Below are 71,488 nucleotides of genomic sequence, written 5' to 3'. Positions count from 1 at the left end.
GTGACGTGGTCAGATTCTATTGGCGGAGACAAAATGCAATTTTTACAAGCGAACTCACTTTAAAAACGATAGGGCAAACTATAATAACCTCCCCTGAGATTTGGACTAATTACAATTAAACCTGAGATTTGTCAATTTTTTACAATGATCTCCCCATGTCAGATTTTATGATGAATTTACTTATTTACCCTCGTTATTATATTGTTAAATATAATCAAAATATATAAAAACGAAAATGGCTATTTTGCCCTCAACCATACAATTACGTCTTTCCTTTTCTTTCTCATTCTCACACGTCCTCCCTCTATCAGCGCCGCCGCCACCATGAACTACTTTGAACCTATCACCGTGAACCACGCCACTATTATTTTGATCTAACCTTGAACCTGGTCGCGAGATCAATCTCTCCGTCGCTTAGCGCGAGATCTTTGGCATAGTTGTTTCGTAATCCATCGGTGGTAGTTGTGGGGGGTTGAGGATGGTGGTGGCGGCGGCGTCGGCATGGATTGTGATATTTTGAGACTGGACTTTTGGCGACCACCATAGCTGTGGAGTTTAGTCGCCTTCGCTGGAAACGATCTGAAGTGGCAATGATGACCTGCGAAGAAAACCTGTAGTGATGATGACAATCTGTGGCGGCGATCTGCAATGTGATCTGTGGTGGCCGACGTAGCTTTGGCCCACGACGGCGGTGGCACGGCTGTGATGTTGCCCTTTTATTTGGGGTGAGAGAGCTCCTTTGGGCCTATAAGAATTGAGTTCAATTCCATTCACTTGCATCTTCTAACAGCAGCTGGGACTTTTTTTTTTGGGTCCTCTTTAGCCTTCTTTGATTTGTTGAATAAAAAGTATACTCGTGTGTGTTTGTTCCACAGAAAAGGGTGGTGGGTTAGTGGTAGTGATGATGTTGATAATTGTGATCCTAATCTTAACCATAATTGTAACAATGACCTTGAGGAATTTGTTTAATTCTTATGGGTCTTTAATTCATAAAGCTCAGACTCGTTGGCGAGCCAACTTGACGAGATCATAAGAGACATTTCTGGGCTACCCGAGTGCGACACACCTCTGAGAAGATGTACAATACTTTGTGTCGAAATTGAGGCCTCTGTTTGAGGAAGTGAAGGTCAAAGTGATGAGTTCTGGTCAGCGATTGCAGACCCGAATTGCTATTCAGGTGCGATTTTGATTGAAAATCAATTTCAGATATGAGATTAACCCAAATATCAGTTCGTCATTTATTTGGTGATAGCCGATGCATGTAACCGTGTAGCCGTGGTTGCCGATGATTGGTTGTCTCAATAGCATGGAACGGAACTAGGTCCCGGTTGGTCGGCAGAGGATTTTTCAGGCATTGCACACAAATACATAATTTGATTGGGAGGTTACAGATAGATTTCGCAGAAGGGATGGTGGCAGTGAAGTGGTGAAGGTGGGCTAGAGAGAGAGAGAGACAATTGGTTTAAGGGTAGTTTGGTCCACTTAAGATGAATTTTATTGTCATTTGTTTATATTACAAGGGTAATAGTGTCTTTTTACGTTGTAGATGGACATTTTAGTCACTTCAAACTAATTTTCTGACAAAAAAATATTATTTTTTGTACGAAGGAGGTCATTGCAAAATGGGGAAAACCTTAGGGGCTAGTTTGGCATGGTGGAATGAATTGGAATGGAATAAGAATAGAGGTGGGAATGGAATGGAATGGTCATTTCTTTTGTTGGAAGATAGAATGATTTTGAAGGAATGGCCATTTTACAAGAATAGTGGAGAATGATGATTTTAATTTTAAAATTAGTATCAAATACGAGAATGAAAAAAAATTTATTCTATTCCACTTTTTTTTATTTCATTCCATCACACCAAATTAACCCTAAAAAGTTAAGTTGCAACAAAATAACAAATCTCAAATTTAATTATAATGAATCCAAACGCCGGTAAAGGTCACTGCAGTTTGCCCAAAACAATAGCATTGCGATCTTGGCGAGCGCGAAAGGGACCTGACGACTACATTTGAGCTGTAATTAATACTATTGAAAGGCAGATGTTAACGTGACGTGGCATCATTGTATCCCAATATAATTCAAGCATTTGATGCACTTTCTTAGGATTTAAATATGAATTTATGTCACACTTCTCAAATGATTGACAATATTTGGATTTATTCTATGTAGATACAACTTATTAATAAAGTTAGCAAAGATATTTTAAATGATATTATTATTCTTTGATTGGTTAATTGACGTATTTAAATATTAAAATTATTTTTTAATTTTTATTATTAACCAAACTAACCCTTTCAAATAACAAATTCTTAAATTATGTTTGATATGACAAAAATTAGGGGTGAGTAAAAAATTCGTGAATCCTTAAATCCAATTCGATTCGATCCGTACAGATCGGATTGAATTGTCAGTCTCACGGTATGGTGACGGATTCAAAAAAATTGAATTAGTAGTCCCATAGATCGGTGGCGGATTAGGCCGTCAAAAATTTGATCCGATCCGTGAATCTGTAATATATATATATATATATATATATATATATATCTTGATATTATAATAGTATCTTTACTTTTTGGTAACTAGCATATATATATATATATATATATATATAAACTGTGGCCACCCCAATACTGTGGCCACCTCAATACGTTGCGAGCGGATCGAATCAAGATTGATGCCTAATCTAATCCGATTTATGGCCACCCCTAACAAAAATTAATGTGTCTTATTACATGATATTTTTCTCTCCCAAAATAGAATTTATAAACTGTGGGATTAATTTATTGCCTCTCTTTTATGATGAAAAAGTTTTTCCAAAAAAAAAAAAACGACTTAACTTTATGTCCACACCAAATCGAGATTAATTTAAAGCATTTTTTTTTTTTCATTTTTTTTCTCTTTCTAAAATTTCAATAAATTTATGCTCCATACTCTTAAATTTTTTTCACTTCATTGCTATTAATTTTACTCCAAGCAAGGGCATTCCAAAAAAATTAAAATGTATAAAAACCCAATAACTCTTTTTTATCATTGCTACATATATAAGCCTTTTTCATTTAACAAACATATTCGAATTCAGATAATTTATTGAATTTAATAATCAAATTAAGATTGGAATTTCCGCCTTCACTTTTAGAATATTCAAAGTTCAATAATTTTTTTTCCCATCTTTTCTTTTTGCACAAAGTTAAAAAAATTTATGTGATTCAAAATACCATTACTTTCTAAATATTATTCTGACCCTTATTTGAAGTGAGATAAATCAATCAAGCTAGGCAATTTATTTAAGTAATATAATGAAATCACTTAAAAGACTCTATAATATTTTAACATATGTTATACTGTTTCACCTTTTTACCCTGGTGCATAGTTAGCAAAAACTGCGTATTATATGCGCATAATATGTACGTGTGAGAATATGTTGTCCAAGGAGGTTAGTTTAGTCCAATAAAATTACTTGTAAAAGTTAAAAAAAGATAAGTTTAATATTTAAATAGTCCAATTAAGTAGTCAAAGGACAATAATGTTATTGGAGTGTTTTTATTAACTTTATTAATTTTTAGGGGTGTCATTGTTAAAAAAAAAAAAAAAAAAATGATTAACTAGGAGTATTATTGTAAATTACCCTTTTCAAAAAATAAAATATAAATTAATAAATTAACCGTTAGGATTTACTTAGTTGTAGAGTTTAATAATTTTATGTCAATATAAAAAGGGGCGAATTGCAAAGAACTCCATTGATTATTATCTATTTGCAAGAAACTCTCCTTGTGAATGTTTTTGGCAAAAAAAATCCCGCAACTATGAGGAGGGGGTGATTTAACTTACCTCTGTTTAACAATCTTATGAGGTAATTTTTCTTTGACAATATTACCTTTTGGGTTTGCTTCATTTGGGTCTTCAGCACTAATTTATTATTATTATTTTTTTTTGGGTTCTTCTTTACCACTTGTCGAACCTCTTAAAGCATTGGAGATTTGTAGACCTGGCAATTTGGCAGACAAGTCCAAGAAGTGGAGTGCCTCTCATATGAGGTTTTTAACCAGCCTGTCATGAGAATCATCAGATGAGTCAAATGATTGGCTGCTAAGCTGTAGGCTTGAACATAGTTGCATAAGATTAACGTCTATTTTTTATTATTATTATTGTGTTTAGACAGTGGTTTTTCAATACTCTCTCTTTAGAAAAGTGCATAATGTATTTCGATCAATTTTCAGAACAATGATAAGAGTTGTCTGGATACAGTTCTATTTCATGATCTGTAGACACAATAGTGGCTAAAAGTGAGTTCACCCTCATTAATTTCCTCAGTTCTGAGCATCCTTAGTGTTGAAATGTTTATGTTTACGGAACCTCCAGAGTGGTTGGATTGTTTCTCTGAGGGTCTTCTATCCTTTTCTTTTTCCTTTATATTCTTGAAAATAATTGCGGTTGCAACTATTCATCTTAAAGGCTTGTGGTGACCGACAAAACTCAACTGGTACTGAATCTTTAATGAAGTTCAAAATGAAATGTGTAAAGAATCCCAATATTAGAACCGGAGTATTGCGTACAGCTTGATGTAGATTTGGAAGAAAATGAAACCAAACAGAAGTAGGGTTAGAAAATTAGGGGCAGTTGTATGATATTTAGATGTCCAATCTTATGTATGTTGTTGTGCAGGCTGCTATTGTTAGTAACACTTATACTTTGGCTTGTATATTTTTAGTTTTGTTTTGTCGAACTGTCAATTTTTTGTATTGATTCTTGCTCAAAAGACTATTGCTATTATTTAAAATAGACCGGATTGCCTAGCGTTCTCTTTGCGTGGTTGTTTCACATGGATGCAAAATTACATTTATTTGAATCAACATTTATTTTGTTAAACCCAAAATAAATAAAATAAATAATAAATAATAAATAAATAAAAAAAGTGGAAAAGATCCAAATGAAGCAAATGACCAAAGGATAATTTCGTCAGAAAAAATTGACTCACAAGATTGTTAAACGGAGGTAAGTTAAATCACCCCCTCCTCATAGTTGAGGGGGGGTTTCTTTGCCAAAAAACATTCACGAGGGGAGTTTCTTGCAAATGGGTAATAATCAAAGGTTTTTTTTTTTTTTTTTTTCGCAATTCGCCTATAAAAAGAGTTAGATCAGCTGTCAGTGCATCCGGAAGTGATGCAAGGTTTGAAAAAGTGAAGGGTAAAACGCAAGAAATCCCCTTGAACTATTAGGGTTTTGCAAGAAATCCCCTTAAACTATAAGAAACCCCCCTGAATTATTATTTTGTTGCATTTTACCCCATTGAGTCACCGGGAAAGGTGAAAGACCATTTTACCCTTAATATAAAACGACGCCACTTTGAAGACTTGTCATTTGTAAGTTGATGATATGGCAATAAAATCTCACCAACTAATGGGAGAGCAACAACACATCAAAGAGATAAAGGCTGTTATCTCTTTTTCTCTATCACACATAGCTAACCCACCTTATTCGCACCACACACATAGAGGACCTAATCAGAGTCGCCGATGTGAACTTAGGTGAGCACATTAAGATTCTATCGCCACGAGTTTTGCCGCTTAGTCAGCTCTATCACTTTCTGTACTCGAAGATGATGCTTGTGTTGACTCGGGGCGAGCCAAAGTCGAAGCCATTGTTGTCGGATTTTACGATGGCGTTTGAGAAATTCGCTGTTAATTGGTTTAGCTATGATGGTGGTGACGTTAAGTTTGTAGGATTCGATTGGGTAATTATTAATTAAGATAAGTTTGTGGCTGAATTCGTTCACGATTTGGTGGTAGTGATTGTAGTGGCTGGGGTGTTTCATACGAATTATTTGAATTGATTCAATTGGGAAATTGTAATGACTCGAACTCGAGGGTTCGAATCGCTAACCGGGTCTTTACCTGAACCCGAGGTCATTTAAGGGCATTACCGTCATTTCTTATGTTAATGCATAACCTATACCTCATCCCAAGGTTCACAGCACTCCAACTACAACCTCACAGAAGTATCATAAGTGCAAATGAAAAGAGCAGCGTCGGCCGGCTGACAGCCTTACGTCGGCCGGCTCGACCGGCTGACAGCCTTACGTCAGCCAGCTGAAACTACCTAGTTGGTCGGCTGACTTAGATGGTCAGTCGGTCGAAACGACACATCTGAAAACCCAACTCACTGGAAAGGCTCAAACTGCACTGTCGGTTGGCTGACAGGCCTTGCCAGCCGCCTGACAGGCTCTGAAAGTTGCTGAATCTATAGCAGATGGTTCTAAAAAAAAAAAAAAAAAAAACCATACATTCAGCCAAGCTCATTTGTGAGCCAAAGCACAATGTATAACCTGTCCCAACTCACTACAAATAAAGCATAACATCCCATAATCACCATCATTAACATAAACATCCAAAAGAGTCCATTTACATCCCATTCATTCCAAATATAACCACATTGCTCATTACTTGCTACAAGGGCTGTGATACCCCTCGGATCTGAGACGCGAGTTGATCAGGCCTAAGCCCAAACCCGAGGGAAATATCAAACAATTAATATTTAATAAAGAATACAAGTTGAAATAATAAGAAATAAATAAAACATGGCCGAAAAGAATTCTAATTGACAATCCTCAAAGTAAAATTGTTCAAATCCATTAATCCAAAACCTCCAATTATTTAATAACTCGGGAATCCATCTTATGGACCCCTAATAAAAATCCCAACTGTCAAAAAAGGTAACTGTAATAAAAATCCAAAGCTAATAAAACAGCAGTCCTACGTAGTTGGTGGAATGGAAGTCTGTATCTGCTCTGCACGACCAAGCTCTAACCCTGGAACTGACGAGCACCTGAAAAAAATAAGAGAGTGGGTCAGGCCCAAATGCAAGTCCTATTCTACTATGATCCAAACAGGAATCCGATACGCAGATACATCATAGATAGACTCAACAATATCTAGAGTAGTCCATATATGTATAAGTACACACTATAGGACGCTCACTAGTCCAATAGCCTGAGTAGAGATACTATGCAAATCGCACATAATGTGGTCATGTGTACCTAGACCTACCAGGGAACAACAACTACTGTCCAGCTATCCATCCTAAGCGATATACGCACCCTAACCATGGTCCTGAGACTCAAGCTCATACCATGGCACCATAATATAGATATATAAAGTTCGTTCCAGGTGTGTCATTCAAAAGGTTTATTGACCTGACACCTAGTTATAAGTAGGACTTAACTTTTGTAGTTAATCCATCTTATTTCCATATAGGTAGGACTTAGTATTAGAACTAATCCGTCCCTAGAATAGGTAGGTCTTGGTGTTCTGAACCAAGCCATTCCTAGTATGCCATCGTCCCATACCGGTGCATACAAACCTCCACATAACATAATTGTTAAAACAATAATTGTTATTTATCTACTACTATCCAGGATATGCATCATACAGTTTAATACATACATCATGATATTAGACCATCATTATAGAGCCTAAAAATCACATTCCAATTATCTAAATTGCTACCATGAGTCATAACATTCAAATCCTCCACAAAATCCATAAATTGATATAATTAATACAACATACATATCAATTTCGTTCCAAGCCAAGCATAGATGATTTCACTAATTTACTATACCTGTAACTCTGTTTAATTATAATTAAATAGTAACTGATTATATATATATCAAAAGTTTCAAGTATCTGCAGGTAGTTGCAATATCCGATACAGTGTGCAAACTACAGTTTCCTTAACTTCAACTTGTCCCAATCCTTAGTCTAATTATGAATTAATATTTTTTCATCATAATACCAGTCTAATACAGTCCTAAGTATCACTTAAAACAATTTAAACGAAGTGCATACACCCTGTATAGCCCAAACACTCCCTAAAACCCACTCTGTAGCAGCTTAAGGAAAGAGCAGGCTCTCTCAAAATTGGGAGCCTGCTCTAATTTACCTAGAGCCGGCTCCAGGGCTGTAAGAGCCGGCTCCACTTCTTTGGGAGCCAGCTCTAAGGGTTTTGGGAGCCTGCTCTCCCTTACCTAGCAGCCGTCTTCCGTTTTCCCATCGTCTTCTTCGACTCCGGTGATTTCCAAGCCTCTGTAACGTGTTTAAATCCTTGTTCTAGTGTTCATTTATCATTCCAGATTAATTACAAGGCAACCATATGAATCATTGATCTCAAATAAGCAAAACTTAAACATATATACAAAAGGAACCAACTAACAGAAACTTAAGAATTTTGTATATCAGTTTCATTCAATGAAATTAATTATAAATCAAACATGCATAAAAGATTGTTTAAGCATTCTTTAAACCCTGGAGTCCACCTAAGCATGCACAGAACACAGATTCATGGGAAAGAATAGAACAGAAACTTGCCTTGAGTTTTAGTTTGAAACTCTAATCCACCGTCTCTGAATTTTCCGACGAAATCCCCGACTGATGTTCCACCTCCATTGCTCTTGGTTTCACTTACGAACAACCTCTCATTCCTCCTCCTTGGTCCAACTTTAGTCTAGACCAAAACCTAGCATTCCTCTCTTATCTCTCTCTGTATTGCTCTGTATCTCACCGTCACTATGTTTTACAGAATTATGCTTACGTTTCTAAAACCCTAAACCACCGTAATGTGTATATTTATAAGCTCAGAACAATAAACCCTAATCTGTGTATACTTTGAGACTAAGCCCCAATTCCAATCCCAGTCGGCCCATAAAACAACCTAAGTTGTAACCCACGGTGGCTAACGTGAATCATAAAAATAAAACCCTAACTTACGATAAGTAAAACAATTCAATAATTAGAATAATTAAATAATTAACAATTTATCACGTAATTAATCACATAATACAATTTAATGAAATGAACCCAATTAAATAATTAAAACAGTTAATCAAGTAATATAATTAATAAAATAGTTAAGTCAAACTAATTAACTAAGTACAACAATTAATTAATTAAGCAAATACGCAAATAATCACATGAAAACAAAATAAAACAATAAATAAAATGCCGAGACTATCCTTTTAAAATTAGGGGTATTACATTCTTCCTCCTAACAAAAGGAATTCCGTTATTTTGTTTTCATGTGATTATTTGCGTATTTGCTTAATTAATTAATTCTCGGAATTCGCTCTTATTTTCTTCCAATATTTCAGAAAATTACGAGTGAATGACATCCTCCCGTTCCAAAGTGGACTCAGTCTCGTTGTGATGACTCCACTGAATATGTACCAAAGGAATAACCTTATTATGAAGGATTTGATCCCGACGGTCGACAGTCCGACACGGTGGCTCCAAATAAGTTGCATCCGCCTGCAACTCAATCTCCCCAACATCGATATGCTGATACCGATCCTCATCTCACACAAACTTCCGCAACATGGAAACATAGAACACATTATGGACGCGATCCAAATTATCTGGAATTGCCAACCAATAAGCGACAACTCTAATTTGATTTGTAATCATGAATGGACCTGATGAGCGCTGAAAAGTGCGTATTTAAACCCCTTAAGCTTAAGTATTCTAGAACCTTTATCTATCTTATTTTATCATTTTGTATTGATTTCGTGTTGTTCCCATTTTCAAGTACTTATCCCCAAAATAAGTTAACTCAGCCAAATAAGAGCATAATTGAAGCAATTCTGTGATGAATTAAAGAAAGGAGCAAAGTAGAGCAAAATGAAGCAAAAGGTGGAATTCAGCAACTTCGATCGATCTCAGGAAAAGTTCGATCGATCCAACTTTCATTGATCTCAGCACTTTAAGATGGATCTGAGCCATGATTGTTCCTATTCAAAAATCTCAAAGTTCGATCGATACAACCTTATTCTCTGATCGATCGAACCATCTTGTCCTTATCCAAATGATTGATCTTATCCAGTTGTACCACCCTACCAACCACTTTTGTCCTTTTCCCAAAAATATCTTCAAAATATCTCAGATTTATTTTTATCCAAAAAGGCGCCGCCATTGAGGATCGATCCAGCTTCAGTTCGATAGATCTCAGCCACGTTCGATCGATCGCACCTCAAGTTCGATCGATCGAACCTCCCAAATCCCGAGAAAAATCCAAATTCCAGCTTATTAAAAGTTGTCTCATATCCAATTATTAAAGGATTATAGGTGTACGAGCCCAGCTCATTTGGGGTGATTTTTGACCTACCTATATAAGGAATATGAGCCACTTTTTGAGGGAGCTTTTGGATATACTTTGATACACATACTTAGTGAGGAAGAAAAAAAGAAGAGGAGGAGGCTAGAGACACCATTGGAGACTCTTCATCAACCAAGGAGCAGATTTCTTCCATGGAGCTTGCCCTTGAGGGTTGGAAGACATCATCCATGAGTGGTTAGACATCCTCTTGGGGCTAGAGTTAGCCCTAAGCATGCTTTCTACTTCTTGATTTATGCATTTTTGAGGGGATTTGTATTGTGATTCATGTCTTGACACTTTTATATATATAGATCTTGTTTATTCAATGATTTATGTGGTTTAATGCTTCCAATTGATCATTTCATTCTATCCATATGTCTTTGTATGCTAGAATAGATGTTCATGTGTTTGTCTCTATTTCTTGTGTTATTGATGCATGTCTATGTGTATTGATACTATAGATCTAGAGATTGTCAAGACATAGTGCTTAATGTCATGTTCTTGTGGTTTATTTGATGGTTCATACTCATTTCTTGATGGATTGTACCTCTCCTTTAGTTTAATTAGTTTAATTTCATGTCATTAGCTTAGTTGTAGTGTAGTTATTAAATGGGAGGACAATCCACGCTTGTTATTGATGTTCCATACTTATGAAAAGCAAGTAGCATATATCTCTAACCTTGTGATGTGTTTGGTTGTGAGCTTAAAGAAAGGATTAATGGCTTAATTTGATATGTTGTGCTATCCACCATATTATTTAGCCAATATATGTTTAATTTGTCATTCATGCTTGTTGAAACAACCACACACACACACTTTGTTGCAATGCATGTTCTTCCCCTCATTAATCATTCATTAAAGGTATAGAAAAGCTATGCTTAGTGGATAGAGGAAAGGTGGAGTGCTTATATGTAAGTGTGTCATCTCTAACTAGTATGAGACCTTTTGGGATGAAGCCCAAGAACAAAACCGTGCGGGCTCAAGCCCAAAGCAGACAATATCATACCATGTGGTGGAGTGGGTCGTTACAGCCACGGACCACTAGGTAACTCCTAGGTGCCCGGGTTTTCACAAACTACTTTTCAAAATCATTTCCCCAAAATAAATTTTATTTCTTTTCAAATCAATTCACCCATTTCTTGCCCAAAGACATGCATGTATGCATCATACTTCTTAATGTCAAGTTAAATATAAAATTCCATATAATTCCATTATATCATACCTGCATGCTTTCAAGAAAATAAATTATTAAGCTCTTCAATAACAATTCATCAATAATATCATTTGACATGAAAGCATTTAAGTGCATCTCATTACAATAAATCATCTAAACATGTCATCTATCACATTCAACGCATAAAACACATCATCATGCTCACTATACATATAATTTCTAATAGACATAAGCAATACTCATAATTTAGTAAACAATTTGACAATTTCTATAAGAAAAACTCACAAAAGGCAAAGAAATTGTGTAATACCCCTAATTTCAAAAGGATAGTCTTGGTATTTAATTTATTATTTTAATTAAATTTTTAATTATTTAATTGTTTATTTGAATTATTTGACTTACTTGAATTACTTGACTTATTTGAATTATTTGAATTACTTGAATTACTTGAATTATTTGACTTATGTGAATTAGTTGAGTTATTTAACTTAATTTTAAATTAGTAAGTTGTTTAAATGACATAATTTTTATTTCTTTGAATCCCTATTTTAATTTAATTATTTGTTTTCATTTAATGATTTAGATTAGGGTTCTTTTAAGAAGTCACGTATGTAGCTGACTTAATTCATCAATTAGGTTTTCTATGGGCCAACTAAGGATTTAGTGTAGGGTTTGAATTAAACTAGGGTTTGGTGTAAACCTATAAATATACGTCATGAAGTTCTGCTTAGAGTTTTAGAACCCTATTCACGACAGTGGAGGCAGGAACAGAGGAGGATTACAGTGAGAGTCGCCGGAAAACTTAAAAGACGACGTAGAGATTTTGAACAAAAGTTTCAAAGGCAAGTTCTAATTCTATCTCTATTCCTTAGACTCTTGTTCTTTGCATCTCTAATACAATTCCAGGATCATATAAAGTTTAAAATTCAACTAGTATGTATGTCTGAGTTTTAAACTGGACGTGGTTGCAAGATGTGTATTGTTGGTTTAAATTTCCTCTTTGCATAACTTCTGTTTTAAATTCATGTCAATTGGTGTTTTAAGAGTTTAATTAGTCTAGAACATGTTGGAGACTACTAGAAGTAATCTGGATTACAGTGTTTGAATTGTTTAAACAATAAGCGTTTGCAAACTATAGATTGTCTGTGTTAAATCCTTAATGTATAATTCGGGTTTAAATCATTGTTGGTCACTAGACAAAGAGGTTAATGGTCTCTGGAACACCTTAGAGTTTAGTTCAGACCTTTTTGAACCTTAGGTTAGGAGGACAGACAAACTGGACGTCGCCGGAATAGACACGGGGGACGAAAACAAGCAGAGAGGATGAGAAGGGGAAGAGGCGGCTCCATGGAATCATGGAGCCGGCTCTAAATGCACTTGGAGGTGGCTCCAAGTGAGTTGGAGCCAGCTCCATCTTGTTTAGAGGCGGCTCCAACTTGGTTGGAAGCGGCTCCTTCAAGGTTTTTCCAGTTTTGGTTCTTTTGGCGACGGTTTTGGCTACGGGGTTGGGATTTTCATGTTTTTTTGATTCTGTTAGAAGCTGTATTGGAGTGTTTAGAGATGTTCTAAGCCTTTTTGAACTTCAGAGAATGGGTTTAATGCATAATGGACCATAGATGTTCATAGCTTGAACAATAGTTAATAATGGATAAAACTGTTGTTATTTCAATTGTGGAGGATTTTAATGTTTCTAAACCTCAAGTTAATTATTCTCTGTGAATGGGAATTTGTTTAATTCTATACTAATAAATAGTAGACAAGCATGATAATTAATATTATTCTTGTCATGGAATAAGGAACTGGGAAACGGATTTTGTGTAATCTCAGGTGTTGGAGAATTCTACATTGGTAATTCAATATAAGCATGATAGCTTATCTATTTGTTATTTGTTCAATATGGAATTGATTGATATATCTCATGATAAGAGTTATCAGTTATTGGAGTAAGCATGTTAGATTACAAAATGATTATATGCTTATAATGGATGAATTACTTACACATATGTTGACTGTATTAGGAATTCTTGGATAACTGTGTAATGGGGTAAAGTAAGCACTTTCAATTTAATATTTTGACTCTACTTACTATGAAATTTGTTGGTATTTACATTCGTGATCTGTATTATCAACTTCTGGATGAATGGATTGTATGCACCGGTATGGGACTGTGACATACCAGGAATGGTTTAGTTACAAAATACTAAATCCAACCTGAATTGGAATAAGGGAATGGATTATAATTAAATCCTACTTATATTTATGCTAAGTCAAAGAAGCTACACAAGCTGAATGATTAGCTGGATTACTTGTTATCTATGTTAAGTCTGTGCAGTTGAATAAGTTGAACGACTTACTAGATTTATTATGAATGGTTATGAACGGATTTTAAATATATTATTATGGTACCGTGACATGAGCTTGAGTCTCAGAGTCGACGGTTAGGGAGCATATATGCAGTAGGACGCGTAGCTGGCTATGCTGGTTGTGGTGTACCCTGTTAAGCTTAGGTAGTCATACCCACTCAGGTGCGTTTTGCATGTTGCTTTCTACTCAGGTTGAGACCCGTATCATAGTCCAGCGAGAGTCCATAGTGTGGATATATATATATATATACACGACTTATATAGTTATTGTTGAGTTGGTTAGAGTGTATATGCGTATCGAGTCTCTACTTCGATTGTAGTAGGTTAGAACTTGTTCGTAGGCCTGACCCACTCCTATTTTTCAGGTGTACGTCAGATCCAGGCTTGAGCTTGTTCGTGCTGAGTAGAGACGGTCGCTCATTCTTCCAACGACGTAGGATCTCTCTCTATGATTTAATTAAGGATTTCTTCTAGTTTTATTTCAGTTTGGTTTTCTTAGTAGGGGTCCACTGGATGGATTCCCGAGTTGTACCCTTGAAGGTTTTGGAGTTGGATTATTATTATCTGAGATTTTAAGTATTTAATTTTAAAGGATTTTATATTTTACATTTCTTTCAGCTTAAACTATTATTTCTTAATTCGCTTTGTCATCTATGTTCGTTTTAAAATATTAATTGTTTGATATCTCTCGGGTTTGGGTCTAGGCCTGATCAATCCGTGTCTCGGATTCGAGAGGTATCACAAATTGTAGCTTAAAAACCCCTATCTCCCGAATAGAGAGCAAACCAAGAAAAACCCCTAAAAATCAAAATCACCAAGGTACTCCAAACTGGACTTTGCTCCGATCAAATCAACACTCTCGTAGTGCTCGTTAATTTTGCCTTCAGTGGTAAAGTAAAATTCCCAAAGGCGGAGTGTAAATCTAAGGTTAATTGGTGAAAGAAAAAGAAAAACTGTAAAGGAAGAGAGAAATGGCGTGATCAGAGGAGAAAGAATAATGCGAGCTAATGACCATTTGGTCATTAGAAATAACCATTAGTAATGGTGGGGCCCACGGAATAAAATATCTTTTTTAATCATCATTATATATATATATATACTAAACACATTATAACCACATAATTAAATATATAACTAGGTAATTATACATCAAACAATAATGCATTAAATGTAACAATCCCGAAAAATATCTTCTGTGCATGACAACTATTGTTGCAGGTTTCGCTCGGGACCTCCCTGTCCGAAAAATTACAAAATGCTGAAATGGCAAATGATACATTTCTAAGAGTCCTGAACTCGAAGAAATGCCCCAACTAACAATAAGAACTCACCCGGCACACTCCACGGTGTTCGGCACGCTAAACGAGACAAAACTAAAATAGTCCCGAAAAATCCTAGAAAATGAAAAATAGGAAAACTCATAAATACTACGGAAACTGTTTAAGAAACGTTTGTGGCTAGATTGGTTACATTGTTGCGGCGGTGATGGCAGTGGTTGTGCTGGTTCAGTATAAATTATTTGAATTACTAAATAAAAATTTGTGTTTCAATTACTTCGGCAATGATGGTGGTAGCAGTAAATTGCTTTGGCGATGATGGTGATGGCAGTGGGTTTTTAATGTGGTTTGGGTTAAATGGCTTTCGGTGTGGAAGATCCTTTTAGAGTTCGTCGATGAAAGGATCTCATCGATGAAATTCGATCCACGAAAGCGGTTGTCGAAGATGTTAAACAATATCTATATATATATAAGTATACGGCATGTTTAGGTATATGGCGTTTATGATGCAACTGTGACTATGGAGCTATATTAAGGGCATTTTTATCCTTTCAGGCTTCTAAGGGCAGTATGGTCTTTTAGAATAATTTAACTATTTTTAATGGTTAATTTTCACCGAACCTTGGCTGGATGGGGTGATCTGCAACAAATTTGCATAGTTCAGGGGGTTTCTTGCATTTTTTATAATTCAGGGGGTTAGTTGCAAGTTTCCTTATAGTTCAGGGTTTTTTTTTGCATTTTACCCAAAAGTGAAATATAAACCATTTACTTTATATGTAAAAAATAAAAAATAAAAAATCTAACGTTTAATGTAACCTGGAGGTCACAATAGAGTGTACTATTAAAAAAACCTTTAGAATTATAAACTTTTCTTACCTTTAAAATTGTGCATTAAATCTATAGAAAAATTTAAAAAATCCCTTGAATTAAAAAAAAAAAAATCAAATTGCCCCCTTCTTCGTGATGAACCCCGTTAATTTGGTTGTGAAATATTAAAATTGACCTTGAAAAATTAAAAAATCCCTTAAATTAAAAAAAAAATATCAAATTGCCCCCTTATTCGTGATGAACCCGTTAATTCAGCTGTGAAATGTTAAAATTGATCTTATTATTTAAAATTACAAAAATAATAAAGGATCATTAAATAATGTTAAATTGAAATATTGTTTAAAATTATAAAATGATTATTTAATGTTAAATTACAAAGTGGACTTTGCTATTTTAAAATTACAAAAATAATAAATAAAAAAAAAACTTATTATCAGCATTTTAATTAAACATTAAATAGTAAGGTCAATTCTGTCATTTCATAATCAAATTAGTGAGTCGGTCACAAATATGGAACAACTTGAGAATTTTATTTTTTAAATTCAAAGAATTTTTTAAGGGTCAAGTGCAGAAAACACCCCTAAAATATGCTTATAATGCATATCACACACTTCACGTGCAAAAAACACCCCTAAAGTTTTAATTTGGTGCAAATAGGAACCTCTGACAAATTTAAACCTCAAGTTAACCAAATTACCCTTACTGGACTATTTTATAAAAGGATAATACTTAGCTACTCACTGGTGAGTAGCTTCACCTTACTCCTCCCTTATCTATTCCAATAACAATTTACCACATCAGCTTTAATAAATCCACATCCTCCTGTATTTTCTCAAATCAACCATTGAATAAACGTGAGTTATTTTTTTTTTATTAAAGTTGATGTAGTAAATTGTTATTGGAACACACAAAGGGTAAGTAGGGTGAAACTACTCACCGGTGAATAGCTATGCATTATCCTTTATAAAATATATAAAACTAAATAATTTTGTAAAATGACCGAAAATGATACTATTGGAGGATGTCCATCTCGTCCAAAATCCACCCTTAAAGTTTCAATCTAGTGCAAATATGTCCCTGACAAATTTAAACCCCAAGTTACCCTTACTGAACCATTTTATAAAATATATAAAAATAAATAATTTTATAAAATGACCGAAAATGACACTATTGGAGGATGCCGACAATTGACAAGAAAAGATAAAATTTTAAAATAAAAATAAAAGTATAAAAGAAAAGTAAAGATAAAAATAAAAAATATATATACTCCATTTGGTATTTTCGAGAGAGTAAAATGGTAAAACGGGTATTACAACACTAATTTATGTTAGAGAATGTATTTTTGCACAATGTAAAAAAATTATGGGTGTTTTTTCACACTTTTTTTAATAGGAAATAAAAGTTCTACTTATAATATACTTTAAAAGTATTTTTTGCACTTTTAAAAGTATTTTTTGCACTTAGTTTTTTTTCAGTTCTACTATAATTTTATGTACAATTTTGAAAGTATTGAAAGGTTTTTGGGGTAAAGTGCAAAAAATCCCCCTGAACTTTCAGGCAATTGCACAAAACCCCCCTGATTTAATAAGTGCCCCCTTGAACTATTAAAAAGTTGCAGTTGAGGACAATGATAAGATCTCTGGTACCGAAAAGAGAAGATTACAAATATATCCCGTGATGAAACAACACTTTCCCCACCTCATTTTAGTACAATCAAACATGACCTATGCAACGACCACCTGTTTTGCGTTCTTCCAGGAACAATTACAGCGCACCAACAGCGGAGCGACGATGAGGAATTTCGCCGGAATCCTATCAGCTTCCCCTGAAACCCAAACTTCCTCAGAACACCAATTTGAAACCCAATCTGCCAGTTCAACCCCAAATAGAAACCCCATCGCCAATTACACTACAAAGGTGTAGACAACCCATCGCCATCGTCGGTCACCGTTGGATGAGGTTTCCTGGAGATTCACAAACGCGAGACAAACATCGTCAGTTTCACTCTCTTCTCTCTAAAAATTCACTCTGCACAACTCTCCATCCCCAATTTTTGTAACTCTAACTCCTTCATCCTCCTCGAACGCATTGTCGTCGACTCATCCCAAAACAGATAACCGAACAACCCAAACTTCTTGGACGACCATGACATCACCGCCGTAGCTTCACCACCGAATAGTCTATGGTCGCCGCCGCTGTTGCCCGAACAGAGCAATCCAGTAGCTCCATCACACGACATCGCTATTCCGATCGTCGCCACCAAGCGCTGTAACACAGAAATCAAAACCCGCTCATTGCTGTTGACGCCTCTGAATTATTGGGTTGTGGCGTCATAGGCACGCGCTGCCTCTTCTGTCGTGTCGAAGGAAACCCAAATCAAAGATATACTCCTCTGTAGAGTGATTTTTCAGAGAGAGAGGAGAGAGAAGCTGAGAGACTTCATTATCTCTGAGAAAGTTAGTTCAGAGTTTTTGTTTTGGTGTTGATTGGTTGATCTCTGTGCTTCGTCGGCACCATCATTGGGGGTGTAAAAGATTGACAGAAATCGATCACCGTCTGTGAAAGTGATTGTGATTTGGGTTTACAGTACGAAGGTGAAGACAACCCATCCCCTCGTCAATTGCCACTCGCTATTGGGGAGCCATGTTTTGATGACAATTGCTACCTTCAAACAAATGACACCAACGAGCAATTCATTGATCGGAACCTGCAGTGCTTCCCATCCTCGTTGATTTCTTCCAAATAGAGGCGCTCTTTGTTGCCTCCCACATGCCCAAAAAACTCTTCAACAAAGAAGCCATGTTTTATAGCCTTCTTGACCACGTCCGGCTTACAAAGTGAGTAACAGACTCACCAAACCCAATTGCAAAATTCCCATCGTCGTTGACTCCTCAACAGGCCGATTCGACGCCGGAGATGGAGACGCGCGCTGCCGGCAAGTTCGCAGCGGTGGCAGCGACAGCAGGTTCACAGAGTTGATGAGGTCACGACGGCGATATTGAGAGAGAGAATTTGGCTGAGGACACGGCGGTGGTGAAATTCAGATCGCGTAAGAGGTTTCGTCTTAGGGTTTGGCTTGTGACGGTTGTGAACCAGAGCAGATTTTGTTTTTAATTTGGGATTTTTTTTTTTCAATTTTTTTTTTATACATTTAATAGTATAAGGGTAGCTTTGTCATTTTAAAATTATATTGCTGGCATGTGTGCATCACGCGCCTAATTGGCCAGTGAAATCAGACGGAACTTCACCGGTGGGTACTGTTTGCAAAAAAATTGATAGTTTAGGGAGTTAATTGTAAAAAAAATAGTTCAGGTAATTTTTAGGGAGTAAAGTTCAGGGCGGTTTTTTTTGCACTTTACCCAAGGTTTTTGTAATTTTAACCCCATTAAAAATAATTACCTCGAAGGTCGTACGTGTTAGTAATGCCACACTTTTAGACAACATGCCTGGCTTGCCAGTCCATCGGAACGTCTGGTTTTTTTTGGCCCCCAACCCAACCTTCAATGCAAAACACATTGCTTTTACAAAGCACGTGGGTCATCAACTAGAACTGCCCCTACAACTCAACTAACTTTTTTGGTCAAATATATCCCATCACCTAAATGTTTCCCCACTAGACAAACCACCGAAAACATTTAAACCATATTTGGATCTCACTTCTGTAGTTGTTTTTTACTCAACTTTATAAAATGAATGACACATGTACGTTTCAAATCTCCTACTATATTACGAAGAAAAATTGTGCCATTTTTTTTTTAATAGGTAGGAGCAGAGGCAGAGATTAGATTGAGACCATGGAAGAACCTGAAATCACCACCCCTCTCTGTAAGTCTCCAATTCTTTGTTAACAATAATATCTATAGTCTATATATGTATATCACATATAGATATGTGAATCTGTGTTTTTGTTTGTTTGTGCAGTACCAACGGAAGAAAAGATTGAAGGTGTTAGCCTCCCTTTGTCCTCCCTATCGGATGATTATGAGGTCAAGGAATTGCCTCATGAAGCTGAGGAGGAAAACTCGCCGATCAGACAGGTGGCTCTCACGGTGGCGACCACCGACGACCCCTCCCTCCCAGTCCTCACCTTCCGAATGTGGGTCCTGGGAGTTCTGTCGTGCATATTATTATCTTTCTTGAACCAGTTCTTCTGGTACCGGACGGAGCCTCTAACCATCACCGCCATCTCGGCCCAGATCGCCGTCGTCCCTCTGGGGCAATTGATGGCCTCGAAGCTGAGCCGGCGCGTGTTCTTGAAGGATACGCGGTGGGAGTTCACGTTGAATCCTGGGCCGTTCAATGTGAAGGAGCATGTGCTTATCACTATATTTGCAAACTCTGGCGCGGGAACTGTATATGCCATTCACGTGGTTACGGTGGTTAAGGTGTTCTATAAAAGGCACATCACATTTTTTGTATCGTTTTTAGTGGTTATAACAACTCAGGTAACATATGTACCAACTAAGTTTGTTTCTTTTGTTGTTTTAATTTGGTCAGTTTTAGTTTGGGAGTGTGATGACTAGGTACTAAGTCTCTGTTTAATTCAATTGATACCATTTAGTTGGGGGTTTGAATGGTAGGTGCTAGGGTTCGGATGGGCTGGAATATTCAGAAGGTACTTGGTGGAGCCGGCAGCTATGTGGTGGCCAGCAAATCTCGTCCAAGTTTCATTGTTCAGGTAATATATATATATATATATATATATATATATATATATATATATTTGTGTAGTGATCATTTCTATCTCCGGTACGTTTTGTGTGGTTGCTGTAACTGTAAGTAGAGTTTTGGTGGCGATGCTGGTTGATTGGTGATGGCTGATTTGATATTTGTGTAGTGATCATTTCTATCTCCGGTAGGTTTTGTGTGGTTGCTGTAACTGTAAGTAGAGTTTTGGTGGTGATGCTGGTTGTTGATTGGTGATGGCTGATTTGATATTGTGTGGTTGCCGAAAGATACGTAATTATAATTGATTTTTTATTTGAATTGTAAATTTATCACTGTTTTGTCGTGCACTGGGGCATCTACGGCAACTACCTGATAGTCTGTTTTTCTTTTCTCGGAAAGGAAAAAGTTTACCACAATTTTCAGGAAGAAGAGTCTGGTGTCCAAAAGGGCACTAACCCTTTCTTGTCTCGTTTTAAGCTCGTGCATTGCCACTTCCATAATTGAGACTAAACAATTAAATAGGTTAAATTTTTTTTTTTTTTTTCCAAATTCAATACACGACTTTTTTATTTTATTTTTATTTTTTTTATCTTATTAAAAACATAACTTCACCTTAGGAGAAGTAATGTTTTTATTAATTCACAGATTCTGATTCCAATCTGAGATTTTTTTTCTTATTTTTTTATTTTTTTATTTTTTAATTCAAGTAGTTGTCACTGTATGGAATAATGACACTAACAGTGTCAGAGTCTATAGGGAAATTTTTATTTGCTACTACTAATTTTACAACACTTGAGAGCAGTTTTCACAGCATGACATTGTAGCATGTTAGGGACAGACAATATGCATTCAATGAGTTAGGTTATGTTGATTAAATTTGGAATTTGATAAATCTCAAATCCACACTATGTCTACTTAATAGTTACTACCCAAATACATGTGGGAAAAAGAAGAAGCTAGGTCCAAAGTAATGAAACTTTAAGCTTTACTTGTACATCTCAATAGAACAAATTAAACTGGATTAGGTTTGCTATAATTATTCTAGCCCCCCTGTTTGTTCGAAAAAATTACACTGACAACCTTTATTATACTATTCCTTCTAACTCCGTTAATAGTGTATGCAATTTTACTATTTTTTCCATGAAATTTGAATGTTTTTGTTTTAATTAAACAATGTTACGAGAGCAAATTTGATATTCTGAAATTTCAAATTTTATTACCGTGCCTTTTGACATTTCCCTAAATAGGTCCCTGAAGAGGTTTAAGCCCCATATAAGAGAGTGTGGTGTAAGTGCATTTCTTATTTAAAAAATATAACTAAATTGTTGAAGAAACAAATGTTATTGACTTACATTGACTGCCAAAGTTTGTTAGATAACTAAGTTATTTTGTTTAGGTTTAATGCACTGATCAAGATACAAATGTACAGGGCTCTGCACGAGCAAGAAGAACGGCCCAAAGGCGGGGTGACACGTACTCAATTCTTCCTCATTGCCTTCATGTGCAGCTTTGCTTACTATGTCTTTCCTGGCTACTTATTTGAAATGCTGACCTCTTTCTCTTGGATCTGTTGGATCTTCCCCCAATCTGTCCTAGCCCAACAGCTTGGCTCTGGTCTATATGGGCTTGGAATTGGTGCTCTTGGCTTTGACTGGTCCACTATCTCCTCCTACCTTGGAAGTCCACTAGCAAGTCCATGGTTTGCCACAGCCAATGTTGCTGCTGGATTCTTCTTTGTTATGTATGTCATGACTCCCCTCTGCTACTGGCTCGATATCTATAAGGCCAAAACCTTCCCTATATTTTCAGAAGATCTCTTCACGTCGACCGGTCAAATTTACAATATTTCGAGCATCATTGACTCCAATTTCCACCTTGATGTCGCAGCATATGAGCGAGAAGGACCTCTATACCTCAGCACATTTTTTGCCATGACTTATGGTATAGGCTTCGCGGCATTAACTGCCACAGTTGTACATGTGCTACTATTCCATGGAAGGTACTTAACTAAGCTTTAAGCGTGTGATGGCTAATCATTTCTTGGTTTTTGGTTCCTGTCCCAGCACCACAATTGGTGTGCTTGGCTGTGCAAATGGTTGTAGAACATGCTAATGCAGACCAATGGTGGTCTCAGGACATGGGCTGCAATATTAGACATGGTATTACCAAAATACCCAATTACAGTTTAACGGACCATTAGATTTTGAGCTGTCTTAAAAATAAAGAAATAAAAACAAATTGGAGCTCATTTTAGCTGTGAATTGCAGAGAAATATGGGAGCAGAGCAAATCAAGTTTTCAAGAGAAGACAATGGACATACACACAAGGCTCATGAGCAAGTACAGGCAAGTTCCTGAGTGGTGGTTTTGGTGTATCCTTGTGGGAAACATAGCATTAACCATCTTTTCCTGCGAGTACTACAACGAGCAGCTTCAATTGCCTTGGTGGGGAGTTATACTAGCATGTGTGATTGCCATTGTGTTCACTCTTCCTATTGGGATCATCACTGCCATCACTAACCAGGTAAATTGAAGTCTAATATGTAACTTTTTTGTGTTTTTACCCCGGTTTGGCACATTGTGTAACGACCCTAGCTGATGTCAAAATTTAAAAAAAATTTGGCATAACCTCCCCTAAAAATGGGCCTTCAACAACCTGTCCCAAAACACAAAACACATAAAATCATCTAGCATCCCATTCATCCGTTCATTATACCTTAACATAGTTCCTTTCATGGTGGAACATCCACACACCAATTAATCTAAATTATCATAATTACAGTCCCAAAATACAAGATTAATATTTAAAGTCCCTGTCTGACAATGTTACATGATACAATTGCATGGAAACATATACCATAATTCCACTAGTTTCATTTACATCAAACAAAAGATAAGTTCGTTCTTAAGTTACAAGGTCATGAATACTAACTTAGTTACATTTCCACAATTACAAATATACATAGAACGGTCAAAATACAAAATAGCAAACAACCCTCTAACAACTTTCAAGCTTGAGGTGGATTGTCGTCCACCAGTTCATTTCCAAAACCTGAAAAAAATAATATAAATAGTAGGGTGAGCATAAAGCTCAGCAGGTGACACTTAAGACACACATCTTGTGTCCTTGTGAATCCAAACAAAGCATAGGCCAATGGGAAATGGGGATCATACAATATCGGGAAATAATACACCATAACGATTCAATGTCAAGTATATCCAATGCAATGGTATGAGATGCAATGCATGCTAGTGTCGCTCCCCATTTTCATAATCCAAAACATCATTTCCAAACTGTTAATACAGCCCGCCCTTTGGTAGCCCCGCCGCGACATGAGAGGAGGATTGACTAGTGTCCCTGACCCTTGGTAACCCCGCGACGTCATTATGGGGCCCAGCTAGCTCAACCACGCTAGGACGGCTCCCTAGTCCCCTCTAGGCTATATTAACCTCCGGCCCGTTGGTAACCCCGCAGCGACCGGGTTTCGCATAAAACCATTTCATCGAAAACACTTCCCTTAAATTCCTCATATTTATTTCAAGAACAATTTCTCCCATTTCATGCAAACCCAATGGTATGTGCATATATCTATGTTCCATACATTCAATGTCATGGCATTTAAAATTCTACACCATAAAATTAAACATTCAACATGTTCAATATCTCTCAAGTAATTATTAACACATTAAGATACATCAAAATACATTTAAGCATGCTTTACATATAAAACAACTCACATTCAAATACATGAATTTCTCTAAACAAAATTTAAAATAATCATTGATACAATTAACTTTTAATTAAGCATGCTTGGCATAACAAATGATTATAACTCACAATGGAACAAGAAGGTAGTGGATTAAGGTGTCCCTACCTCAAATTTGCACAAAACCCTTAAAATGGGCCTTGAAATTCGAACTCCAAGAAGGGCACCAAATCTGGAATTGTTTGTATGGATGTGTAGAGCTCGTCGTGGGCTTCGTTTTGCCTCAAACGACACCTAAATCCGCCAAGTAACGAAGAATAAATCTTGCCTCAAAGATTGGGTTGAAAAAGAAAAGAAAATGAAATAGAAAATTGAGAGAGAGATAGATACAGGGAGAGAGAAAAAATGAGAGACCAAAAATGGTCTCCCACTTAAGGTTTAATGGTGGGACTAACCAAAAATTCTTTTCTTTTCTCTTTTTCTTTTTCTTTTTCTTTTTAATTTACAGACATTACACATTGAATGTCAACTTAAGGCTGTGTCTGGTTCTGCTCATTCGCACATATCATACCGATAGTCTGATACACAGATTGTACTATGCCTTGAGAGTAAATTTACAATTGGTGCCAAGTTATATACATTTGTACAAGGCCTCGAGTTACATATTCAAACTATATACATTTAGTGACTTTGTTATAAACAATACCAGATGTTCGATATGTATAGAGTCTTTCCCTCCTAACAGCCTGTGTAGGCGGAATCAGCACCATGTAATTAGCATTCTTTGCTTCATTTATTCTGCCAATATCAGGCATAGCATTGTAGCATTGATTTCCCACATTTTCATGTTTTCACTTTCATCTCTGGATTTATGTTATGTAATCTGTCTGATCTCTTACTATGACAGCAACCAGGCTTGAACGTCATCACCGAGTATATAATTGGATATATCTATCCCGGCTATCCTGTTGCTAACATGTGCTTCAAGGTGTACGGCTACATAAGTATGACTCAGGCTATCACCTTCCTGCAAGACTTCAAGCTTGGGCACTACATGAAAATTCCACCTAGAACAATGTTCATGGCACAAGTCAGTCCTTATTTCCAGACCTTAATTGCCTCCTTCTGACTATTTCCCTTTACATAACAATTGATTATCTCATTCTTAATTTACCCAGGTGGTGGGAACACTTATAGCTTGTATTGTGTACTTGAGCACGGCGTGGTGGTTAATGGAAACCATCCCCGACATATGCGAATCAACGTCCTCTGTATGGACTTGCCCTGCAGATACTGTTTTCTATGACGCATCTGTGATATGGGGTTTGATTGGGCCGCGTAGAATATTTGGAAATGAGGGGTATTATGGTGCAATCAACTGGTTCTTTCTTGCTGGAGCAATTGCTCCTCTTCTCGTGTGGTTGGCTCACAAGGCATTTCCTAATCGAGATTGGATTCAACTCATCAACATGCCGGTCCTGTTGGGAGCCACGGCGTATATGCCACCGGCTACTGCAGTTAACTACACTACTTGGATAGTTGTTGGCTTCTTGTCTGGCTTTGTTGTATATAGATACAGACCAGACTTGTGGAGGCGTTACAATTATGTTCTTTCTGGTGGACTGGATGCTGGGCTAGCTTTTATGGGTGTGCTCTTGTATTTGTGCTTGGGCTTGGAGGGAATCTCTATTGATTGGTGGGGGAGTGACCTCGATGGCTGTCCATACGCATCCTGTCCGACTGCCAAAGGGGTTGTGGTTGAGGGTTGCCCAGTAGTCTACTGATCCATCAATTTTGAAGAAACAAATTTGTTGTTTGTAGCTGTACGTTTGTGGCCTTATCTCTGTAAATAATTCTTATTTATTATTTTGAAAGAATATTTGTGATAGCTAAGACCAGCAAGAAGTTGGTCACAAAAATTCATAAGATTTTTTATACAGTTCATCATGGAACAGCTAACATTTTTTTTTTTTTTTGAATGGAAATTTGGACATGTAAAATATTTATTTTGAAAAATATTTTTTTGTTTGGTAAAGATTTAAGTCGAGGTTGGTGTCTAGTCGGGCGCATAAAATAACTTGTCGAAAATTGTTAAGTAAGTTATTTTTGCTAAGTTTTAATATAATTTTTCTTTACGACAACCAAATATCAAAAATTTTAAAATATTTTACTACTTCGAAGCCTTAAGATCAAGCTTCCTGCTGCTTCAAATCGCTATTTTTATTTTTACATCTATAGACTATAGTCACTATAGTAATTGTTAGAGGGGCAATGATTTATTTTATTTTATTTTTTAAGGCAATGAAGTTCAAGTCCACGACATTTCTATACTATGCCACGTGTCGTAACTGTCTTATTTTTCTCAAGACAATGTGAATGATGAACAATAATTCTTGTCGGATGGTATTGGAATACCTCTCCTCCGTGCGCTATATATAGGACCACCAATTTAACTACAAAAATCAATTTTCATTCATATTTGTGAAATTTGAACATTAAATGATGTCCTCCTTCAAATTCAGATGCAACTTATTAGGAGTTTGGATGAAGAAATTTAAAGTTCTTGGGACATTCGAAATGAGATAGATAGCAAATTTTCTTGTTTGGATAAAGATTTTCATATCTAAATATTTCTAAACACAGTTAAGAATGTTCCTAAACAGAAATTTAGTGTAATTAACGAAATAAAAATGAAGCAATCAGATATAACTTTTTCTCTTGGTTTATAGGAAAAAGAAATGGAAAATGGGGTAATTTTGTAACTCCCTATTATCAATAATTGTGTGATTTTTATTTTATATGTAAGAGAAGATTGTAAAAATATTTAGGTAGAGATTAGATTGAGACCATGGAAGAACCTGAGATCACCACCCCTCTCAGTAAGTCTCCAATTCCATCTCAACCTTAATCTCTTGAGTCTAATCTATTCTGTTTCATTCTTTTTCTCTCTATATATGTATATATATCTAATGTGTGTGTTTGTGCAGTACCAAAGGATGAGAAGATTGAAGATGTTAGCCTCCCTTCGTCCTCACGATCCGATGATCACCAGGTCAAACAATTGCTGCATCATGAAGCAACAGAGGAAAACTCAACGGTCAGACAGGTGGCTCTGACGGTGGCGACCACCGACGACCCCACCCTCCCGGTCCTCACGTTCCGGATGTGGGTTCTGGGAGTGTTGTCTTGCATAATTTTATCTTTCTTGAACCAGTTCTTCTGGTACCGCACGGAGCCTCTGGCCGTCTCCGCCATCTCGGCCCAGATCGCGGTGGTCCCTCTGGGGAAATTGATGGCGGCGAAGCTGAGCCGGCGCGTGTTCTTGAAGGGTACGCGGTGGGCGTTCACGTTGAATCCTGGACCGTTCAATGTGAAGGAGCATGTGCTCATCACTATATTTGCAAACTCGGGTGCGGGAACTGTATATGCCATTCACGTGGTTTCGGTGGTTAAGGTGTTCTATAAAAGGCACATCACTTTTTTTGTTTCGTTTTTAGTGGTTGTAACAACTCAGGTAATATATATGTACCAATTAAGTTTGTTTCTTTTCTTCTCTTAATTTGGTCAGTTTAATTTAATTTCCTAGTGTGGTGACTGATTGGTTGGGGGTTTGAATGGTAGGTGTTAGGGTTTGGATGGGCTGGAATATTCAGAAGGTACTTGGTGGAGCCGGCATCTATGTGGTGGCCGGCAAATCTCGTCCAAGTTTCATTATTCAGGTAGGTATATATATATATGTGTGTCATGATTTCTATCTCCGGTAGGTTTTGTCAGTCTTTTCCGGCCCGATATTAATTGGCCGGTGGATAACTGTAGAGTTTTGGTGGTGACGCCGTGATGGTGATTGATTGGTGGTGGTTGCCGGTGGATATGTTTTTGGGGTTTTATTTAAATTGTTAATTTATCTGTTTTGTCGTTCTAGCTCACTGTAGAGCTGCTATTGATCAGGAACGTACAACGTACCTGATTGTTTGTTTATACTTTTCAGTGAAGTTGTCCAAATATTTAGGGTTTTTTCTGTTCACGAATTATTACATGATCCGGAATGTACAAAATGGTATTTATCCTGTCCGCTGCCCATTACTCAGTCCTCCTTGTACACATCAGTGTGTATCAAGGAGGGATGAACTGAATAGCTTTAGTCAATTAAGCCGGCATTATTTTTTTGGTTTAGAACTTAGAAGTTAAAGCAAACGCATACATGTACGGTTGTACCATTGACTTAGAAGCCTTTATTATCCAGCCAAAATTTTGTTTTGGGGCGCCGTATTAAACAAAAAAAAAATTCAACCAAGGTGCGGGACAACAAGAAAAAAATAAATTTAGGGAAAGTGCAGTAATCAAAATTCATTAGTATTTAATATTTTGAAAAACAGTTGTGGTAAAGAAATTCGAAAAGTTAAAATACAAATATTAAGGGTCCTTTTGTAACAAGTTTTATTTTGCATTTTCTATTTCATATGAATGAAAAATAGTAAATTTTTTTTATTTTTTGTGTGATTTATTTCGAAACAAAACACATGTTTGGTAACTAATGTGTTGCTCAGGATAAAAGAAACTTATTTGCTACACAATCTTTCATAAAAAAAATGTTTAAATTATTTTTAAAAAGTGGTATTTACATTATATTGTTTTTTAAAAAAAAAAAAAAAAATCTCATTATCGTTGTTCAACTATAATAACAAAACCAAGTGAAGGAAAAAAAATAAAATTAAAAATTAAAAATTTGATTGAATGAAGAGAATGCAATTTTTTTTGAAGAGAATAAAAAAAAAATGAAGAAGAAGAAGAGTACGAAATTAACAATGAAAAGAAAGATAAAATTAGAGATATTTTAGAGAAATTAAGAATGTTGGCTCGGCCCTGGCTTTAGTGCATTAGGAAGAAATTTATTTACACACTTGCAGCACTTTTCACAACATGACACCCTAATGGTGTCAAAGGAAAAAATTTAATTACTATTATTTTTATAGCACATGAAGCAGCACGTGAAGCATTTCTCAGTCACATGTATATATATTTATCACTGTAATAGTGTGCATTTTCAGAACGAAATCGGAGTGTCTATGATCAATTGTTGTTGACTGTCAAAATCTGTTACATATTATGACTTCAAAATCTGCCACCTACTAGAGATGCCAATATAACTTTTCAAGCGAGAGAGCAATCTACAAAATTTAGGAAACATCACTGTATCAAAATTGGGCATCTAATGGCAGAGCACATGAACTGATCTTATGGGCTTTTAATATTATTCCAAGCATATACAATGATCTCCTTTCTTTGGATTTAATGCACTAATCAAAATACAAATGGTGGTTACAGGGCTCTGCACGAGAAAGAAGAACGGCCCAAAGGCGGGGTGACACGTACCCAATTCTTCCTCATTGCCTTCATGTGCAGCTTTGCTTACTATGTCTTTCCTGGCTACTTATTTGAAATGTTGACCTCTTTCTCTTGGATCTGTTGGATCTTCCCCCAATCTGTCCTAGCCCAACAGCTTGGCTCTGGTCTATATGGGCTTGGAATTGGTGCTCTTGGCTTTGACTGGTCTACTATCTCCTCCTACCTTGGAAGCCCACTAGCAAGTCCATGGTTTGCCACAGCCAATGTTGCTGCTGGATTCTTCTTTATTGTGTATGTTTTGTCTCCCCTCTCCTACTGGCTCAATCTCCATAAAGCAAAAACCTTCCCAATATATTCAAATGACCTCTTCACGTCGACGGGTCAAATTTACAATATTTCAACCATCATTGACTCCAATTTCCACCTTGATGTCGCAGCATATGAGCGAGAAGGACCTCTATACCTCAGTACATTTTTTGCCATTACTTATGGCGTTGGCTTCGCAACACTATCTGCCACAATTGTACATGTGCTACTATTTCATGGAAGGTACTAAGCTTTAAGGTTTGATGCTTTGTCCCTAAATTTTGAATATCTATCATTGCATGGTGTATGCTTGGCTGTACAAATGGTTGTAAACATGCTCATGCAGACCAATGGTGGTCTCAGGACATGGTCTGCAATATCAGATATGGCATTACCGAAATACCGAATTACAGTTTTACATCACATTAGATTTTGAAATGTCGTAAAAAAAACAAATTGGAGCTCATTTTAGCCGTGAATTGCAGAGAAATATGGGAGCAGAGCAAATCAAGTTTTCAAGAGAAGACAATGGACATACACACAAAACTCATGAGTAAGTACAGGCAGGTTCCTGAGTGGTGGTTTTGGTGCATCCTTGTGGGAAACATTGCATTAACTGTCTTTGCCTGTGAGTACTACAATGAGCAGCTTCAGTTGCCTTGGTGGGGTGTTATATTAGCATGTGTGATTGCCTTTTTATTCACTCTTCCTATTGGAATTATCGTTGCCATCACTAATCAGGTAAATTCAAGTCAAGTTATTAAGATAGACCGACAGTCTAGTATGTTGCAATGACAATGTATCAATTTTTTGTACATTTAAGACTCTATCTTGTTCTGTTCATTTGCACATTTTATACAATTGGTGCCAAGTTATATACATTTGTACATGGCGTTGAATTACATATTCAAACTGTATACATTTATTGACTTTGTTCTAAAATAATACCCGAGCTTAGATATGTATACTGTCCTTCCCTCCTAACAGCCTGTGTAGGCGGAATCAGCACCATGTAATTAGCATTATTTCTTTGCTTCATTCTGCCATCACGCATAGCATAGTTAATAATGATTTTCCACATTTTCATGTTTTCACTTTCGTCTCTGGATTTGTGTTATTAAGTCTTTTTGACTATATCTTACCATGACAGCAACCAAGCTTGAACATCATCACAGAGTATATAATTGGGTATATCTATCCAGGCTATCCTGTGGCTAACATGTGCTTCAAGGTGTACGGCTGCATAAGTACGACTCAGGCTATCACCTTCCTGCAAGACTTCAAGCTTGGGCACTACATGAAAATTCCACCTAGAACAATGTTCATGGCACAAGTCAGTCTTTATTCCTAGACCTTAATTGCCTCCCCCTCCTCACTATTTCAATTCCCTTTACATAACTACTTATAATCTCATTCTTAATTTGCTCAGGTAGTGGGAACGGTTATAGCTTGTATCGTGTACTTGAGCACGGCGTGGTGGTTAATGGAAATGATCCCTGACATATGCGAATCAACATCCTCTATATGGACTTGCCCTCAAGATGCTATCTTCTATGATGCATCTGTGATCTGGGGTTTGATTGGGACTCGTAGAATTTTTGGAAATGATGGCACTTACGGGGCAGTCAACTGGTTCTTCCTTGCAGGAGCAATTGCTCCTCTTCTCGTGTGGTTGGCTCACAAGGCATTTCCTAATCGAGAGTGGATTGGACTCATCAACATCCCGGTCCTGATAGGGGCCACATCGTATATGCCACCTGCTACTGCAGTTAACTACACTACTTGGATAGTTGTTGGCTTCTTGTCTGGCTTTGTTGTATATAGATACAGACCAGACTTATGGAGGCGTTACAATTATGTTCTTTCTGGTGGACTGGATGCTGGTCTGGCTTTTATGGGTGTGCTATTGTATTTGTGCTTGGGCTTACAGGGAATCAGTGTTGATTGGTGGGGAAATGACCTCGATGGCTGTCAATACGCAACCTGTCCGACTGCCAAAGGGGTTGTGGTTGAGGGTTGTCCAGTAGTCTACTGATTGTAGATTATGAAGAAACAAAATGGTTCTGTAGTTGCAAGTTTTGTGGCCTTATCTATGTAAATACTTTTTATTCATGGTTTAGTTTGTAAATACTGTACAAGAACTCTTGTTGGATGGTATAGCTCTCCTACCTCTGCCATTTATAGGACCTCCAATTTTCTTAACTGTAGAAATCAATTTTCACTTGTATTTGTGCAATTTGAACATTTAAATCTCCTACTTTCAAATTCAGGTGCAACTTCTAATCTGTCTGAATGATGCAACAAAACCTAACCCATATATTCCACTTTGTTGTATCATGTGACATTCCACACTATCTATCCAGCACTTGAGCTGTTTGGATGCTATTTTTCATTGTTAGTATGACCCAATTACATGAGACAGTGGGCAATATATAATTACATATAATCATATCTCTCTCTGGCAAATGTATAATTGCTGGTAGACTTTATTACCACCGTAATATTTGGCTTTGTAATGCTTTTTCTAGGAATTAACGAAGTTACTTTATTTCCTGTCATGGAAATAGATTTTCTTCTTTCTTTTCCTAGAAACTTGCAAAAGTGGAAGGGTAGTGATAGAAAATACAAAATATGACCACTTCTCTTTTTAGGTTAAAGATGATTTTGTTTTACCATTCGAAGTGATAGATTCGCTCTCCTTTATCTTGGACCTAAAAAGTCTTAATATATACATGTAATGAAAAGAACATGTTACTTTTACAGAAGAGAAGAATGCTGCTCTAAGTTACCGTTAAAATAATAGCCATAAATATGAGTAACACCTGAAATACATTTAAAGATAAATCTAGCTAACACATATAATTTTTCAAATCAATAAATCATAATGAAAAATATTTTATTCTTAAATCTATGAAAATGAAGTACATGACACATAAGCTTCTACAAAACGAATTCATAAAAATTTTGAAACTACTCACAAATTGAACGATATATCATACTCAAGAAAATATATGAAAGAAACAAATAAATATAATATCAATTATATGCTACGATCTGAATTCTGATTAGCACTGTGATTTATATGCTGCCACTGACTAGTAAATGTACCAAAAATCCGATTGACACCGACACCAGGACCGGAATATTTTGCGAAGGTGATGACGACGGTGGTGCCGGGATGGAGCCAAAGACAGTAGGGTAAGAAGGTGAAGTTGCTGGCAATGCAGTGGGACCATAAGAAGGTGAAAAAGCAGAGGTCCCATTTCCAGAGAGGACAGAAATGTGGAGCTTCTGTGATTTTTTGCAGTGTCCCGGAACTGCACTGGTGAAGTAGAATTGACCAGGAGAAGTGATGTTGAAGAGGGAATTGCCATTGTTGATGTACAAGATTGGATCTGTAAGGTTGCAGTTACTGTGGGATTGCTCTGTGACTTGAATCACTGAATCTTGGCTTGGTGGGTATAAGAACACTGCAGAGACGTCATACAAGTTCATGAATCCATTAATTGATGGCATGATGATGAAGAATATGATCTCATATATATATATATATAGTGGTGATAAGATGAAAGCAGAAATTAATGCAGAAAATGAGAGACTTACAGAGAGAGTCTCCAATCTTGAAGTGTTGATTCTTAGACCATTTGGTGTAGACTAGTGAATTTCCTGGAGTGGGTACACCCCAGGCATCTAGATCTCCAACCTTGTATTGGTAGCCAAAAGCTTTGGTTTGTATTAAGAGAAAGATCAAATGTAATAAAACATACAACACCGTCTGTTTTGGACTTCTAAGACTACCCATCTCACTCACCTAGATTGTCTCTCTTTACTTCTTTTTTTTTGTTCTCTCTCTCTCAAATCCAAGTGATATAGCCAGAAGTGCTCACAAAAGAGGGGAAATATTATTGGCCCCAAACTGTCTATTAGATAGATTGGTGGAGAGAAAGATGGGCAAGAGTGACCCCTTTTGTTGAACAAGTGATGATCTAGCATTTGCTAATTTTTTATTCATGAGACAGACATGTTACTATATCCCACCTCTCACAATGTTTAATAATTCACGGAGTATATGCAATTCCCCCGTTCTAGATGCACAAGATAATTATTGAAAAACATTTGAAAGTGCTACTATTATCCTAACTTTTTTTATTTATTTATTTTGACAAATTTGAATTATACAGCATCTGTTTACACTACTCTCAGTCATAATACCCATAGAATTTGGAGATTAAATGACTTTTACAACTGATTTTTTTAGAATTATGGAGACAACAATTTCACGTGGGACAGCTGGACAGCCAGGAAATGGAAGGTCATTAGAAAAGACTAATGAGAATAAGGGGCCGCAATTTTTATTTATATATTCTTTTTTTTATAAATTATAATCTGGTGCAGATTGTTTGTAGCATGTTAGTATAATTCATTATCATGTGGATGGGCCATGATTTATGTCTCATTTCACGTGGAGAGTCTTCTACAAACGCGGTCTATCTAAAAAATTTAGGAGACCCTCAACTTGTGTTTGATGAAAAAAAAAAATTTACTGCGTGTATTTTGGAATGGAAGAATTTTTGAACCAGCTTTAGTGGTAAATGCGAGCGATTGCCAGCTTTCTCGATATTGGCATGCCCCACTACATACCTTTATGACCGACCACCCATCACTGCTAGATTTAACATTTTTTATACCATTCGTACCATCCCCCACAACATCAGTCCTAAACAAACACCAGAGACCATGTGATACCCACGCAGTCTCAGCTCATCAGGCCCATCATGTGGCATAGCAAACCCAGCTAGAAATGGCCCGTCAATATCACCTCTTTGGGCCTTCAAGCCCAACACAGTTTTCTCTGCCATCTCCAATCACTTTCTTCTTCCCTAGCTCCTTCAAGTAGCCCTTACTAGCACTCAATGACAGGATGGGCCGCCCCACAGATTCCTCCGGGTGGGTACCAACAATAGGACACAGCATTTTGGGCCAGCTCTGGGCCGTGGATCATTGGGGAGATGATGCCCTGAGGGCTGAAATCGAGGGCCTTATTGGCCCAAGTAGAGGAACACTCCGGCAGGCGGAGGATGGCCGCAGTTTGGGTGGACTGTGAGAGCGTGGAGGCAAGGGAGGGCGCCAGAGATGCCGCCACGGCCATGCTCCATGTCGTGACCAGCATGGCCGGCAATTTCAGCGAGTGTTGGAGAGAAGCTGCTAAGGAAAAGGCCATAGTTAAGAGAGAAGCTGCTTCATCATTCTTTATACGTGATTTTAGAGGAGAGAGTGGGGGGCAAGTGTAGAGGACCCTAGCGAAGCAGACCCTAGCGAAGCAAATACGGCCATGCTTGGGACGTCAAGGAAATTCTGAGAACACGCTGAGAGAGAGAGAGAGAGAGAGAGAATCAAACACTTTCAATGCATGCAAATCTATTGAGATAAAATAGGTGACACTTGTTTGCCTACAGGAGTCATTCCATGTGCTATTTGATCCAAAATTGTAAGAACAATGGACTCTCTTACAAGCTGGTGATGTCCAAGAAACATTTTTCAAATTATAAATGAAAATATAAACCCCATACAATCCGCAAATTTAATTGATGGATCAAATGAAATCTCAAGGAAATGTTGTTGACATTCAAAATGTATAGAACTCTTTTCAAGCTAGTCAGCTTACTTGTTGAGACTCTATTTAGTCGAAGTTTCGGCATTCCTCTGATATTAAAAGGAAAAGAAAGAAAAGAACGACAATGGCAATTAGCTGGTCGATATCATACTCAAGAGTGCTGTGACAGTTATATCAATTGAGAAACGATGCAATATATTCTTCTGCGCTCAGAGCTTCAAAGCACCTCTTGCCATAGCCAATGCACCCTCATAACTTAGATTCCCACCAATAAATCCACTCATATGGACAAAAACACAACCGGGAATGCCAGCCTCCTTTGAGAGTTCATCATCTCTCAACCCTCGCCACTGAGAAGGAAGAGCCTTGCGGCTCTCAAATTTATCAGGAGATATTGCCACTGCCTGCACTCGCCAATGTTTGCTCCTATCATCCTACATATTATCACAACAACAAATACTGTTATCTCCTTTTCAGGGTAAAACTTTCAATCAGAATGTGATAAACAAAACAAATTTAACAAAGAGTCTAGACACATGCAACGGTTGAAAAGTAGCACAAGAGTCGTATTGTTTTCTCATAAACAGATATCTAGTAAGAAAGAATAAATAAGGACCAAAAGACTCCAAGACAAATCAAGCCCATGGTAACCAGTAACCACAAAGTTTCAGATTCCCAGTGATTATGCAACCAATCTCCATAAGAAGCCAAAATGATTGAAATAATTTTTACTTAATACTATCAATCTGATTAGGGATATTAGTGAACTTCCCTCAAATATTCTGGCAAATTTTTTTTAATAATAAATAAATAATTTGAAAGATAACCTGGCAATTTTTTCTCTTTTAGGACCAAAAAAAAAGCAGAGTACTAGTATGCTCAGAGATCATGAACAGCCAACATTCTCTCACAATCAACATCTTATTTCCTAATGTAAGATAATTCATTGGTTTATTAAAATTGCATTTGGCAAAAGCCAGATTTTTTTGTAACGAGGACAAATAACGTTAGATCATTCACTAGTTGCAACAATACCCAGTCATGCACAAATCCAATACGAGCTGAAAAAATAAAATGAGAAATAAAAAATGGTAGACAATAGGCATGAGTACCTGATAAAGAACATATTTAATTGGCGGGTCGATTTTCATCTCCTGTTCAAGCTCAAATAAGTGAAGCTTCCACTGTTGACACATAAAATCAAATCAGACACTTCTAACAATAGTGACTTAATTAATATAGTTTAGTTTCATAACCCATAATCAAAGCGCATTAATCCAACAACTGCATATGACAAGTGCATACGAGTAAAATCAAATGAGACTCTTCTAAACTACTTTTGATATGTCATGGATGTATTTAAGTAAGAATAAACATATATTAACGAAGAATAAAAATGTAAAAGCAGTTAAAGGGCAAAAGGTGCACCTCGGATATACCAGCAGGGACAAACAATGTCTCTATAAGAAACTATACTCAAATGTTGAGGATTGATTTTCATCATCTCAAGTGAAGATAAGTTGAATAAAAATGTACTAGGTACAAGCAAATGCACTTAGCTGCTCGGTCAAGAACTTTTTCCTTGCTTTTCAAACTGTTATGCATATGGCAGCAAATACATTAGAAATTTTTTAAGTACAATACAATAGAATATTATTACTTTCTGGAGTTCTATCTAAGCTAATTAATTTCAAAGGGTATCAGCATTATCTCCTTTGGATTACTAGCAAATGAAGTCAACCCTGGAGTCCAAAATAGACATAATACTAGTCATCGTCCAAGGTTTGGCTAATGTGAAAGTAAAGGCCCATCCAGTAAATTTCAATACCCAACCACTTGTCGTAATATCAACACATATGAACACTACTTATGAAATCACGAGAGAAAGAGCGGACTAGGATCCACCATCTATTTTACTCATTTGGCTGCATATGTTTTATGAATCAGGTTGATTGATGAAGTTTGACGACCTGATATTCTGTTCCATTGTCAAGACATTCCTATTAATTTTTCTATTGTCTAAAGCATTTGATAAAGATAATTCTCAGTTAGCAACTGATGCATTAATTGCAGCAAAAATAAGTAATCCTCAAAGAGATTTATAATAATACAACATACAATATATAAAATCATGAAAAATCCAAATATAAAAAGTGAACACACCAATAATTGAAAATGGTGGGTGAATAAAAAGAGGAAATAAAGGAGAAAAAGTAACATAAAACTGATAGAATTAGATATGATTATATAGCAACCCAAGGCTCAATCTGGTACAATAGAAGAGAAAAATCAGACAACTTACAGGGCAAAAGCTAGTCAAAACCATAATTTCTCCACTAGGATCAGTATCATGTCTTGCTGCAAGACACCCCATAACAATTGATCTCGCAGGTAGCCATGATTTTGCATGAAACCGAACACTCTGAGAATGGAAAAGGTTTTTAAAACTAAACTATACATATAAAGAAGTAAATGAAAGCACAAACTTCAAAACTGTCCACATATTTTCAGAAAAATCTCACATCTAAAAATTCATTGCCAGCCAGAGTCATCGCCCGTTGAAAGGCTTCATTCTCCTTCTCCGATGACTGATCAGGGTCCATCCAGTCCAAATTGAATCTACCAACTCTTGAAGACAAATGTGTATTATTCACATATCTGGGAGGCTGGTCTGTGTCATACTGATTAATTCCATTGTCAATTGCATCAATCGCCTGTTATAAGCAAACAAAAGTTATAATGATTGATCTGCATTAACATGAGTTAGAAGATTATCAAGAGAAATATACTGAATAAAGAAAAGAGTGTCTCAATACAAAATCCAGTATGTAACAACCTGAATAAACAAGTAACTAAAATTGTTATCAGGGACGCACAACAAAACAAAGACAACACGAATAAATTCCATATATTCTCTGATTTCAATCGTCACCCTAAAAGAGCAAGAAGTCCCATGCATTCTCTCTGATTTCCGCAATCCTCAATCAATGCAACCATCAAATAAACCCATACATTCCCACAAGAACCCCGAATGTGTATATTCAAAATCCAAACCAGCTCAATGTGTTCTTTTAATCAACCATTTAGTTTTACTTCCAAAGGGAGGGGGCAAAAAAAAGAAAAAGAAAAAAGAACTGGATATAAATCCCAATGTGCACTCTTTATTCATTTTCTAGCACAAAAAGAAAAAAATGATCAATTGACCGGTTCCCCTCCCATCCACTCCATACACCTTCCTAAACCACCAATTATCTCTCAACAAAATAAACCACCCTTTGCTTTGCCTCCAGCATCACATAATATTAAAGCAGTCACAAATACTTCAATTGATATTGATGACAACAGTTATGGCATTGACTGGAAAGACATAAAAAACAAATATTCCCATCTTAAGCATGTTACTTCCCCTAATATTTACACATTAACATCTAGAAGACACATATTTGCACATCTTGAGCTTCTGCTTCTTCACCTTCTCCTCCTTTCCTTTCACTTCTTTATGAAGGTGTATTTTTTGGAGATGTAAATGTGTCCTCAGCTCCTCTCATGATCTCCATTTGTTTAGGCCAACCAAGCTGGTGTTGCAAAATACATTTCCGAGGGAAAAAGACTTCGATTTCAATTTGAACAAAACTTGAACCAAAAAGAATGCTAAGCATTCACAAATTTAAAATGACACTTGTAGAATCCTGGCAGACATTTATCAGTAATATCATCATAAATTGAATGGATAAAGTTTGGACAGTTTTGAATATGCAAAAGAATATCCAATTTTAGTACCTCCATGAAGCTTTTGTATACAGCTAAGAATAGCCGAAGCACATCTGGATGTCCTATATCAAGCTGAAGCTCCTTTGCAATAATCTCCATCCCATAATGCTAAAAACAAAAGGAAATGCAAATTGAATCGCATAAAAGCAAACATAAAAAGCTATAAACCCAACAATCAACAAAAAGTAAACCCTAGTAAGTTACATAAATGGAGCCAAACCACCCAAATGCAAACTTTCAGGAATCAAGTTAATATCACTGTCCATTTTTAACCTATTTATAACGATTAAAACTATAAAAATGATGATATTATACATGCTAGCTTATGCCAAACCTTGAATGAACAACTTTGCATACCAACTATAAGAGAACTAAAACAAACAGAATGCTAGAATTGAACCGTAAAAGGGAAGCTTGACGAAAGAAGTTCAATATTTACCTTATAAATAAGACCAGCACTACTGAGCTTAGTGTTGAAACCGTGGCCGAAAACCTCATCGAAGCCCTTCTGGTGATGATCGTAACGGTCTTGACTCGGATCATAAACCCCACCAACATCAAGCACAGCATCTAGGGTTTCCAACACCTGCAATTCATTAATCCTAACAATGAACTCCACACATACATACATATATAATAACACATCATATACACACACATTAGATTAGAGATTGGAGATTAAAGATTACTAACCTGAGGGTCTCTGGTTCGGACGATTTGGGCGTCAGAGTACTTGTTAGTGAGGCGAATCATGAAGCATCCAAGAGCTTCGTCGCAGTGAAAGCTTCCGTTGTGAGTGCCGACGCGCTTGAGAGTGGTGTTGGTGGGCGAAGCAGTAGAGAAAGCAGAAACCCTAGAGTTGGCCGCCATGAGAGAAGAAATGAGGCGTCTCTCGAAGTGTAAGGTGGGTAGTCTCTGCTTCAGCCCTCTTGCGACTGTGAACATGTCTTTTGGGGTTCTAAATTAACACCGTTACAACTAGAGACGTTACATCGTTTCCTTTATACCACTTTTTTTTTTTTTTTTTGGAAAAAATGATTCTAGGAATATTTAAAGGAAATTACCTCACGTATCCGTTGATTGGTTATTAGTAAATAACTTTGATCCCTAAAAAATATACCCAAGGGGGGATCTTCATTTTTTTTTTGGTAAATATCACTGATCAAAACAAGTATGATAATTCATTTTGAAAGTTCTAAATATTATTATTATTATTTTATTTTTATTTTTTTATAAGGCGCGTTATAAACAATATGAACACTAATATAATAAATTTTAACAAAATAGAATACAATATGAACACTAATATAATAAATTTTAACAAAATAGAATACGAGTACAGCATGAACGCATTAATAATAATAATAATAATAATATATTACATATAAACAATATTCATTTTGTTATTTTATGCATATAATCATAAAGAGTTTAGACAAGTATACTTTGTTATTTTTATTTTCTTAAATTTTACATTATTTTTTTTAATTAAACTATAATATATTTTAAATTGAAATTTAATTTCATTATTTTTAAAAAAATTACAAAACCATCCCATAAAAGTGTCCAAAACTAATCATTGTTGCGTCCCAGTCGTATTCAACTACAAAATAAAATATTACACCCCTTTGTGTATCTCAAAAATGTCCGAGTGTTCGATATCGCTAAGACAACCTGATAGAACGTGCTTCGTAGTCCTTAGTAGAAAAGATATATTACATTGCATTTTATACAAAGAAATGATAAAAATTTTATTTTATAAAATTTGGTCAAATGCTAGAGGTGTCATTGAACATATGTGGAGGTCAAAGTATCCTTATCTAATTTGTCCAAATCTCAAAGAATGTGAATGTAATTTATTTTAAATTCTATTAAAGAGAAACCTACTACATTTTACTACTTATCATTTTTTTTTTTTTAATTGTTGTTGAGCATTTGGATAAAAAGAAAAAATCGAAGAGCATTACTTTAGAAATGAAATTAAATCTTATATTTATGTTGGAGAAGATCTGCGATGAATATTAAAGTTTCAAAATTAAACGCACAGAGAAGGTGAGAGATTCTTTTTGAAAATCCATTTATTCTCTTGTATTTTGAACTTATGTAGTTGCAGTATATATCTACAAATTAATTTAAAAATTACAGTAGCATATATCACAGTATTGTCCATCCTCAACCATAGGATGATATCACGAGGTCTGCATCATCCGAATAGCATTACTCTTCCCTGGAATAGGCCATCAATACACTACTGTTTCTCATGTATTTCTCAGTTTTCACTTACAGTTTTGTTGGATAAAGCCCAATGGCAACCCGAAGTTTCTTCATGACTATTGTGTTCAAGTTGAATACAGATACTCCACTAATAATCCTGATACGTGCCTAGTACTTTCTAAACCTGTCCATAATTTTAAATATATATATATATATATATATATATATATATATATATACATACATACATACATATATATATATATATATATTTTTTTTTTTTTATTTTAAAAAATATTCTGTACTTCTTAAATACTTCGACCGTCTACCCAATACTATTGTGACTTTTCAATAACAAATGTAAAAGAAGAAAACTTTCAATATTTTCAATTAAAAATAAGAATGGAAGTTCATTTCGTTAATATAACAAAATTCTGACCTTCGACTGCAACAACCAAATGAGGGACTTAAATCATCTACTCATATTTCAGACATCACAGAATTTATAGGCCCAACTCAAAAAGGCAATGATGCAGCACAATCAATTTCAGCATCAAATTGAGAAACAAGCAAATACAAAACAAACAGCAACGTGTTTCATCACATTTGAGCTACCCCTAACATTTTGGTTACCATGATGTGTTTTCATGGTTCAAGCCTGAAGTGAACCTCAGCTATATCAATGCAAGACCTTCCTCACCCAGTATCAACCAATCTAGCTTGGTTTTATGGTTTTGTTGCTCAAGTTTAAAAGTCTCTTATTAATGATTCACATGTCATGTCATGTCTGGCCAAATTAGCCCCAATATTGCAGCAGAACCTTCATTTGAAAATCTAAATAGTGTCTCCTTTCCTCATTTGGCATCTTCATCTTCATCTTCATCTTCATCTTCATTCAAGGGTTCGCGTTCCTTTAAAGGTTTTGGAGGAGTTCCCCACCCCTGAATCTCATTTCTAGATTGTTCATCACTGGAAGGAAGGTTCATTTGTTCTTTCATTCTCTCCTTGAAATAAAAATTTTAACTCACAAATCAGTCAAGAATACGAAGCTTATTTAACATATGACATTTTCATCTACACTTTTAAGTGGTTAGTACCTCTTTAGAAATTCTTTGTTGGTTCTTTAGATGACTATCTTTCTTTCTAGTAACCGATGAAAGATGCTTTGCAGCCTCACCAAAAAGTTGAAAGCCCTGTAGATCTCCATTTCTAATACTTGCTTCCAGCTGCCAACATAAAAGAACTAGCAATTAAGACTATCATAGAATCTTTTTAATTTATAATGAGATGAATAATAATTATTTTATGAGCAAGCCAGTAAAGAACTGGCAAATTCCCACCTGAATGTGAATAAAGCAGAGGATAATACTAGCAATAGGCAGCCAGCTCTCCTCTGGTGACAGCGATAGATTCGACCTATGACCACAAGAAATTTCTGTATTAAAGTCATCATACCTGATATCCAACATCCTGATTGCCGTTGTATAGTCACACTAAATGCCATCAAACATACACTATGAAAGAGCCAATACCTTTTATTAGGGAACAACAGATTATTCATTATTAGTAAAGAAAAAATTATTTTTCTTCTGAAAACTTAAAAATAAAACATTTCTTATCCTCAAAATAACCAGCATGACATGCATAACGTATGACCACTTGAGGCATAAAGTTTTACATATCCCAGTAGAGGAAGATAATCAGCTTATACAGTCAACATAACAAGAATCATACAAGAACTACCATATAGATTGTTGCATCTATGAAGAGTACCAACACTAAGCAAAGCAAGGAAAAAGTAAAAGTGTCACAACAGAGACCAAATCAAAGTTCAAAGTCAAATTCAGTCTAAACAAATAAACAGCAGTTGAAAAAAACATCTAAGCGTTGCCCCGAGTGATGCTAAGAGTGGCAACTAATTCTTTGCAATGCAGCAAAATCAGAAGGAATGAACATGTAGATACTCAATCTAAAGAGAAGTTAATATCCCCATATCCATTCACACCCCATTTGGTTGTGCCAAAAAAAAAAAAAAAAAATTTGAAAGTAAAGGTAAGCACACTTGTAACACTATGATTATGGTGTTTGTATAATTTTGTGTGATATTAATATGGGGGAAAAAAAAAAAAAATGCCTGAAGAATCGAGAACCAGACTAAAAGCAACTTCTTCTATACATACATTATACTGTGGGAGATGCGGAAATAATGAGATAACAAGAACCAGTGCGTGGATCAAGATTTGAGTAAAACACTAATGCGGAACAAAATCCCTTAAATTGGCATGACCTTTATGGATTGAGCGAAAAACTTTGTAAGCTCTGATTTTCTTTTTTCTCTTCTTATATATATATATATATATATATATATATATATATATATATATATTGATATATTACTTCTTAAACATAAAAAAAAAAAAAAAAGCAAAACAGAAATTGATATTGCATTTCCACTTATCCTGAAGAGTTACAGGAGTGTTGTTCAGATTGAAAATTAACTTAAATTTCTTTCCAACTTCACTCTATAAACTCAATTTCAGGCTAGCTACTAAGCCATCAGTAATTCAGTATCATAACCTCAGTACTACAATCACTGCCCAGATTATGCCAAAATTAAAAGGCACATATCCATATGAAATAGACCAAAAAAATTAGAAATTTACATCAGACCCTTAAATAACAAAATGAAAATCAAACCTCAGGTAGGGAGCCAAGTACACAATTGCATAAACAGCATATCGCCGCTTCCCAGTATCCAACCACGCAAATACCCAACTCTTAATCAGAGAAAAACAATCAATAAAACCAAAAAATACAATATATATATATAGAAGATCAATAATTAATACAAAAGACTCACCAACCAATTGAAGTAAGGAATGAAGCTTATGATCCCCATAACTGCGAACCTCGCATCGGTGGAATCGATCACCGCGTCACCATCATCATCGTCCGGAGCCGGAGTGATCGGAAAGACAAGGGAGTTAAGAATGCAACCGCCGATTGCGGCGGCCAAAGGCGCGTCGTGAGACAGCTCCGCCCTACAGACCCCATTCCTAGCCCTTCGCTGCGATCAAAGAATAAAACTAGGGTTTTATATTCACGTAGTTGGAGAAATGAAGGTGATTTTAGAAGAAATACCTGGTTGGACTTTTGCCTGCGATGAGATGCAAAGTTAGATTTGAAATTTGAGAGGGGAGGAGGGTTGAATGAGAGTGGAGCTGCAGAGGATGAAGAGAGACTACTGAGAGTGATAGAGATCATTGGCTTGACGGAGTTGAGGGTGGCATCTAATGTGCGCCGGGTCGTCAGTGGAGTAGTATGGGAAGCCCCTCTCTGGATTCTCGGCTCTCGTACGTTTCGGGGACTGTGCCGTCACAGACTGCCGCTTGCAAGGTGTATTGTACAGGTTTAAATGGTAAATACTGATAAGTCATTGTAGTAAAAAAATTATTTACCACAAGTTAAAAAGGAAAAACAGAAAATTTGTCAATACATCTTGTTGGAAAATGATATCATATACAATATGTCATTGCGAATTACTCCATTGATCTATATATTGACTACTGTATAATTTTGTAATTAGCTCCATAGGCTTGTAATCTCCAAAAGTTGATAATCAACACTCTAAATAATGATTCACCATCTAATAATGAAAAGAAAAATGTGCTTTTTAAATTTTATATATATATATATATATATATATATAATTAAAATATTACTGAAAAAAACATATAAATGATAACTCCTTAAATGACCTCCAACCTTCTCAATGTGCTTAGAAGAAATTCCTAGTGCATTAGAGAGGATCATGATCCTACACAAGGAGGAATCTGTTACAAAGTAAAGAATCAAAAAAATGTTAGAAATTAGGCTTTGTTTAAGCATTTTTGGACCACTTTAATACTCCATTAAAGTGGTCCTACTCAGATTTTGAAGTCGGTCCGGGTTGAAATGTGTTCCTCTTCGAGTGTGGATGAGACCATGAGCATAGTGTGTTTACTTTGGTCAAATCCATTTTCAATTGAATGAGAAGTTTGATTTAAAGATAGGTCAAATCCATTTTCATTAAACTTGTTCCACCTAGAAAACGGGAGAAAACTTTTATGGACTTAGTTCTGGTTGGGCTTGACCCAAGCCCAATCGAACCACACGATGCCAATCAGACTAAGAAGGGTTGTATCTATTCAGGTAAGGAGGGTGCCAAACACATATGGGTTGGAGTCACATTTTTATCTTGATAAATGAAGTATATACTTATTTTTCAACAGAAAATGTACATTTAATTTTGGGCTAATTTCATAAAAACCCCAGTACATTAGAGAGAGAGGGGGGTTTGAACTTTGAAGAAGAAGACTTAAAGGGTAGTTTTGTAATTTTACAAAAATATTTTTTAATTTTTAATTTAACATTAAATAGTAAGGTCATATTTGACATTTCACAGCCCGACGAGAAGCTCCGAACAACGCAGCCAACTTTGACAACTTGATCCACCGATGACAGCGTGCTCAGACCAGCAAGAGAAAACACAGCTATTACTACTCTGGTGAGCTACCATGACCCAGTTCCTGTGAAGAGGAAGAAGACCTATTCAGGGGTATTCTTGTAATTTTAAAATAATAAATTTCAACTTATAATTTAAAAGTAAATCATAAGATCATATTTGATATTTCACAGTCCGATTAACACTTCGAACTTTGATATTGGGATAATATGATCAGTGTCAGGAGTTTTCTGACATATGTTAGGGGTTTACGATCAAAATTTGAAAGTATAGGTGTTTTATGAAATTAGCCCTTTCATTTTTTAATAATAAACATAAAAGGCCACGTACTCATGTCACCATTCAAATGGGTGAGTATAATCTACCCAATATTTCAATTATTTTGAAAGTCTTTAAAGGTATTGATGGTTATTTAAAACTGTAGGAATGTTGTTTTGATGTATTTCCTTTGGTCATACCTCAAAAGTTTAGTAGTGCTTCATTCATATAAGGTAATTTGAAATTGACTTTAGATATCCAAGGAATTTTTTTTATTTCAAAAAATACACATCACTCACACTCTCTACCTTTTTAGAAACTCAAACTCTCACCATCCACTTTGAAAAGTAAAAAAAAAAAAATACCAGTATGCTACAAAGACCTTGTAGAATTTAGTCCGCGGTGTTTAATAATTAAGCGGTAATGCTATTTCTATTTCATAATTTAACCGCTTTGTATAAAAAAGACTCATCTAGATCCCATTGAATTCGAATGGTCCATTAACATTTTGTATAAGATCGAATATAAATTCATAATCTTGAATAGAATCATTGGGGAAAAGGAGCAATCACTATAGTGACATTAATCATCTGGAACCTTCATTTGAGCGAAGAAATATGGCAAAACCTCCTTATCAAGATGCTTGATTTGTACAACAAAATGTTGCATAAAATGTCAACGAGGCCTTTCAAATTCAATAGAAACCCAGAATAGGACTCAAGTTCTTTACACTTGTGCCCACAGGTAATGAGCCTTTAAACTCTCATGGTTAACCAGTGCGCAAGGTTAATGACAAAACAGGCCTGGTACGCAAAAACTGGGAACTCCCAGCAGAAATAGTTTCTATTATGAATAATACATAGGCAAATGTTGCAACCAACACTTCCCATAAGATTGACGCTACAGAATTCTAAAGAGAGCTCTAGAGAGAGAGACAGACACAGACAGAGAAAGGAGGGAACACTAGTGATTCCTCATACCCTCGTTAGGTAATTAACAAACTAATGGTTTGATGATATGTTCAAACTTGAAAACTGATAAATACAGGTTCTACATTGCACAAAGTAAACTTCCCTATGACCTTTTTCTTCCTCATGGGGACTATTTGAGAAATTAACAGCCAACTAAGGGGTAACTACATGACTGCAGATGGAGGACCTCCTTTCAATTTGTACAAAATAAATAAGAAATGGACTCTCTGTCGACTGATCATTTGCTTTATGTTATTTGAAGCTGGAATCTTCTGTATCAACGCAGTTGAATCTATATGCCTCTGCTTCTTTCTAAGTTATCAATAGCAAAGAGAAGGGGGCAAAAATTAATTGAAAGAAAGTGATCCCCAGTCAGCAAGGTGAAAAAAGTTTGTACAAAAATGACTTTTGCATAATTAAATTATTACCTGAATATACATGGTGGTCTCGCTTTACCCATCTATCAAAATGTTTTTACTTTTTAAGCATTCCCTTCTCTTCCGTCCTCATTTCCTTCGTGACCAGACTCTGCATTTAGCCGCTGTTGTAACTGGAAGTAGAAGGCAAGCCATGATAACAAAATTAAGATAAGTAATTAAAAATATCACACTTTTATGACCAAGTAAAGAATAGATGTTCATGATATCAGGATTAACCTGTTCCCCTTCCCTTTCAAAAAGAAAAAGAAAAAGAAAAACAAGAAAAGGACAGGCACTTCTTTCTTCTCATCTAAGAGGAAAACAAAGGAAAACACACAGAAACATGGACAGTACGCAGGGACCACTCCTTTTATCAATTAGATATTCCAAGTAAGCAACCAACCCAGATATATTAACTTTATCACCAACTCAAAACCATCTTATTGATGTATTATCTCATTCTGAAAACCACCATATTAGAGACTGCCAGAAAACCTTGAAAGAGGTAATTAATTCAGACCATACACAAGACAACTAAAACTTTCAAAGCAACTCACTTGCATGTATTTTGATTTTTCAGCAGTCAACTCCTCAGTTAAGTTTATCATCCTGCAAAATATGAGAGAGAGAGAGAGAGAGATAGACCATTAGACGAACTCCCCTAAAAAAATAATAATAAAATTCAACAGCATTATTTAATGACTGACCTAGCTTGAAGCTCAGAGATCTTGATAAACAGTAGACGCTCCCTTTCAGACACTGCATATTCAACCTGTTAAATAGGCAAATATAAGAACAGTAATAGTACTGTAAATTTTCATTATAATTGATCATCATATACTCAATCCAAGTGTCTAGTAAAGAACATTAACACATCAGATCATCTCCAGAGTAGATCATGAACCATAGAGATGAAATTTCGCAAGTACAACACATTAGAAACACTGTTGTGATTTTGATAGTGCGCCTTAAGCTTCATCATATACCTTTGCACTCTAATTTGTCTTCAGTTTAATAAATACACTATCTTACCTTCCCTCAACCCCCTGCCCCCATGAAGAAAAATAAAAATCCAAACAAGCAGCAATTAATGAACAATTTTGTGATTATGTGTACATTACAGGAGGATATCATGTCATACACATGAAAGAGGTAAAAGAAATAATGTGTAGAAGTTCAGGACAAATATAAAACACGCTGTACGTGTGAAGGGGTATGTCAAACATGGTACAAATCATAAGAGTGGAGACTAAATGTGTAGATACAAGACCCTCACTAGTATTCATAAACCTTGAATCTAAAAGTTTTTTCCACCAAAACAAAGAGGCAAGACCCATATAAGTCCCTGACATCTCAAAGTTATCTTAAATCTGGGACTATGCATCAAACCAAGGATTAGCAATTGCAAACCTAAGAAAACACAGACGTCTATCACCTAAGAGTTCCTTCACAGAAAAATATAATTTAAGCAATGAAATTAACTGCCAGAATATTAGGTGTATAAATGTACTTACATTTCCATTAATCTCAGAACTGCGAGGTAACGATGACAACTTTCCATTTTGAGAAGCTGAAAGAAAATCAAGTCTAACTTACTCAGAATCCCTTTCACTAATTTATATACAGTAATATTATAAGGTTGGACCTTCTACTCACCATCTGTGACCTCAGCAGGTTGCAAGCTATTCAACAAATTCATAATGATATCCTGGTATTATGACACCAATTGTAATAAGAATATTTATTGGTTCCTAAGTTTAAATTCTTCAAGGCACTTTACACTTGTAGAATTAATAAATAAAAAAACTAGTACAACCTTCCTCACCTGTTGAATTGATGTCTGCTGAAAAAGGTTCTGAAGGTGGAGCATGAGAAGTGACGCAGGTATGTTACCGTTGCCAATTTCCTTGGGAGACTGACTGACAGGCTGAAAAAATTCAGTTACCTTAGATAAGGTTACAAATTACCAGTACCTGAGGACACAGGTTTACAGACCACTCTGTGTGTAAGCACACATCAGAAACAACAGCTGTCAGTCTTCTGTTTCTTTTACAAATTATTTTTATATTCACTGTAACATCTTTAATGATTTTCTAAAGAGCTGATAAAACCCAAGCAGATGGAAGTGGTGGAACAGCGACAAAAAGTTATATGCTTTTAACTGGATTGTATGGAAAAGAAATCTGTGAGGTCAGTACACAAACCAATTGTTTGGAATCAAGCAACCAATCTCCAACACTAGCAGATTTCCTTAGGGGAGATCCCTAAAAATCACAAAAATACAATATCAAGAACTAAGCATCCAAATGAAATTATTATTAAAAGATTATTGCAACATTCGCTACTTACCTGTGAAGATCTTCGAGGAACTGTGCATAACGGAATATCCTGGCAAACACATTTAAGTTAGCAGCGGTCATTTAATAAAAAAATATTTCATAAGAATAGTGCTGCACCTTTACAAGATCAACATTTTCGGAAGTTACTGAAAACCGCCCTTTTATTTGCACCAAATTGGCCTTTGATTTGTCCTCCAAAGAATCTCTATATCCTATTGGAGAAAAAAATATATTAATGCCAATGATTTTGGTTATCATTTAATGTATTGCACAAAAAAAAATGTTTTCTACGAAACAGTTTCCAGTAGCATTGTACTAATAGCAGTAGCAATGGTCCTGACATGTCTTCATAAAAAAAAATGGATTTATTACCTCCTGAAGATTTAATGGGAGCTGATAAACTGTTTGCTGAAGCTCGGTTTGGAAGCATCAATGGACCACTAAAGCTCGGTGCTCTCCGTACTTCACGTTGAACTCTCTCAACTGGTGGTTGGTTTTCAATCTCACACCTAACAATAAACAAAACATGAGCCTGAGTGATCACTTAACACCCCCCCCCCCCCCCCCCTTCTTTTCTCTCTCTCTCTCTCTCTCACACACACACACACAGATTACATATGCAATCCCATCACCCTGTACACCATCATGGACCTCCCACAAAAACAAGAAATGTCATGTTCAAGTTACAGATCCCAACAAAAGCCAGGACCAGACCTTTCATATACCAAGGATCAATGAAGCTCAGATTTCAGTATGATTTTCTTCCCAACTTAATGAATCCAATAACTCAATACTGAACATATGTCATATGACAACCAGTGTAAAGAGACTTCCAAATCATAGAATGTTACTTCATTCTCATGGCTATATGCATATTAAAGTCATTGAGAATCGTATCCATGCCCAAAAGCTACAATTGTAACCTTAAACCTTGGATGGAAAAAAAAGTAATTAACAGAATGTTTTCCCATTCTCAAATGATTTAGATAGATATTTACAGGTTGTACAGGAGCATGTTTGTGAAGTAACGCTACACGCGCGCACACATTATAAAGTTTTTTTCATTTTTTTGGTAAGTCAGGCTTCATATATATTTTTGTCAGAAGGTGTCGGGCTTCGTGTATTAACAAACACCAACAAACAAATACTCTACATCTGTGACAGCTTGTGCTATGATCACTACTAATACTTTATTTAAATTTTGCATTAATTTATCAAAAGCACTAGCCTAGAGGTTGTGATGCTAAAACACCTCAGTTGAGAATAAAATGATAGTAGAACAGATTGTAGTATAGTTCATTCTATTTCACTAGTGACTGAAAACAAGTTTGTGGGTATTTTCTATTTCAATAAAATTTCTAGCAGTCACTACTTGGACAGATAAAACAAGTGAGAACTAGGATTAACCTTTCAAAATTACGCCCCCTTTCTGACTTGGAATGATTTAGCACAATACCAGGCATGAGTGGACCACTCTGAGTCCGGCGATTTTTTCCTGTTGAAGTTTTTGTCTTGGCTTGTGCAGCATCTTTATCTGAGGTTGGTGGTAGCAGCTCAGTTCTTGATCCATATTTCTCTATACCATTTTTACATTGATTTTCAGAATCTAGTAAATCACTTTCCAGATTTTTTCCTTTTTTGTTCACGCACTCAACTGGGTAAACTTCATCACCGCTCTTTTCTTCACTGCAATAATAGCATGTTACAGAGAGAGATACTAAATTAGAATGGAAATAAACAAATTAAAAGCCATATAAACACACAGCAAACTTGCACAAGCACGACCAGCAAATAGATGACAATGTGCCAAAGTTAAACAAATCCCGAGTAAATCGTGACAAATTTCTCAATATTCAAAGGATGAAGTGAAGAACTAGAATGACAAGAGAACCTCTATAGCTAAAAAAAAAAAAATTAAAATCTAATAAAACTTGGAACCATAGATATCACCACACAGCAAAGATGCGGAGGAAAAGAAAGCTTATTCTAAAACTTGAGCGAATATGACCACATAGGATTTCTAGAACGACAAACAAAGGGCCAATTTGGTTCAGTTTTTTCCTAGTTCCAATTTGGTTCAGTTTTCTGAGAACAGATAAAAAGAGCAGTCGAAAAATTGTTTGCCACTGAAAACAGAGTTAAAGAAAATTAGAGAGTTTAAAGAATATTGGAAATTGATAGTATTATGTGATGGTATAAGCTGCCTGACTGGAAATAAAATTAGAGAAAATCAATCAAGATGAATACCCAAGTCAACCTAGTTTGCAGGTATAAATAATCGTAACGTATTTAGTAATAGACTAAATCCGCAGTTATCTGCCACTGTATCTAATCATTAAAACGGGGTGCTTATCATAGTCATGCTAATTATGCAGCAGAAAAATTTACCAAATCAGCATTTGAGATGCCCTAACACAGCAAATGCTAGTTAGAGGCAAAGTACATGAACCTTTTGCCTGTGGTACTCTAGAAGAGTAACAATATTTTACGTCTAATATTATGAATCTTAGATGTACTGAGTGGCCATATAACACCAAACATGAAGGAATTGATTCCAATTTACATCAAATAAATTCCCTGAAATGTTTCCTCTCCAGGATGTACTAAACGGAAGGGACTTTCACCAGTCCTATCATGAATGCAGACCAAACCCATGGTTAACCTGATATAATTCATCAAAATCACAAGTCAATTTTAACTGGAAATGATTCACCAGAATCATAAGTCAAGTATCAGAGAATTCTCAAGTGAGACACTAAAGTTCAGAATTCTGAGCAAAAGCCTGAACAAGAACTGTGTCAAATGCATCATATGCCCGCAGAAACATGGTCTTGGAAATATTAAGGTATAAATGGGAGAGATAATGATCTTGGAAATATTAAGGTATAAATGGGAGAGGCATATGAAAGAGATTAAGCAATAAATATAAACTACCAGTTGAGTGATGCATATCCAAAACAAATATGATACCACATGTATTTGATCCCATCAATTAGTGGATAGTACTTCCAATATTACTCTGTATACGATAATTGAACCAATGAATATGTGGATGGATTTGCACATTAATTTGAAGCGGTAATCGGATCCCCGAATTATCTCTCAGATTCATTGGATTATCTCTTGAAAGTACTCCATTTAGGGTATATTTGCTTTATGTTTCTGTATTCAGATCAACTGAACTAAGTATTACAGAATCATTCCATTAAAAGTGTGCTTGATTTTAAAATTTTGGAATATTATGAACAACGAACACCAATAGCTTTATAAAGTATGTGTTTTTTGTTTTTATCCTCCCTCTCACAAGCATATTTATGTCACAGATCATCACAACTTCAAATTATTAGCTAGTATTTAGTGGCCAGATGAATCTTGTGATCAATTTGGTAATGAACACAGTTTTGAGTGCAAAAACAAAAAACAAAATGGAATAACAAGCTGCAAACATTGACAAAGGCCATAGAACATTAACCTGCTGATAATGTCAATTGTGGAGATTGATTTTCCCAGACTAGATCTTGAATTAGATGCATCCTGGCAGCAATACAAGTAGTTTATAATTGAGAAGCAGTAATCAAGCATATTCGATGAGCTTTAAATAAATAAATAAATATATATATATATATATATTAAAATAAAAATTCAATGACCTTATTATTAACAAACAATTTCATGCTTTCATCTTCTTCCTTCATTTCTTGAATTTCATCATCTTGCACCTGCCAAAGAGGTAGGAGAGAACATTTCATATTCACCTATAAAGAACAAAATTTAACAAGCAAACTAGTCGAGATGATCACAATACTTATATGAAATATTTTTCCTTCAAAAATTATTAAAATGCAATGTACATACCAGTGATGCTTGGACTTTCAAATCCTCTATATCAAAATTCCAGGCACTAACACCTCGCTGGTACTCACTCTGAAACGATAAGCAAGAAATTAACACAAGAAAAGATGACGAAGAGGAAAGGAAGACAAAGAAAGAAAGAAACTATATTTAGTCTAGATTCCACCTACAACTGAATCCCCAGTCATTCATTAATCTAACTAGCTTTTTTTGTAAGCAAGACACTGATAAGCGCTCAATATTTCATATTTGAGCCCTTAAATGTGCATATGTTAATGCCTTAGTGATGCCTTTATCTCGGTTCTTACGTTTGTTTTTGTTCATTTGCTATTTGTAGGACTTTACCCGAAGATATGGATAGTTCCATGGATTTGAAGCTTAAGGGGATGTTCCCGATGCTTAAGGAGATATTCCGGGCCTTTCGGGACAATTTGGGACTCAACTAGAAAGATTTGATGAAATTCAGGCCCTAGAGCTCGAGCATAACTTCTTAATGCTCGAGCACAGCTCTTCAGTGCTCGAGCACTGATTGAAGAAAATCGAAAAAAAAACTAAGTGCTGAAGGAAAAGACGCTTCGGAAATTGTAAATAAAAAAAATGACTTAAGTGTTGAGGCCAAAGCTCGAGCACCAAAAGCTAGAGCTCGAGCACTAACCTCCCCGAAGCTTCCAAAAGTTGCGGGAAAGTAGTAAAATCTCTCTTCTTTGTTCCTTTATGGGCCTAATTGTCCCCAAAAGCTGTAAAGCCCATCCAAGGGGGATTAGGACTTGTTCTCTACCATAAAAGAAGATGTGAGGACACATTAAGCTTCTTCTTCCTCTTGCTTCTTCTCCCTCTTGGTGGCTTTTAGGGTTTTGAAGATTGAAGATTTCTGCAACAACGATGATATCTTCCTTCTCCATGAGTAGCTAAATCCCTTCTTAGGGAATTGATGTAACCCTAGTATGAGTAGCATGGTTCGATTGTTCTAAACTTTGGGAATTTTTCTATGTATATTGATTGCATGATTGTGAGCAATTGACTTAGTTGTACCAAGCAGTTTGGTTCTAATGATTATAATCAGTTTTAATGAAGTTAATCTCTCGTCTTAGAATTAATCTTGTTTTAATGGAATTCAAACATCTTCTATTGTGAGAGATTGACGACTAAGGGCTTCTCTTAATGTTAGAATTGGTTATCACGCAATGGTACTTAACGGATTTATGAATGAATGTTTTGATAGACCATGCTTAGGGAAGATAAGTTATACTACACCTTAGAGTAGACTAGTTAGGTAGATAATTCGTGCCAACCGAAAATGGATTATCGCTTAATGTTTATTCATAAACTATCTTCTTAATTGGATTAGAATGTGCATGTAGTCATTCAATTCCCAAGTATACATAAAAGTGAATTCCCCATAGTTAAAGCAATTGACCATGTTACGAGGCTAGCGGTGAAGTCGACCACTATTTGTAGGTCTTTACCCGAAGATATGGACAATTCTATGGATTTGAAGTTTATAGCGATGTTCCTGATGCTTTAGGAAATATTCCGCGCCTTTCGGGTCAATTTGGGACTCAACCGGGAAGATTTGATGAAATTTAGGCCCTAGAGCTCGAGCACAGCTTCTTAGTGCTCGAGCACAGCTCTTTAGTGCTAGAGCCTTGATTGAAGAAAATCGAAAAAAAAAAAAATAATAAGTGTTAAAGGAAAAGACGCTTTGGAAATTGTAAATCAAAAAAATGGCTAAGTGTTGAAGCCAAAGTTCGAGCACCAAGCTTTAGTGCTCGAGCATCAAAAGCTAGTGCTCGAGCACAAGGACCCAAAGCTCGAGCACTGAAGGTCAGAGCTGGAGCACTAACCTCCCAGAAGTTTCCAAAAGATGCGAGAAAGTTGTAAAATCTCTCTTCTTTGTTTCTTTATAGGCCTAATTGTCCCCAAAAGCTGTAAAGCCCATCCAAGGGAGATTAGGACTTGATCTCTACTATAAAAGAAGATGAGAAGACACATTAAGCTTCTTCTTCCTCTTGATTCTTCTACCTCTTGGCGGCTTTTAGGGTTTTGAAGATTGAAGATTCCAATTGGCAGTCCATGGAGAAGATTTTTGCAACAACGATGATATCTTCGTTCTCCATGAGTAGCTAAATCCCTTCTTAGGGAACTGATGTAACCCTAGTCTGAGTAGCATGGTTCGATTGTTCTTAACTTTGGGGATTTTTCTATGTATATTGATTGCATGATTGTGAGCAATTGACTTAATTGTACTAAGCAATTGGGCTTTAATGATTATAATCATTTTTAATGAAGTTAATCTCTTGTCTTGGAATTAATGTTGTTTTAATTGAATTCAAACCTCTTCTATTGTGAGAGATTGGAGGCTAAGGGCTTCTCTTAATGGCAGAAATGGTTATCATGCAATGGTGCTTAATGAATACATGAATAAATGTTTTGATAATTCATGCTTAGGGAAGACGAGTTGTACTGCATGGTAGATTAGAGTAGTTAGGTAGACAATTTGTATCAACTGAAGATGAGTTATGGTTTAGTATTTGTTCATATATACCTTCTTAATTGAATTGAAGTGTGTTTTTAGCTACTTGGTTCCCGAATATACGTAAGTGTGAATTCACCATAGATAAGACAATTTAACATGTTATGAGGCTAGTGGTGAAATCAATCCCCTAAGTCCCCATTATCTTGATACCTATTCTCATAAACTTAGTTTAATTTCAATTTATTGCAATTTAGAAGTAGATAAACAAAGAAATCATATTTCTCTGAAATCAAAGCGGGATTAATTTTATAACAGTCCTTGAGGTTCGACACCCTCAATATAGCCCTATCCTACAAGGATTCGTTCTATTGCGAGTGGTTTTATCATTGAAAAACTACACATCAGACACACATATGACACATTACTAAAGTATTCATATAAGACTCCACAAAGTTTAGAAGTATAATGTAGCACCTATTCCTAGACTAGTGCAGATCAAGCCAACATGTGTTTTTGACATGGCAAAGACAGGACTGGTTACATGTATTATGTTCCTTCAGTTATGCGTAGTTCTACCTTCACCTACTAATCTAAATAGAAACACACATTAAAATGACCACTGTATATACTGCCGATGCACACCTTTTCTAACAAAGTTCTTCTCACATGGTAAGTGGAATCAGCGAGAACAAGTTCTAGTATACATAGTAATGGGAAAAGGAAGGTACTATGCCATTGTATATGCTACCGAAGCAACTGTAACTTGATTACCGAAAGAACAAATTGCACTCAGAAAGAGTTTGCTAAATGTCAATGCCCATGCAGATGTTGGGAAATGTACACAAGAGGTAAACCCTCTTATTCAAGAATCCTTGAATCTAATATCAGAAGTTATTCCTTCTTCGTAGATTTTTTTTTTACCTTTCTGGATGGCTTGATGGGCATCAAGGCCCCCAGCTAAATATCTGGAAAACAGAAATGCTCTCTTTTTCTCATTCAATCAGATTGCTTTTGATAATTTGGATTTTTTGGACCAAATAAGAGGTGCTATTGGACGAATGATGTCTAAGAGATGCTATGGAGGCACAATTTTAAGGGCTCAATCAATCCAAAGAGAGCAGGGTGGTGTAGTTTGCAAGATTGGAGTATTGACCTAAGAAAATCTATAAACAAGTAAAATCTTATGTGAACACCAAAAAAATAAAGTGGAAACTCACACTAGATAAAAATAATACAAACCCAAATGTTTACTTTTAAGTAATGTCCCTAACCTGTGATATTGCTTCTTGTTCTGCTGAAGGCATTTTCTTCAAAGCTAGTTGTGCAGCATCTTTAAGCTGAATTTTCATAAGTTCATTAGAAGAAGTGAAATTAGACCCACATCATAGAACTAAAAGAGCATACCTGGAGGGCTTTGACACGATTCCATAGCGGTGGCAAGTCAGCAAAGAGTTTCTTTACAGAAAGTTCTGGAGGCTTAGCATGCTTGAAAAAGGAGTGTTTTAGCAACTTTTCTGCAGTTGGCCTCTTTGTTGGATCTTTCACCAAGCACATTGCAACCATTTCTTTAAAAGACTTTTCAGAACAGGAAACTCTATAATTAGAATATCAATCTAAAAACTAATACAATGCAAAATTTTCAGCAAGAAAATTACCACCATTTCTCTAAAAGAGAGTTCATAACTGAAGATTCTTTAACTTAGAACATCAATCTACAACATATATACTATGCAAAATAGCAACTACACTTAAAGCCTTTTGACCAACTTATAGACCAGGTATCACTGTAGATATGATTTAGTGTCCCAAATTATGCCATACACATGAGTTAACAGCATATGGAGACTCAGAAATATTTACTAGTAAAAAATAATACTAATACCTTAGAGAACCTTTTATCACGGTCGTAGTCAAGTCCAGGAGGGGCATTCTGAATGGTCATTAAAAGAACCTATCAAAGGATAGAAGTAAAACATATGTCAAAGGCTTCAGTTTATAGATGTCATCAAGCCATCAACTCTGTGAATATTTTTGCTGAATCCTCATAAGTAGGAATACTTACCTTCATTGGGGGGTATTTTGAAAAGGGTGCATGACCATGAGCCAACTCCAGTGCAGTAATTCCAAATGACCACATGTCAGCCCTGTAAAATAATGATGGTATGGGTAACCAAGTTATAATCGTACGTATAGCATTTCTTGTGCTCCGCTCACATGTCATCTTATTCACCCAATCAAAACAGAAGGTAACCATGCATGTATGACATTAAACTGACTAATATCCGATTCAACAGCAAGGTATATAAAGCGCCATTATGAAAATCTGTTAAACCTTCCCTCATACTTCAGAGTTTGACAGCCATATGAAGTTAGTTAGCACAATACATGCATACTGTGCATATGTATCAAGGCATACATAACTCATACATGCATAGTGCTCAACTTAAGTATCAGGCATCTTAATAATCATCCCAATCCATGCAACAATTATAGCGAGCTTTAGAATACCATGACCAGATTGCCATATCAGTCCTTACCAAGCAGCACTAAGGCATTTATGGTACAGTATCATTAGAATTGTCAAGATCAGCCATGTTGTCGTGAACAGCTGTGACATTCAGATCAACCTGATTTATGGCACAAGTAGGTTTATTAATAACTAGTCTCAAGAAGATATAATCCTAACTATTTGTGGTTGACAAGAAGAAATTGAGATCTCTAGATGACTCTATTTAAAAAATTATTATTATTATTATTATAAATAAATAAAAGTCATACCCTAGATTACTTTCTCATGACAGCAACTCACTTTATCTTCATCCTTCCTCTTATCCAGCTTATCGTATTATATTTCAGCCACACTTCAAGTATGAAGAAAGGACAATGGTTGTGGCAGGTCTATGGTCAATGTAAAACTTATAGTAACATCTTATGAGTAATGGCAGATACAAGAGGTTGTGTTTAAAATATCTTTCCTTTATCTATCAAAAATAAAATAAAAAATAAAAAAAGGCAGATACAAGAGGGAGCAGGTTTGAGGATCATAAATCCTACCACAAGAATCGGAAAAGCTTAGCAACCCTTGTGATTAATTGAGTATGGACTCAACACATAATCAAAAACCTTCACCAGCTCCAATTTTCCTCCTTAAAGAGGAAAGAGGAGGGCCGGAGGGGAGTGTGAATTGGAACACACCAGTTCAAAATTTCATTATAATGTGAAGCTGTGAAATATCTTAGTTTCAGCCTCCATCAATTCTCTAGCATTACCTCCCAACCCCTTCTAAACACCAGCCAGAGCAGATTGTTGAGGTACTGGTCTTCTCCTCTAAAAACTCCTAATTTGGAAGACAGTTTTAAAATGCATTAAATAATTCGACTCCATTAACAGGCCCATACTCATGGCCATCAAGAATTCAAAATTATCAACATCAACAGCCAATATTATTATTGTCGTCGTTATACTACGAAATTATGAATAATAATTTTGCAGTGGGATATGAAATTGGTATTCCACTTTTGTACACGTGCACTCCACTTGATTTTTTTGTTTTTTTATTACAAAAATCACAAAATTACCCCTCCAGAGTTGAATGTAATAGTACTTTCTGGGATAATTGCGGCGGTGTGGGAGTACTTTAAGAACAATTGTATCACTTTCTTTTCTAAAAAAAAAATGGCAAGTGGAGTGCAAGTGTACAAAAGTGTAGTGTGAAAATCATTTCTCTTTTCCATTAGTTAATTCATTAATCCGCACGTCATTTATTTGTTCTTCTTCAGAAGTATCTCTTTATCAAATCAAGATGAAAAGGAAAATCCTCTAAAAGGTGGTTGTTGAGAAATCAGACCGGCACCCTAGGCTCTGTTGCGTCAGAGGACGCTAAGTCCCAGACTACGCCTGGCAGGGGGTGAATAGGTCTCTAAAATCTAATAACAGCTTAAACAAAAATTTAAAATTTAACTAACTAGATTAAACTGAATGCTAACAACAATCAAAAGATGTGTTGTTTCCGGAAGTTTAGGCATCTTTAGAATTATTGGGCTGAAAGAAGTAGGATTTTGAGTGTTTAAAACCAAATTGGAAACTGCCATCCACGGAGTTCAGTCAATCCAACTCAGGTTTGAGCGAGTCCAATGAGGGTAGATCAATATCTTCAATTGATTGAAGCCCCTGCACTTTGGAAACTTAGGTTTTTCAACTTCAAACCACTTGGGCTCAGTTCCCCCCACCCCCCGCGGGGTCAGTGTTGACTGTTAGTCAACGTTTCTAGAAGCTGATGTCAGCCAGCCAAAAAAGGTAAATGTAATCCCAATTTTACCCTTTAAACATATAGAATGACCATAATGTCTTGTAAGAGTATTATGAAATTACATTTTTATCCACATTACAAGAATAACAATAGGACAATATTGCCCTCAACTTTGTTTATTTCCATTTGCCAAGATCAATATAGGAAATAATCTTACCATATTATTAGATAATTTAAAATTTCTAATTGCACAATAATTTAATTCAACTAATTTCATTAATAATACAATTTTATTTAGACATAATTAATTAAGGAACATAAGCATTCAATTTGCATTTTGTCTTACAAATTCAAAAATTTTAAAATTATATGCGAAGATAAATTTAGATATTTTGTTATACCTAATTATTAAACAAATTAGATATATAATACAAAATTTAAGGGAAATTTATCTGAAAAATCAGTGCTAAGAATTAAATCCAATCTCCGACGTTCTTCTTATTCTCTTTCTCCTTAAATGCTTCATCTTTGATTTTTTTGATAAGTAAGATTGTATTAAGAAGCGTTCAAAAGGGGAACGCATCCCTCAAAAGCTACACAAGACCAAATAGGGCCTCTATACTCTCAAAGAGTCCAAACAATCAACTATCTCATCCATGGATAATTACTTCATCTTTGACGAATAACAAAAGGGAAAGCCAACGAAAAATGATCAGGCATTACATTCACTGGGGAAGCAATAAATGTGAATCCATAAGCCATTAACACAGCCACCGACAAAGACATAATGCTTTGTTAGGAATTATTTTTTATAGACATAAAATTAAACTAACCAAAAAACTAAATTTCCCAATCTGGCAATCACCCAAAAGACCGATCACTTGGGAAACCAAATCCAAAGAATCCTTGCAATGATCGGTGAACAAGTGGTGTCGGTGAAGGATATTGGAGTGACTTTCCGGTAGCACTTGCGAGCACTTAGATCAAGAGCGACCATAGGTGCCGGTGGGTGATGGAGACACACCGGAGCTCTCAATACTGGTCGGAAACTAATGTTTCAGCCGAAATTGGTCAAAAACTTCGCCGCTGGGATTTGCCGCTCAATCAATTCCCAACCGTCTAGCTTCACGTTCGCTTCAAGATGCGTTTTCTGATCTTCATCTCTCTTGTATTCCACAAATCTGACAATATAGTTCTTGCGAGTAATTTTCTTCCTGATAGTTGTTGATTGGTTGTTAAGTCCAATAGAAATATTTGTTTTGTGTTGTTAGGGTTAGGGTTAGGGTTAGGGTTAGGGATTGGTTTTGGGGCAAAGAAAGCTGAGTTCCATCTGGTGATGGTTTGAGATGGATGACAGAGATTGAGATGAGGAGGACGAGAGAGAAACTGAATCTGGAGATTTGAGGAGTGACGATCAGAAGATCCCATGCGAAGGGAGAGATTTAATAATAAGAAATAGTTTAGTATTTTCCTATTTTTTTCTAAGAAAACATAAAATATGCATTTTATTAGTATGGGCAAATATGTAAATTCATGCATTTTTATGACTGAGTATTCTTAAAACAGTTTTAAGAAAACTAAATCAAGCAGAGTTTTTGTACAGTTTTCTGTTTTCAGTTATCTGAAAACAGAAAACTGTTTCCAGAGTTACAAACCAAGCAAACCCATATTTTCCGTTAACAGCGTCAATGGACAGCATCTGACAAGGGAGGTCAGAGTAATTTTTAAAAAACTAAGGGTTACCGTGTGTAGGCTTAGCATTCTAGAGGGGAGATCAGTGTAAATTTACCCATTATTTTAATACATACAAAGAGGAGCAAAAGTATATTTGAAGACGTGAATATGAGCAATATGATTCCACGGCATCAATGTAATCAATCAAAGAGTTTTTAAAACTGAGGTTTGAGTCCTTCTTAATCTTTTCTTCTTCTATTTTTTTTTTATAAGAAAAACGTCCTCCTTAATCTTTATTGTGCTAATGCTTGGAATACATACTTTTAATTGGCATATATACAATTACCGTAACACTGACTCAGGTTCTAGCATCAACTGCATATATGTTTCAACATGTTGCATCTACCTTGTAACAAAATCATATGATGTACGGGCTAAAGAATAAGTGCATGGACAAGCTTTTATTAGGAATACAACATTATAGTTCATAGATGAGAAGACAGTAATAAGTATCATACAGGTTTCATTATTTATAACCATGAAAAGAATCATTAGACTATAGAACATTATAGTACATAGAATCGCACACATGATAATGTTCGAAAGTTAGGAAATACTAGAATTTATTATTCGAGATGACATATAGTGTTACGTACATTATTAAATTGGTAGTAGCCATTTTAACAAAAGTTCAACTAAAGAATTGGGTGCAAATTTAAGGTGTCAAAATCGTATCACATAAAATAAATGAGGGCTTAAAGTCCATTGTGCAGGTGGAGTGAGGTACAAAGGCAGGAAGGAATTGTAAGCTTTAAATTAATACTCACTTAAAATCATATCCATTTCCTGACTGCAACACCTCTGGAGCCATCCTGTAAATCAAGGGAAAATAAAAAATTCCATACACATGATTCACAAAAGATCACCAAAAGGTACAACAGTGTACAGGGAAAATAAATAAAAATAAAAGAATGCTCGATGAATATGTCTCACCAGCATGGGGTTCCTACAAAAGTATTTCTTGAGCGTTGTCTATCACCTTTATCGAACATGCAGGCTGAAACACCGAAATCAGCAAGCTTCACCAACCCACTACTATCAAGTAGTATGTTTCCAGCCTGCAACAACAAATATTAAAAACAAACCAAATTGCCAAATAGCCAACCTAGGTGATCTGAAAGGAAAAATAAAAAGAAAAAAGATAAAGAAGAAAGAAAGAAAAATCCAACCACTACAATAATTTAAAATTCTAGCATAAATTGACCTTAACATCGCGATGGATGTGTCCATGTTGATGCAGGTACTCCAAAGCCTTAAGAGTTTCTTTCAGGATAGAACCAATAGCAGACTCTTCAAATCCATCTGGAAATGATATCTTCATAAGGTGTAGACACGAGCCCTCAGCCATAAATGGCATAACCACCCAAAGGTTTCGGTCAACAACAAATGAACAGTATGCCCTTATTGCATTAGGATGATCTATCAAGCTCATTGTTTGAGCCTCCCTACGAATGTCATCCTGCAAAAGAGCAGATTCCTTCAGTAAAAGCAATCAGGACATGCATTATTCGTTAGATTCATAAAAGGGGCCATGACCACTGTATAGCTCTTCTGCTATAAGACCTGAACTTGGCCAATTATGGCTTACATTGACAAAGTCCAATTTTAATGAATTCAGGTGAATTTAGCAAGTCTAACACTGAACAATTCAAGTAAGAAGGAAACCACTTAAAATACAATGAATAATTATGTAAAAAATTAAACAGGTTCTTGTGGGACATCCGAGATGGCACTACGCCATAATCAGGAATAAGAAAGCCCGGGGTATGAGCCTCAATAAAGTTCTTAAAAGTACCAAAAAATGGTAATAAAAATATTAAAAAGAAAGCTGCATCAAAGAACTACCAGAAGCAAAGCTTTAAATATAACTGAAAATAAGAATAATATGAATGGGGTTCGGTTACCACAACAAAGAATATAATCGAAGTGCAAAATCCACAGAATACTATTTATCTCTCAAATCAAAAGGCTAACAAGTTATAATAACCCATTTACTACATGAGAAGGTAAAATAAATATTTTTATTATATATGATTATTTTAAATTGAAAAAGAAAGGGCCCCTAACAGTCATTCAATTAGGTACCTGTATCACTGTTGTAACAAGACATCTCCCGAGTGGCTAGCCAGCCATGACGTGGGCAGCTGTTCTAGTTTCCAGCGCCAACCTAGGAGCTTAGGTGACAACTAGGTTGTCTAGGCAATTGGCCAATGCCTGACTGTCAGCCAGGCAGCAGGCCCTAGTAATGCTATGTAATATATTAGAAATACCTTAAAGTGTCTGAGGTTGGGTGGAGTTGAACATATGAGTTCTTACATACTAGAGTTTAACCCTTTCCAACAAGCTAACAACAGCTAATTATTTTCTAAGACATACTATAATAATGTGTGTTGCAACTCAAACTGGATCATCTCAGATAACCTTAAATAGAATAGTAACTGTGACACAGCCATCAAAATTGGTCAATATCCAGCTTGATTTCGATAACTATAATCCCAACTCCCAAAGATGGTACCTCAGCGTTAATAAATAAAATGGTGGGAGGTTTCTCGGAATTGAAATTCAAAGAAAAGCCAAAAAAGATTTGAGAAGGGAGATGTGCATAAGGGCAGCTTCTGTGTGTAGAAGTGTGTCTCTAGGTGCACTATTTGTTTGTTTATATGTGTATGAGAGAGAGAAAGAGAACTGACCTATATTTAAACAAGAATCCGTTGTTCCCACTAATATACACCTTCCCTAATACTTGTTACTGGTTTTCTCTCTCATTCAACCACAAAGACCAGCGCCTTCTAATTAAACCAACCCCGTGCTAGCATTGACATTTTGGATGTATAACACCTCCCATGTTAGCAATTTCTCTCCCATTCAATCACATAAACAAGGGCATGGCCTATTCTGAGAAAAGAAAGGAACAACGGCATAGTAATAGCAAATGGCTCAGTAGTGAAAGAAGATTACAGAATACTAAAAAAATATCAGAAATGAAAATAGTAGAGGATACCAAACACAGTCAGCAACTTTTGTAGTACAGCAACTTTTGTAGTACATATCTTCTTAAACCATTACACATTGGAATTTTAAAATTCTAAAGCATTCCTCCACATTAAACGTGCAAACTGGAAAAAGAAAAACTGGAACACAAAATGTTACCAGACTTGAAAATTCCAAGGAAAACTCAGGTTAAAGTCCATACACTCAGTGATTCTCACAATCTGACCCTAAACTCCCATCTATTTTTCATCACTAAATTCTTCAACTTTCAACTATTTGAGGCTTCCTTTAAGGACCTAATCACCATCACCATATAATGTTAATTTTCATCATTAAAGTCTTCAACTGTCAACTATTTGAGGGTTGCTTTAAGGTCCTAATCACTAGGGTGTAGCCTAGGAAGCACAGATATGGATACAAGTACGGTACGATATGGACACAGCAATGCGACACAACAAATCTCAAAAAGATAGGACACAGATACGGCGAGGATGCATAAAAGATAATAATAGAATTATTATTATTATATATATATAAATAATAATTTTTGGTCATTTTATCCATATAATCATGAATGAAATCGCAAATTTGGAACTTAGAACTAGATAATTGTTATTTTTTCTTTTCTTAAGTTTTATTTTACTTTTCTAATTAACCCACAATATATTTCAAAATGCATTGAATCCCATTCTTCTAAAAAAATTAATTACAATGCCACCCCGCCATGTCCTAACAATGTTCAAAACGTGTCCATGTCATGTCCTAGCTCTATCCAAACCGTGTTTGCGTGTCCGACATGTGTCCAATACCGCCATGACACCACAGGAGAAGTGTTTGTGCTTCCTATGGTACAACCTATTTCAACGAGGAATAATAGCAAAATTTTAAAATTACTGGATATTCTAAAAATGAAGAAATATTGGAAGGAGGCCGACAGGGGGGTTGCAAAGAGCATAGTTAGCCATTTTTCAAATACATTTCTAGTTAAACTAACCCCTTGATAGCATCGCAACTCTACATACTTGACACCTTCCGCAATAGGAATTTATCTCTCATTCAATCACAAAATAATAATAATAATAATAATTGGTGCAGCCAATCCCACGAAAGGAGAGGGACGAAGAGGCATCATACCAAGGTTCGCAGTCTCGGTCATGGTGTAACGAAATCGGGCCTGTATCGCGTTATCTAACGGAGTCGATTATTGCGGTAGTGAATCTTTTTCAACCTCGCTCATCATGCTCAAATTATACCGATACACGAAGTTTAATAACATAATTCAATAAAGATGGATTTTAAGTAAATTTTAGCAATATTGGTTGAATTTTTGAAGATCATTTAACGCAATTGATGACTTATTAATGAATTCTATGTCGCTATCGTTACTAAAAATGGTTCGCATTATACTTTTCACAAAATTAATGAGTAAAAATAATTGGATTATGAAATAAATGAATATTTATACAATATATAACATGAGAATAAAAATATATATATAACAACAAAAATAAATTAGAAAAGTATATGGTTTTGTCTACTTGTAAAATAAATTAGACTTAAAAAGTAAATTTTCTTTTACATGAGATTTTATGATAATTTTTATTATGTGTACAATATATATATATATATATTCATTACAACAAAGAAATATTATTGATAATTCAAGAAGTATAGTCCAAAATAATCCCACAATAGTCTAAGAAGGGAAGCTGCTTTATTGCAGCCACGGCAAATCCTCACACTCATTTAGCCACCTTTGAACATCTGCCTTCTTGCCATCGCGCATGGATAATTTGAAAAAACATGCCATACAATGAGACTTGAAATTCCTCTGTGTAGCTAGTCCCACATCAAAATCATATAACCAATAGGCGAACAGGGATGGCCATAATAACAAAGCATCACTGTGGTTAGGACAGCAAAGTCAAAATAAGTGCGATTGGCTGGTTATAGGCTAAAAGGGCTAAACTGCCCAATTTTAAAGTAATTTGCATGGCTCACTCAAAGAGCCTAGCAGTTTAATTATTAGTTCTTATTTAGCATTTGAATCGGCCGGTTCAACCAGAGAACTGGCCATTTTTAAAGTTGTAACGGTGATATGGTCAGAGTATAAGCCGGTTCTCTAAGAACCAGCCGATCTTCATGTGTATACCGGGACACACCAGTATTGTCGGTGAGTCTCAACACACTGGTATTACCCGTGACTCTCGGTATAGGAGGTTTACAAAACCGTTGTGAACCGGCCATCATACTAATAGTAAAATAGTTTACTCTGAGAATTCAATGCGGGAAAAGGTCGAGGGTATCATAGTCAGCAATTTTTTTAGTATGTCTCTTCTTAATCTAGTAAGTAATGGGACTAGTAGAATTATAAAGCACTCCTCCACATTAACCATGCGAATTGAGAGAGAGAGAAAAAAGAAAGAAGAAGAAAAAAAAGAAAAAAGGAATAAACAGATGAAATGTTAGTAAATTTTGAAGCTTCAAAGAGCAAACACAGGTTAAAGTAGTTAAAAAATAAAGGTCTGTTGATATTCAAGTTGGCAGCTGTAAATTATCATTTTGCTCTTGATAAGTAAAATGAGGTTATAATGAAAGTTCCTGACTGGCTAGAGGAAAGAAAGAAAAGACAGAAAGGAAGAACGACTTATTAATGGAAACTGCAACCAAACTCCTTGCTTCTACTTCCGCATCGAGAGAAATAAAATGTATTAGCAGTCCTTTCACTCAATCTTATCAGTCTATTCCTTTTATCAAGTATGTTTATTCATTATCTTAGTTTATTCTTATTAAAACTATTTATTCTATCTATTCTTTCTTCATTTTTTCAATTAATAAAACAAATTTTCCTCCCTTACAATTGAAGGTCAGTTATCACTTTCTTCCAACAGTTCAAGTTCAAATAGAATAGCCAACCATCAGGAACCGTTACAATTGAATATTATAATCAGATTGCTTATCCATAAGGATGAGCTTGTTTCCTTTAAATTCCTTAGATAAGGCAAAATACGCTGTCTTTTACTCCCTTTCTCTTATCAGTTTATGAATATACAATCAAATATTCCTTCCCTGCTTGGTAACCAGTGAAAGAGTTTGTATAATTTTGAGAATCATCTGTTTAGGAAGGGAAATATTACTATACAATCAAATATTCCTCCCTCATGTGCAAATATAGTTAGTCAAATTCGATCTACGAATTGGACAATTATTCACTGACAGAAAAAAAATAAATAAATAAATAAAATGAAAGATCTAACTAATAAAACAAGCACAATAAGAAATCAAATAGAAAGAATTACAAAAGAGAAAAAAACAGAAACTCCAGGAATAAACATTAGTCCTAACAAAACAAGTTATAATGTTAAAAGATTATAATCACCAAAAACTATTTGGCAAATGTTAAAAAGAAGAAACGTTCGATAGATAATCTTATTAACTGGTATTGACCTATAAGTCATACAATGGCACATTCTGAAAGCATAAAGCTTTATTGAGATGTTCCTACTTTCTTCTTTGGAAAGGTGTAGCATATACAAATCAGGAAATAAAGAATAAATAGGATCCAATCTAATATTGTATATGGAGGAAAAATAATTATTTCCAATCAAAATCCAGATTATCGCAATTTTGCCATGGGGATCCACCATAGCCATTCATTGGCACCGGTGGTTGGTTAGGCATAGGTACTGGAACATTTATCGGTAGTATTGCATAAATATAATACTCTTTATGGGGAACCTGCTATTTACCAGATACGTTCCCCTCCTTTGTATACTTGCTTATACTTATCCTAAACCTCCACATTAACCATGCAAATTGAGGAAAAAGGGATTAAAAAAAATAAATGTTCATAAATTTTGAAGCTTCCAAAAGCTAAACAGGTTAAAGAAATTCAAAAATAAAGGTCTCTTGATAATTGAGTTGGCAGCTGTAAATTATCAAGTAACACAGGTGCCATAATAGAAATGGAAAAAACCTAATTACAACCCACCCCAAAACAAAGAAAAAGGGAAATATGTTAGTAAATTTTGAAGCTTCCAAGAGCTACACTGGTTAAAGAAATTAAAAAGATTCAGGTTTGTTGAAATTCGAGTTGGCAGCTGTAAATTATCAAGGTGCCATAATAGAAATGGAAAAAACCTAATTACAACCCCACCGCAAAACAAAGAAAAAGAAAGATAAACCGCTGCACCTTTACAGATGTTTGAATTTATACTGCACTTTAGACATGCATTGCTATTACACTCCATGCTCCAGAAGAAAGATCAATATGTCGATGCTGATAATCAAAATATGCCGCCTAAAGTCCATTTTCAACAAAACCCACTTCTCCATTAAGGCTTACAGAAGAGAGTTGGAAATTCCAAGCTTGACGAAATAAAAATCACACTGAAAGTCAGCCATTTGAAGCTCAAAAATTTTACCATCCACTTATAAAAGAAAATGAAAATTTCCTCAAGTCGTGTGATATCGATTCTCAGTTCATGAATCAATTCAACAACAAGCAATCGTATCCAACCCAGAAACCACAAAACAAATGTGAAAAATTAAATCAAAACCCGTCTTAATTCTAGGTAATTCAGCTAGTGCTTTATTCAATCATACATATATAAAAATAATACAAATATTATCAAATTAGTGAAGATAAGGAGGCGAACCAGATTGCTATTGCAGCGATCGAGATCCAAACACTTAACGGCAACAACTTCATTGAAAGGAAGATAGATCGCCCTATAGACGGTGGCGCTAGCACCATAACCGACCTCTTCTAGAAGCTTGTAATCATTGGGATTCGCCGAGTAACTTCTCACGCCACTTCCCATTCTTCCCATACCATGAAAAACCAAAACCGCTCGTGAAACCGCCAAACTCTGATCGGCGAAACAGCTTTTCAAGACCAATCAAAAACCAGTGTACAAGATAAATCACACTCTATTTAAATCTCTTTACGATGCTCCGAACAATTCGCCGTTTTCAGATTTCTTTAATTTTGCGATGTTTTATGGGGATCGTTGACTGCCATTGGAAGCGATCGATCTGGGGGAGGAGTAGAGCCCGGGATGCTGACGTCGTGCGTTCTATCGGCGATGAAGATTCTGACACGTGGATACCACATAAGGATACACGGGTTAACTTTGAACCAGAACTCAAATCTTTTATGGGTCTAATATCATCGTATTTACTATTCAGAGTTTTGAGTTAAGTATGTTAATTTTTTTTTTTTTTCTATTATTAATTTTTTTTGACAATTAAGGAGACTTGAATAGGGGTACACCCATAGAATCAGGCGCATGAGCGGAGTCGGGGGAAAAGCTTGGTCTTCTTACCGACCAGATTTCGGGTTTGCAAACCTCTTCTTTGATGATCTAAAGGGAGGCGAGCAAGGCCCCCCAATTTTTTTAAAAAAAAATTATTGGTAGTAATAATGTATAGTTATTAATTATTAATCATTAATATGGTTATTATTAATATGAAACAGATAGTTCTATCATCAATTCGTTTGAGTCAGGATTTGCAAATTCGTTTGGCAAATTATTAATCATTAATATGGTTATTATTAATAACTATACATTTGGTCGTCCCAAATATTTTTTACAATTCTATTAATAATTATTATTTCCGGTTATTAGTGATAATTTGGTATAAGAAAATTAAAGTTGATTTGCCAAATTTTTATAAAGTTCTCATTTATAGTTACTTATTTATAGAAATTAAAGATAGTTTGTGAATTAAATTATTTATGACTCTTTTGAACCTTTTGGCATAATGTAATTAGTGGGCACTTAATTCATTAAATGGTGTTGTATATTCACCTATTTGTAAGTCTCCTAACTCCTCACATGAGAATGCCCCTAATTTACCAAAAAAATTAAATAAATATTAAATGCTCTAACATCCCCTCGTGTTATTAGATCACAATCACAATTTATCTACATCTATCCTACACTATTCTAAGAATGTAAGGAATTTCTTAACACTTTAAGATTTTTTAAAAATACAAAATAATTATCTATACTATTATATGATATTATAAGAGAGTAATTAATTTAAAATTTAAATTCACTTTAAATATGAAGAATTTTTTAAAAATACAAAATAATTATCTATACTATTTACTATTATATGATATTAAATGAGAGTAATTAATTTAAAATTTAAATTCACTTTACATATGAAGAGTTGTAACTCTTGAAATAAATACATGGTAATAAAAACAAAAATAAATAAAAAATATATAGAAATGAAGAAAAAGAAAATACAGATATAAATATTTTATTTTAT

The 71,488-nt window shown here is 35.6% G+C and overlaps 6 protein-coding genes and 1 pseudogene across 7 annotated transcripts; 2 read left to right on the top strand and 5 right to left on the bottom strand.

The window, feature by feature from the left end:
- Positions 1–19,395: 19,395 nt before the first annotated feature.
- Positions 19,396–26,081, top strand: LOC132308167 (oligopeptide transporter 7-like). Its single transcript, XM_059806181.1, has 7 exons — positions 19,396–19,613; positions 19,710–20,233; positions 20,369–20,466; positions 21,886–22,455; positions 22,724–22,979; positions 25,070–25,252; positions 25,341–26,081. The coding sequence occupies exons 1-7, from the start codon at positions 19,583–19,585 to the stop codon at positions 25,944–25,946; spliced, it is 2,268 nt and encodes a 755-aa protein (XP_059662164.1). The 5' UTR covers positions 19,396–19,582; the 3' UTR covers positions 25,947–26,081.
- Positions 26,082–26,596: 515 nt separating this feature from the next.
- On the top strand, positions 26,597–31,933 carry LOC132308165 (oligopeptide transporter 7-like). Its single transcript, XM_059806180.1, has 7 exons — positions 26,597–27,041; positions 27,150–27,676; positions 27,784–27,881; positions 29,488–30,057; positions 30,300–30,555; positions 30,965–31,147; positions 31,244–31,933. Exons 1-7 carry the CDS (start codon positions 27,011–27,013, stop codon positions 31,847–31,849), a joined length of 2,271 nt encoding a protein of 756 aa, XP_059662163.1. The 5' UTR covers positions 26,597–27,010; the 3' UTR covers positions 31,850–31,933.
- A 756-nt stretch (positions 31,934–32,689) lies between these two features.
- On the bottom strand, positions 32,690–33,854 carry LOC132308163 (early nodulin-like protein 8). The gene is made up of 2 exons (XM_059806179.1): positions 33,418–33,854; positions 32,690–33,284 (listed from the first exon to the last, which is right to left on the bottom strand). The coding sequence occupies exons 1-2, from the start codon at positions 33,614–33,616 to the stop codon at positions 32,893–32,895; spliced, it is 591 nt and encodes a 196-aa protein (XP_059662162.1). The 5' UTR covers positions 33,617–33,854; the 3' UTR covers positions 32,690–32,892.
- A 25-nt stretch (positions 33,855–33,879) lies between these two features.
- Positions 33,880–35,211, bottom strand: LOC132308164 (uncharacterized; annotated as a pseudogene).
- A 153-nt stretch (positions 35,212–35,364) lies between these two features.
- On the bottom strand, positions 35,365–40,181 carry LOC132308162 (uncharacterized). Its single transcript, XM_059806178.1, has 7 exons — positions 39,893–40,181; positions 39,639–39,785; positions 39,209–39,307; positions 37,951–38,142; positions 37,731–37,850; positions 36,541–36,612; positions 35,365–35,862 (listed from the first exon to the last, which is right to left on the bottom strand). The coding sequence occupies exons 1-7, from the start codon at positions 40,142–40,144 to the stop codon at positions 35,638–35,640; spliced, it is 1,107 nt and encodes a 368-aa protein (XP_059662161.1). The 5' UTR covers positions 40,145–40,181; the 3' UTR covers positions 35,365–35,637.
- Positions 40,182–41,796: 1,615 nt separating this feature from the next.
- On the bottom strand, positions 41,797–44,808 carry LOC132308161 (uncharacterized). Its single transcript, XM_059806177.1, has 6 exons — positions 44,555–44,808; positions 44,274–44,480; positions 44,111–44,190; positions 42,754–42,829; positions 42,511–42,639; positions 41,797–42,417 (listed from the first exon to the last, which is right to left on the bottom strand). The coding sequence occupies exons 1-6, from the start codon at positions 44,675–44,677 to the stop codon at positions 42,268–42,270; spliced, it is 765 nt and encodes a 254-aa protein (XP_059662160.1). The 5' UTR covers positions 44,678–44,808; the 3' UTR covers positions 41,797–42,267.
- Positions 44,809–47,574: 2,766 nt separating this feature from the next.
- On the bottom strand, positions 47,575–70,371 carry LOC132308160 (uncharacterized). 2 transcript variants are annotated; one of them, XM_059806176.1, is made up of 23 exons: positions 69,865–69,992; positions 64,906–65,110; positions 63,420–63,674; positions 63,149–63,273; positions 62,983–63,027; positions 58,295–58,376; positions 58,115–58,183; positions 57,637–57,807; positions 57,504–57,569; positions 53,760–53,828; positions 53,555–53,623; positions 53,377–53,438; positions 51,312–51,590; positions 50,277–50,413; positions 50,022–50,116; positions 49,915–49,953; positions 49,770–49,829; positions 49,391–49,492; positions 49,222–49,273; positions 49,080–49,135; positions 48,273–48,337; positions 48,123–48,174; positions 47,575–47,696 (listed from the first exon to the last, which is right to left on the bottom strand). In XM_059806176.1, the coding sequence occupies exons 3-23, from the start codon at positions 63,645–63,647 to the stop codon at positions 47,628–47,630; spliced, it is 1,992 nt and encodes a 663-aa protein (XP_059662159.1). In that variant the 5' UTR covers positions 63,648–63,674; positions 64,906–65,110; positions 69,865–69,992; the 3' UTR covers positions 47,575–47,627. The 2 variants fall into 2 exon arrangements, with proteins under 2 accessions (XP_059662159.1, XP_059662158.1); XM_059806175.1 differs by lacking the exon at positions 64,906–65,110 and having other exon boundaries at positions 69,865–70,371.
- Positions 70,372–71,488: the final 1,117 nt, after the last annotated feature.

This window comes from Cornus florida, unplaced genomic scaffold, assembly GCF_030987335.1.
Source record: "Cornus florida cultivar Cherokee Brave unplaced genomic scaffold, ASM3098733v1 CherokeeBrave_3.0.0_Hap2_Chr05, whole genome shotgun sequence".
In the NCBI taxonomy this organism is placed as follows: domain Eukaryota; kingdom Viridiplantae; phylum Streptophyta; class Magnoliopsida; order Cornales; family Cornaceae; genus Cornus; species Cornus florida.
Note: the sequence above shows the minus strand (reverse complement) of the source record. Positions and strands in the feature narration are given on the sequence as shown.

Excerpts from the sequence above, each read along its gene's own strand:
- LOC132308167 (XM_059806181.1), top strand. The coding sequence starts at position 19,583 with ATGGAAGAACCTGAAATCACCACCCCTCTCT. Across the intron at positions 20,234-20,368 it reads TAGTGGTTATAACAACTCAG|GTGCTAGGGTTCGGATGGGC; the intron begins GTAACATATGTA and ends TTTGAATGGTAG. Across the intron at positions 20,467-21,885 it reads GTCCAAGTTTCATTGTTCAG|GGCTCTGCACGAGCAAGAAG; the intron begins GTAATATATATA and ends ACAAATGTACAG.
- LOC132308165 (XM_059806180.1), top strand. The coding sequence starts at position 27,011 with ATGGAAGAACCTGAGATCACCACCCCTCTCA. Across the intron at positions 27,042-27,149 it reads TGAGATCACCACCCCTCTCA|TACCAAAGGATGAGAAGATT; the intron begins GTAAGTCTCCAA and ends GTGTTTGTGCAG. Across the intron at positions 30,556-30,964 it reads TCGTTGCCATCACTAATCAG|CAACCAAGCTTGAACATCAT; the intron begins GTAAATTCAAGT and ends TTACCATGACAG.
- LOC132308163 (XM_059806179.1), bottom strand. The coding sequence starts at position 33,616 with ATGGGTAGTCTTAGAAGTCCAAAACAGACGGTGTTGTATGTTTTATTA. Across the intron at positions 33,285-33,417 it reads CAAGATTGGAGACTCTCTCT|TGTTCTTATACCCACCAAGC; the intron begins GTAAGTCTCTCA and ends ACGTCTCTGCAG.
- LOC132308162 (XM_059806178.1), bottom strand. The coding sequence starts at position 40,144 with ATGTTCACAGTCGCAAGAGGGCTGAAGCAGAGACTACCCACCTTACAC. Across the intron at positions 39,308-39,638 it reads GTGCTGGTCTTATTTATAAG|CATTATGGGATGGAGATTAT; the intron begins GTAAATATTGAA and ends TTTTGTTTTTAG. Across the intron at positions 36,613-37,730 it reads TTTTGACTAGCTTTTGCCCT|TGGAAGCTTCACTTATTTGA; the intron begins GTAAGTTGTCTG and ends ATGTGTCAACAG.
- LOC132308161 (XM_059806177.1), bottom strand. The coding sequence starts at position 44,677 with ATGATCTCTATCACTCTCAGTAGTCTCTCTTCATCCTCTGCAGCTCCA. Across the intron at positions 44,481-44,554 it reads GCAGGCAAAAGTCCAACCAG|CGAAGGGCTAGGAATGGGGT; the intron begins GTATTTCTTCTA and ends CTTTGATCGCAG. Across the intron at positions 42,830-44,110 it reads TACTTGGCTCCCTACCTGAG|GTCGAATCTATCGCTGTCAC; the intron begins GTTTGATTTTCA and ends TTGTGGTCATAG.
- LOC132308160 (XM_059806175.1), bottom strand. The coding sequence starts at position 70,038 with ATGGGAAGAATGGGAAGTGGCGTGAGAAGTTACTCGGCGAATCCCAAT. Across the intron at positions 51,591-53,376 it reads ACAATTGACATTATCAGCAG|TGAAGAAAAGAGCGGTGATG; the intron begins GTTAATGTTCTA and ends CTATTATTGCAG. Across the intron at positions 49,136-49,221 it reads ACCTGCTGAGGTCACAGATG|CTTCTCAAAATGGAAAGTTG; the intron begins GTGAGTAGAAGG and ends ATTTTCTTTCAG.